The sequence below is a fragment of the Heterocephalus glaber genome, unplaced genomic scaffold (genome assembly GCF_053883595.1).
Source record: "Heterocephalus glaber isolate CG9 unplaced genomic scaffold, H.glaber_assembly_v1.0 deba00001481, whole genome shotgun sequence".
Taxonomy (NCBI): domain Eukaryota; kingdom Metazoa; phylum Chordata; class Mammalia; order Rodentia; family Bathyergidae; genus Heterocephalus; species Heterocephalus glaber.
Window position 1 is genome coordinate 62,618,604 of NW_028258317.1, and position 72,089 is coordinate 62,690,692.

General features: G+C 37.5%; 2 pseudogenes; one reads left to right on the forward strand and one right to left on the reverse strand.

Annotated features, from left to right (window-relative positions):
• Positions 1-22,608: 22,608 nt before the first annotated feature.
• On the reverse strand, positions 22,609-24,191 carry LOC101703688 (T-complex protein 1 subunit eta pseudogene; annotated as a pseudogene).
• Positions 24,192-25,787: 1,596 nt separating this feature from the next.
• On the forward strand, positions 25,788-32,223 carry LOC106010875 (large ribosomal subunit protein uL30-like; annotated as a pseudogene).
• The last annotated feature ends 39,866 nt before the right edge of the window (positions 32,224-72,089 follow it).

Sequence of the window (72,089 nt, forward strand, 5' to 3'; positions counted from 1 at the left end):
ATTTGACCCAGCTATTCTCTTGGTGGGTATCTTCCCCAAAGAATTAAAAGAATCATATCACAGCAATACATGTGCACCCATGTTTATAGCAACACAGTTTGTAATAGCTAAAGCTTGGAAAGCTAAAGCCCAAGTGCCCATCAATTGGAAACTGGATAAAGAAGATGTGGTTTTTTTATAAAATGGAGTATTACTCAACCATAAAGAATGAGAAACTACAGACATTTATAGCTTAATGGATGCATATTGAGGCCATACTCTTAAGTGAAATAAATAGGACACAAATGTGTAAATATCGAATAGTTTCTCTAGTGTGAGAAACTGAAAATGTAAATAAGAATTAAAATGATTAAAATGAATAATTGATAATTTAAGATAGGAAGAAAAGGTCCAAAAGGGTAGGGGAAGTGGGAGGGGAAGGGGAAAGGAAGGAAAGGAAAGGAAAAATTATGAGAAAAGGAAAAAATGGAAACAAATAGAAAAGGGTGGAGGGGGTGAAGGGAGTAGAGGGAATGGGGAAAAAATAAGAATCAAGATACATCATGTACAGGTACAAGCACCCAATGATAAATGTAATTTATACCTAAAATGTACCAATAAAAGAATTTAAGCAAAAAAAAAAAAAAAGAATAAACAAAATAGACAAACCCTTGCAAAACTTACCAAAAGAAGGACAGAAAAGACCCATAGCAATGCAATTAGAAACAAAAAAGGCAAAAATCACATTGGACATTACCAAAATCCAGAAGATCATTAGTAACTACTACAAAAACCTATACTCCAATAAATCAGAGCATCTAGAAGAAAGAGATTCCTAGACATATAAATTACTAAAACTGAACCAAAAGACATACATCTCTGAAAGACAACAATGACAGGTGATGAAATCAAGGTAGTAATAAGAAAACCTACCAGGTAAGAAAAGCCTGGGATCCAATAGATTCATCACTGAATTTTACAACTTCAGAGAAGATATAATGCTAATACTCCTTAAACTCTTGAATAAAATTGAAAGATAAGGAATACTTTCAAACTCATTCCTGGAAGATAACATTACCCTGATCCCCAAACCAGACAAAGATCCAACTAAAAAGGAAAACTTTAGGCAATCTCTTTAATTAACATTGGCACAAAAATCCTCAACAAGGTACTGGAAAACAGAATGTAGCAAACCAAGTAGGCTTACTTCCAGGGATGCAAGGATGATTCAACATATGCAAATCAATAAATGTGATTCATTACATAAACAGAAGCAAAGGCAAAATAGATTCTAGAAAGGACTTTGATTAAAAACCTGAAGGAAACAGGTATAGAAAGGCCTTGTCTCAACCTGATAAAAACCTGTAGGCCAAATCTATCTATTGCCAAAATTATATTAAATGGGGAAAAGCTGAAAGCTTTCCTTTAAAATCAGGCACAAATCAGGGATGTCCATTCTCACCACTCCTGCTCAGTGTAGTATGTGAAACATTAGACAGAGCAGAGAAAAGAAAGAAATAAAAGAAATATGTATAAAAAAGGGAAAATTTGAACTATTGTTATTTGCAGATAACATGATCCATCCCATGGAAGATCCAAAAAATTCCACCAAAAGTTTCCCAGAATTAATAATCAAATTCAGCAATGTACAAGGATATAAAATCAAAACATAAAAGAATAGCTTTCCTGTATACTAATAATGAACTAACCAAAAAATTAGGAAAACAATACCATTCACAGTAGCATCAAGAAAAATTAAACCTATAGAAATTAACCTTCCCAAGGACATTAAAGCTTTCTACAAAGAAAACTATAAAAGCTTGGAGAGGACATCAGAAAATGAAAAGCTATCCCCTGTTGCTGGATAGCAGAATCAATATTGTCAAGATGCCCATACTACCAAAATTGATATATAGATTTAAAGCAATCCTAATTAAAATACCAACAGCATGTGTTAAAAAGCACACAAAAAAGCTTTACAGCAAATTATGCACAGGTCTGTCTGTGACTGTGATCTCAGCTAGAGGAAACCACAACTACATGTCAGATCAGGGAAGATCCACCAAGTTCATGTTTATGTTTGTATGGGGAAGATGGCTGTGGTTGTGTTCATCACCTGATGTGGAGTTCCATGAAGGGAAGCAAAATTTTGCCAAATACTTCTGTTGGTGAACCAAATTGTCTGTGAACAGGAGTGTTCATGAACTGAGACATTACTGTATACAAAAAATAAAATTTGTAATGAGCAATCTGAACATTAAGAAAATGATTTCATTTTACAATAGTATAAAATAATTAAATAATTAGAAATAAATTTAACAAAAATACCAACATTTTTTACCATGAACTATGAAAGATTATAGAAATTAAAAGGTATAAATAAATGGAATAACAACCTATGTTTATGGATTGAAAGACTTAGCTTTGTTAGCATAGCTATATCCCTAAGCCAATCTTTGGATTGAACATAACCATTATCAATCTCTTGCCTCATCTTTTTTTCCCCAGAAATTAACGAGCTGCTACAAAAATCTGTATGGAAATTTTAAGCAAAAATAACAGCAAAAAGGTTCTTGATAGAAAATAACAAGGATGAAAGACTTCCAACTTCACTACTTCTGAATCTACTGTAGAACTACAATAATGGGGCAGTGTTGCAAGGCATAGGATTGACATGCACACAAATGGAACAGGACTGATCATCCAGAAATAAATTCTTACATTTATAGCCACTTGGTTTTTTGTAGTTCATTGTATAAGATTCCTTTATGTAAACTCTCATCTTTCTAGCCTAATGTTAAAGAACATTTGGTTGTTTTGGCTATTGCAAACTTAAATTCATAAAAATACTTTTCAAACCCAGAAAATAGGCACAAATGTGCTACTTTCCATAAATACATAAGAAATCTTGATGTACAAATTGAATTCCAGAACAAAATTATACTATATAATACAAAAATATCAGTTGAGTCATTAATATAAATCCTAGACATGAAAATTATGTAATTTGTGCTTTTTTCCCTTTTAAAATCATAGGTGAAATGTTGATTTGCTTGCTTTTTAAATAGTTTGGAGGACTTAGGCTTTGAAATATCTGCTAGTGTTTGTCTAAATAGATAATTAAATTTTCTGCTAATACAAAAAAAATAACAGCATTCCTCACAGAAAAAAACTATCCTAATTTTTTTTTTATGGAACCAGAAGAGACCCAGAATAGCAGAAGCCATTCTGGACAAGAAAAACAAAGAAGGAGGCAACACAATCCTGGATTATAAGGTATACTACAAAGCTATAGTGAAAAAAGCAGCATGGTACTTATACAAAAACAGATAGGATCAATGGAACAGAATATAAGAGGAAGAAAATCACCCTGGGCACATTAAATCACCTGATCTTTGGCAAAGGAACCAAAAGTATACACTGGAGGAAAGATAGCCTCTTTAACAACTAGTGCTGGAATAATTGGCTATTCACATGCAGAAGATTAAATCTAGACCCATATTTCCCACAATTATATTACTTTATAATAAGTAAATAAAGTAAAATCAAAATGGATCAAAGACATAAACATTAAAATAGAAATGCTTAGTCTCCTACAAGATAAAATCGATTAAACTCTTGACATCATAGGCACAGGAAATGATTTTCTAAACAGAACTCCAGTTACACAAGAAATAAGATCAAGAATCAATGAATGGGATTATATAAAGTTTAAAATCTACCTAACAAATCAAACAACCAATTGAATGAATAGACAACCTAGAGAATGAGAAAAAGGTGTTGCTAGCTACACCTCAGGCAAAGGACTAGTACCTAGAATATACAAAGAACTCAAAAAACTTAGACCTTACCAACATTTAAAAAAACCTGATCAAAAAATGGGCAATAGAAATGAATAGACACTTCTCACAAGAATTACAAATGCCCAATAAATGCAAGAAAAAAATTTCACCATCTCTAGCCATCACAGAAATGCAAATTAACACAACATCAGGATAATATGTTACTCCAGGAAGAATAGCTATCATCAAGAAATCAAACAATGTGGGCATCTGAAATGAATGGACACTTCTCAGATGAAGAAGTATAAACAGCAAATAAGTATATGAAAATATTTTCAGCATCATGGGTCATCCAAGAGATGCAAATTAAACAGTGCTGAGATTCCATCTCACCTCAGAAACAATGGCTAATATTAAGAAATCAACCAACAAGAAATACTAGTGGGGCTGTGGGGGGAAACGAGCCTTTCTTCACTCTTGGAGGGAGTCCAGTCTGAGCAACCACTGTAGAAATCAGTGTGGAGATTCCTCAAAAAGCTAGGATTAGAAGTCCCATCTGACCCAGCTATTCCCCTGCTGGGTATCCTCCCCAAAGAATTAAAAGCATCATACCACAACAATTTATGTATTCATAGCAACAATTTGTAATAGCTAAATCTTGGAAACAACCCAAGTGCCCATCAAACAATGAATGGATTAAAAAAAAGGATGGGGTTTTTTTTATATACAATGGAGTACTACTCAGCCATAAAGAGGGATAAATTTGTGACATTTATAGCTAAATGGATATACCTTGACCCTTTACTCTTAAGTGAAATAAATCAGACACACATGTAAATATTGGATTGTTTCTCTGTTGTGAGAAACAAAATGCAGAATAAATAATGTGAATTAGGAAGGAATTGTTCAAAATGAAAGGGGAACTGGGAAAGATGAAGAGGGAAAAGAAGGAGGGGAAAAGAAAAAAACAAGAAAAGAAGGATAAAATGGAAAAAAGCTTTGTAAATAAGGAGAGGAGGGGGGTTGAAGAAAGGGGAGGGGATTGGGCAAAAAGAGGAATTAAGATATACCATGTACAGGTACAAATTCCCTGCGATGAATGTGATCATTACGTATATTTAAATTGTACCAATAACATTAATTTTAAAATGAGATATTAAACAATAACAAATTGAGGCTTCAGGAAAAAAGGAATTCTTCTATATTGCTTGTGGGAATATAAACTAGTACAGCCACTATGGAAATCAGCATGAAGATTCCTCAAAAAACTGAAACCAGAAATCCCATTTGATCCAGCTTTCCCCTCTCTAGATATCTTCCTAAAAGAATTAAAGACATCATACCATAGTGATTACATACATATTCATGTTTATATAGCAACACAGTTCATACCATCTAAATCTCAGAAATGACCTATAAATCTATCAACAAATGAATGGATAAAGAAAATGTGGTATTTATACATAATGGAGTACGATTCTGCAAGAAAGAAGGATAAATTTGAGTCATTTAAAGGATAAATAATTTAACCTAAAGTATAAATAATTTAAAAATCAAAATAAAATATAGACAAGCAGGGCTATATGTGTGTGTTTTTCTTTTAAGTAATCACGTCATGTTCTCCTTCCACAAAGACCAAATTCGTGGAGCAGGACCAGTAGGAGATCTCTTGGAAATGGGAAGGGGATCTAGAGATGAAGGTGGAAAAAGAAGGTGAATTTTTAAAAATCAAGATATGTTAGTACTTGTAGCTAATTCCTAAGATGAATATAATAAACACTATGTACTGTAGCCAAGTACTGATAAAAAAATAAGTAATTTTTTTTAAAAAGATGTAACCTTACCAGATACATCCCAAGAAAATACAACTGATTAAATGTACAAGTGTTGAAAAGTGTGTGCTTTCATTATTTGTAAAACATTTTTTTTAAGCTTTTGTTGAAACTATGATATGGCCACAAATGCCCTTAGTAAGTTATGTTTAGGGTGAGCTCCACTGAGTGGCAATTTTCTGAGTCCTCATGCAGAGTGAGGATGTCACTGGCTAGGATGAGTCATGTGACAGAGCGTTGAGAGCGCAACAGAGGAGGTAGGCAGTCATTGGGCTAGGCTTTGCGAGTAATTTAACATGTATGATTCAACTTGCTGGGTGTGGCGGTACATCTCTATAATCCTGGATCTCTGATAGGCTGAGACAGAAAGACTGCAAGTTCAAGCCCAGCCTGGGCAACTTAGCAACTTGGCAAAACTCAGTCTGATATAGCGTGGTACAAAACTCCAGGAACCAGCACAAGGGCCCGAGTTCGATCCCCAGTACCCCCCCCCCAAAAATCCAGGGGTTCAACCCCCCAGTACCACACATACACAAATAATTGTCCCTAGCAGCAACAACACAAAAGATGGCCGAATCAAAAGTAAGGACAAGATCGACGACGGGTAAATTTCCGAAGAGTGCATCTCCTTAAGAGCTATACCTGAATACACAGGGCTTCAGAAGGGAGCCTCCTCCCTGCTTGCTAATTAAATTGTTGCATCATTATTGCCTGTGTTTTTCTTTTAAGTAATCACGTCGCGTTCTCCTTCCATAAAGACCACATTTCTCTCTCTCGGAGAACGTGTTGGCGCTGCGCACCATGTACCAGAGTTCAAGTGCTGTTAGCAGTCACACTTCACACCCCTTGGCGATGGTGGAGTGTTTCTGAGGCAATTGTTACATCAGCCCTGGAAACTTAGACAAACAAGTCTCTTGAGAATCACAAGTTATTTTTTTCCTTTTTCAAGCAGGCGCCTTCTCAGCCATTGTTTCAGGTAGACTCTGAAAGGTCAGCGTCTAAAGCACAGAAACTTAAGGGAGAAGTGCTAGCCTGTGAACTTGCAGGAGGAAGAAGGAAGGTAACATGAGGCTGAATTGAAAGTTGCGTCATCCTCCCACTTCCTGTCCCCCTTTTTCTCATTTGGGTGATAGGAAAAGAATCCCCAGTGCCCAGCAACCTATTCTACACACTTATGGAAATCCATTTTGGTTGTCACCTCTTTTTGTGAATACAAACGCTGTATGACCCCATCAACCATCCCTGCTCTTCCTCCTACAATCTTTGTATTCTGGGAGGTACATCTGTCTGTTCTTTCACCAGAAAACTTAATTCAGTTTCTGATTCCAAAAATTCCTAATCCAACTGGTGATTTTAGCTTCCTCAAAAATGTCTTGGGCGTTTTCAATACAACCTAATTCTGGCCATGATCCCATGTAAATGTACCAAGATCTGTTTCTCTGGAATGGTGAACCCGTTCATGCATCAAATGGCCATGGTGTACAATGATGAGAAAAGCACACGCTACTTAAAATTGATTCTTTTCATATCTTTCTGGTTCAGAATATATATTTGGCCTTCTTTCGCACAATCTCTAGGGGAATAAAAATCAACTCACACATATGAACTATGCCTATTTATTCACGATTAGAGCTGTGAGAAAAATACCATCTTCTTTCTGTTTTATCAATAGCCAACGCCAACTATTGTCTCCTCTTGCATTTCACAAATACTATCCCATCAAACAGTGATGCAGTGATTATCATCTCTTTACCGAATTTTAAACCTCAAGAAATTATGCTATCTTGTCAGTTTCAGTACTTTTCTCTGTGGTACCCAGGTAAATTCCTTAAAGCTCCCACACCCGCTGCAAACTAAAAAGTGCGATTGCTTGCCTTTGTCTTTCTGCCAAGACTCACAGTGACTGATCCAGTCTGCCCTAACACTCTTACCTTGCTCTCAATGCCCTAAAAGACATTTTGCTACATTCACAGTATCAACGCCCCCACTTTCCTCCTGTCTGCCAGACACAACACAAGATTATTCTACTTTAGTCTGAGCCAATCTTAGTATGTCATTCACATTGCTTACATTGGAATAGACATGGATAGATTGAGTACTAGAAGTGATCCTAGCCAAAGAGACCTGAGGGCACTATGCCAGGTAGACTTCTGGACCACTTTGGCTTACACTGAAAAAGAGAAGATCAGGAAGAGATGACCACTGGCCATTATTAGGAGCAATCTTACAGCATCGTACTGAAGTGGACCTAAGCTGTTCAATGGTGGAGCCACAGGTGCTTTTGGGCCCTTAAAGTCTTACTAGTCTAAAATGAGAAATATTGCATCAAAGATTTCAATAACAATTTCTGGTATTAATGTATATCTGAAATAGTAAATATTTCCAGTATACTCAGTTAAGTAAAATATGTTAAAAAGTAACTTCACCAGTTTCTTTATGGTGGCTACTTTCAAATTTTTAATTTCATGTGTGGTTCATACTATTTTTCTACTGGACATCTTGGAGTCAGAGTGAAGACAAAGTCCAAGTGCCCAGAATTGCAAGGGCTGAAATGGGAAGAAAGCTTAATCCTGAGTGCTATCATTTACCAAGTCATTATAATCCTGGAGATTTCCTAGCTCAGGATTGCTCTCTGTGGTGGATAGGAAGTCTCCTTTACAATTCAAGCTAATGCAAGTTCAGGTCCCCTTTAGTTCCAGATAAAAATTCTAGATATGGTGTTTTATCTGTCATTGCCTGGAGAGGCCACTTTGACTACCCCAATCTCACCAAGGCACAAGTCTCTGGCCCCCAGTGGACAAAGTTGTGGATGTACCAAGAAAATCATGGAGTTTGAGAACTTGGTCTTCGGTTCCTTCATTTTCAAAACTGGAATACTGGCAGCCCTTACTTCACAAGAATCACGTGAGCTTTGTCACTTCGATGCTGTAGCATTTGCTAGGGCTGCCAAAACAAAGAACCACAAACAAGTGGCTCCAACCAGAGAAGTGCATCATCTCATGGTATTGGAGGCTAGAACTCAGAAAAATGTCAGCAGGGTTGGTTTCATCTGAGAAGGTGAGGAAAGCTCTGTTCCATGTGGTGTGTGGGAAATCTTTGGCATTTCATAGCTTGCAGATGCCACACTTTAGTCTCTGCCTTTGTGACCAGAGGCATTCTCACCATGTTCACGTCTGTGTCGAGATTTCTCCTTTTCATAAGGATACAGACTGATTTTATCTTACCTTGGTCATCTGCACAGGTCCTATTTCCAAATAAAATTACAGGCATTAGAGTTTAGGACTTCAACATATTTTGGGAGATATAATTCATCCCATTACCAATAAGAGTTTATTGAATACCAAATAATCGTTTATTGAATTGAATAACTGAGGTCCTCTACCCAACTTATGTACCACATGATTATAGAAGAAGTAGTACATGTCTCTCCTGTCCAAAAGATGCCTAAAATGACAAAGCAGCAAATATTTTCACTCACCAGGTACTTAGAGTTAGTTCAGAGAAAAAGTTCCTGGCAGTTCATAATCAAATATTTTAGCCAGATGTGTTAAAGCTGCAGCCAATACTGTACATTCTAATGAATAAGCTGACTCCCTTTATAAGTCAACCTGCATCTTTTCTGGTTTATGTTTTCACCTAGGCAAGCCATGTAGGTTGACTCTCCTCCTGTGGTGGTGCTTTCCACATCTTGCTGTTCAGTAGTTCTTTGCTCTTTGGAACCATTCCCACCTCAAAGACCTCAGCAAATGGACTTGCAAGCTGGAGAGCTAAATGGAGGCTGCAGCAACAAATCACAGTTCAATCAAAACTGGCCTTGTACAAATTACTTACATTTAAAGAATTAAATTATACCCCCAATATACTTTGGCATTAAAAAAAAACCTTTACAACAGCTAGTATTTACTAAAGATTTCTCTGTGTTGTGGATTTTCCTATATCAACCATGCATTTTTTTTCAATTTCCTTGTTTTCGTTTTTCAGAAATACAAAAGCATGAAGTTCTTATGCTCTGGAAATCCTCTTATAACTATCAACAGATAGAAACAGAGTTTGTATCAGAGGTTTTCTGCTTTTTTTCTTCAGATTAATTCTTTCCCAGTTGGGGTGAAGTATTTCTTTTCTGTATACTGCAGTGTCTAGCCCTAATTGGACAGGGTGGCATATAAAACAAGGTTTTGAATCCATATTTCCAATCTAGACTCAAGTATCCAAACACAATTCTCAATGCTCATTCCTATTTTCCAAAGCTGTTTCAAGCTGTCAAGGTCCCAAGTTGTCCACTCTCCAGAAGAACAGAGAGTAAAATGAAGTTAGATAATATGTATGAGGCTGGATAATGCTTTAGGAGCTGTGCTAGTTGCTCACCTGAGCACTAATCCCCAAATCAATCCTGCAATATATGTGTCATTATCCCCATGCAACAGAAGATGCAACAGAAACTCAGAAAAGTTAAGCAACTTTCCCAAGAAAACAAATAGCAAAAAACATATATAGAACCAGGGTTAGACCTCAAAGCAAGTCTACTCTCTCTTTTTTATCACAACATTAATACAACGATTAATAGTATTCAGTTCATCAACCAAATAAGAAACAACCTCAACATCCACTCTTGTCATAAGTATGATAAAGGCTAGAAATTGCTTTCACTGAAAAATTATGTAAAAAGTACTTTTTCAATTTCTGTTTAGAATGGTAATCCACAGATATCCTAGGCACTTGAAAGAAATTCTGAATCTTAGAATAGGCAAGGAAAAATACTATCCTGTGTGTTTTTTTTTTTCTCCAGTACTAGGGAGTGAACCTAGGGCCTCATACACACTTGGCAAAAGCTAAGCTACTAAGCTACATCTTCAGCACCTATATGCCACTTCTTTAAATAAAAATTTATAAATAAATCCATACTTAATTGAATTCAACAAAATATGAATAAAAATTTACAGCAGGCAATAGTGATCAGAAAACTATCACCCACAGGTCAAATTCTGACTATTGACTGTTTTTCTACAAGCTATATGCTAAGAATACTATTTCTTGTGCATGAAATTCAAATTTCAGTGTCAAATAATTTTTTGGAACACTTCCATGCTCATTTTCTATGTACTATCTTCAACTTTGAGTTACAATAACAAAGTTTAGTCATTGTAAGGCAGACTGTGTTTTTAAAAAAATATTCACTACCTGGCCTTTTAGCAGGAAAAGTTTGCCAACCCCTGTTGTGCTGGTCACTATGGAGGAATCATTAAACATGTCCAAGATAGGGCAACAACTCTGCTCTTAAATGCACTCCAGGGGAGGGATAGGATGTACATAATAATCTTAAGGACAAGTAAAGCAAAGCCAGTGTTATAAGAGATTCTTGGGCTCAGTGAATACTTAAGTGAGGGGAGATATTAAGAGGTATGGAGAGAGGATCTGCTCTTATAGCCTTCTCTTGGTTTTCACTGTAACTGAAAATCAAGGTGGTGTACACTGGGCTCCTTTTGTCTTTCTTTATTCTGCCTCATATGCAAACAGGCAAAAGACTATCAAAGTATTTTTAGGGATGTCTTTATTCTCAAATTTCTACTTTTATTGTTCCTTTAAAATACTCCAGCTGAGCCAAGGTCATACATGGGATACTCTCATACATCATCCATGGATTCAAAGGAACTGAGATATTCTTAAACACAACACTTTCATTTTACAAATGAGAAGCCTGAACCCACAAAGATAAAGAGATTTCTCAAGTTCAAGTGACTGATAAATGCCTGAGCTGGCAGTGGGGTAGTGCTGTAATCTATAGAGATCTGCTTCTACACATATTGTCTAATTTGCTCTCATAACAGCCTTACAAGGTAGATATTGCCTTCATTTTACAAAACAAAAACCTAAAGCTCAGATAAAGTTAAAAAAAGTTACCCAAGTTCTCATAATTCTATTAGAAGACAGAAATTGAAATTAAGACTTCAAATTCTATAAGTGTTCTACTTTATAATCTTTTGAAGATCTGTAACAGAGATTCCTTTACCCTAGCCATATAATTCACCTAGATAAAAAGAGGGCATTGAGCCCCACAACCACAGAACACCTGCAGGAGCCCTGGTTTCTCATAGCCCCACACATGCCTTCCCCTTGCTGTAGTTCCCGAAAACTTTAGAAAATTACATTGGTCATTTATAGATTTGACTTTGTCATTCTGTCCTAAAATTAAATTATTTATGTATCTTCATTCCAGAAATGATGGTTTCCTTTCAGGAGAGTGTGAGTAAAAGGTGCCAATAATTTTTCTGGCATTAGGCACACACTAGGTCAGACTAATGAAGCATTTATTTTCATCACAAAATACAGGCTTACAGTTTAACCTGGGCTTCGTTATAATACCAATTTTTTTTTACTATCGCTTAGTTAGAAAATGTAACTATATAGCAATATGCTCACTTAAAAAATAAAAAGAAAAAAACACTATAATTCTTGTCCTAAAAGGACATGTTAGAAACTAGCTATTCACCCTGACCATTTCTTCTTTCTGAGCTTTTGACAAGACTACATTTCTCAGCCTTCTTTGCAGTTAGGCATGGCCATGTGACTGAGTTCTGACCACTGAAATGTGTTGAAAAGGAAGCTCTGCCTCCTCCGGGTCAGGCCATAAACCTATTTGGTACAGTCATCCTTATTCTCTCTCCTTCCTCGTGTTGGCCACATACAGACTGTTGGATATTCTCTAGAACACCTAAGAGATGACTGAACCACTAAAGGTAAAGAAACGAAATCCTGCTGACTCCTCCTACCAACCGATACTAGACTGCTAAGAAAGGGAGAGATAAGGTTATTGTGCTAAGTCACTGAGGTTTGGGATTATTTTCATAGCATTTAGTGAGCCCTAAAGATTCAAAAGTGATTCCATTGGAAAGTGATGTGCCATAGCTCAAAGGTTAACAGTGATTTGCTTTTCCTATTCCCTTTGCATCTGTTCCTGTTTTATTTTGAATAGTAATGATCTCAGTACAGACTGATTGTCCAGGATGAATTTGATTATTGGTAAGAATAAATTGACACATGATGCCAAATTTTGTAAACAAAGATTAATCACACTGGGCGATAAGGTAATGGTCAAAAATAATACTTGATTCTGCTATGGGTTGGATAGGTTTTTCCCTCAAAAGTTTATGGGTTAGAAGCTTAGTCTTCCATGTGATAATATTAAGAGGTAGAGGGACCTTGAAGAAATAGAGCCGAGTGGAAAGTGATTGAGTCATGCCAGTTTCATGGGAGGGGTTAGGTCTCACAAGACTGGATTAGTTACCAACAGAGTGGGTTGTTATAAAATAAGACTGGCACCCTCCTTTCCTCTGTTTCATACACATGCTCCTTTTCTCTTTCTGCTTCTCCACCCATGGCCTGACACATCATAAAATCCTCACCAGAAGTTAACCAGGTATGATTGCCTGATGATGGCTAGAACCATAAGCTGAAATAAACCTCCTTTCCTTATGAATTACCTAGTCTCAAGTATTTTGTTAAGGCAACAAAATCGCCCAAGATAGGTTCCAAACCAGTGTTTCTGATGCAAATCTGGCCTATAGCCTGGTTTCTACAGATAGTCTCAGTCGAACACAGCCATGTTCCCTGTTCAAAAGGAAACACTTATTTGTTTCATTAATTGTCCTACTGACTCTGAATATAATGACAAAATAGAAATTCCAAAAATTATTATGAGTGCCAGTAGTGTGGCATCAATTATAGAAATTACTGAGAAAATGACTTAGAAGAAATAACTCTCCTGTGAAAGTATGTGAGATTCCATGAGATTGATTGAAAGTCAGTCACTCTTATCCTAACTCTTTAAAGAAAGTTAAAACACAAGTTACACACTAGAAGGAAATACTTGCTGATAAAGGAATAATACCCAGAATAAATACAGAATAAACACAGAACTACTATAAATAGATAATAATAATAATAAAAATCATATTAAGAATATGAATAAAGGGTATTCATAGGCAGTTCTCACCAAAGATAATAGTCAAATATCAAGTGGACATATGAAAATGGTCTTTAACTCAGTAACAATCAATGAAGTGCAACTTAAAGCAACAATGGATGCCATTTTGCAATCAAATGACTGGCGAATCTTGAAAATGTATAAACTTCAAATGGTAACAAGAATGAGAGAAAATAGGAATGTTTTTCTAGTGAGTGTGTAATTTATGTTACCACTTTGGAAAACAATTTGGTCATTCCTAGTCAGCTTGACTCTATAAATGTACATTTTATGGCCCAGCAATCCCATTTCTAGAAATGTACCCAAAAGGAATTCTCACAGATGAGCATAAGGAGACTGTCCAAAGACGTTCACTGCAGCTCTGTTTGTAACAAAGAAAAGTGGAAACAGCCTTCATCAGTTGGACACTGGGTAACTGAATAAGAAACAACTCATATTTATAAAAGGATGTAAGAGTGAGAATGAATTAACCACTTTGCCTGGATAAATCTCAAAAACATGATGGTGAATTAAAAAGCAATTGCAAATAGAATACACAGTAGCATATCATTTGTGTAAAATTTTTAAATACACAGAATGATATTTTATAGACAGTTATATAGTAAAATTATAAATACAAGTTTAAAATCAAAACAAATTAAAAGTTAATAAAGCATGCAGACCAGCTGCAGATGATAGTTAACTTCTGAGAAGCGAGGGGAAGGAATCCAATGAGGGGCTGTATTATAACTGTAATCTCATGGTCCTTTCTTTAAAACAGAATGAATGCAATTAAGTATGGCAAAATAAGTAATAAAAACTAGTTTTGAGTGATTGACAAGTAGATATCTGTTTATTACAGTTTTATTTTGGTATTTTTCTGTACATTTGACTATATACATGTATATTTATATTGAATATATACATATATATATAGTTATGCATGTACCACATAACAGTGTTCGGTTCAATTATGGATGGCATATAGGACAATGGCCCTATAAGAGATCACTTACTGATGTTATAGCTCTCTTAGGTTGTATAATTATCCTCTAGTTGCACAATGATGAAATCACCTAACAATGTACTTGTCAGAAAGTATTTGCACCATGAAGCAATTCATGACTCTACATGTAACCATATGCAGGTTTGTATGTATGTATATTATGTATGTACTATACAGGAAAAAGCAGTCAGTCACTCCCCTTTATAGTTGCAGACTTCTCCGCTGTCTGCACACAGTAAGACACCGCGCAGGTCATGGCACCTGAGACTCAGGAGACCTTGCATTTCCTGCCTCTACAGGTAGGATCCCCCTAAAGAGCCTACTTCTTATGATTTATATTCTTGTCTTGAGTTTTTGAAGAAGAGAAATGACCTGTGGACCTCAAGTAAGTGTTTAACTTCTTGTTCCCTAGGAGATTACTAGCTCTACAAAGTCAAGACTTGTACCTGTATTGAGGTGGTAATCCATGTTTAAGCATCACCCCCTCTTCTCCTGTAACACTCGTTTCCTCCCATTGCATTTGAACACAGAGGTAGCCAATAGCCAGTATAAGTCAAGGGCTACAGTATGCTCCTGCCTCTGTCTACACTCTTGTCAACCCTTCTGCAGCAGTCAGTTTCTCATGGTGTGTCTCCCAAAGCAGGCCAACCACCCTCCACCCACATGTTGTCCTGTCACAGAACTCTTTCCTTCTTATCACTTACAACAATCGTAGTTCGTTAATGATTAGGGTTAAAATATAAATGATATCTGTCTGTCCCTCTAGATGAAGTCTCACAGAGTGGGCCTTTAGACTTGTGCACAGAAGTATCACCAAAGCCAAGTTCTATGTCTAAGAACAGAACATTCATAATTATTTGTACAATGAATTCCTGCTGAAGTGCAGATAGAGTCCTTTCTTGAATCAAAATCTGGATGTGAATAAAGATAGGTTCCATGTTTGTTGTAAATACTGTAACAGATAGTTAATGGATTAGTACCAATCTGAAGGTCTGAATTCCATCCCTGGCTTTTCCATTTAATAGCTGTTGGATCCTTAGGTGTTGGAGTCTAAGGGAAGTCTGCAAGCCTCTAATGAGAAACAATCTAGTGATTCTTTGAGAGGCCTAGTTCTCTCACTCACTGACTATGCGGTCATAGGCAATTTATTTAACTTCTAATTTTGTCTCCTATCAAAGAAAAGAAAGAGAAAAAAGAAAAAAGTAATCATTGTACCTATAGTGTGAGTCACAATGGGAATTATCATATGAGTATGAGAACACTGAATGGGGATCTTAGTTATATAGTCTTCAAAAATATGAGAGAGGAGGATGAAGACATAGAGAAGCTTATAGCTCAGAAATCACAATACAATCTTATATTATTTTCTATGCAAAACATAATACATGATGTGCAGGAAATGCAAAGAGATCAAAGATATATTCCTTGTCCTCAAGCAGCCTGCAGTCTCAAAGAGGGAGAAAAATGTGTCCATGCTGAAAAGAAAATGAATGGTTCAGCAATCAGACTTTGTAAGATTTACCCAAATGAAGTTGCAAACTTAGGTCCACACAAAATCCTGCTTACAGATGTCAACAGGACCTTTATTCATAATTGTCAAAATATGGACATAAGTAACACGTTTTTAGTAGAAAAAGAAACAGCCATGTACCCAGATAAGGAAGTGTTATTCAGCACCATAAAGAAATGAGCTAGCAAGCCATGAAAACACACAGAGGATACTTAAATGCATGTTAGTGAGTGAAAGAGGCTAGTCATAAAAGCTACATGCTATATAATTGCAGCTATCGGACCTTCTAAAGAAGGCAAGTCTATGGAAACAGTAGAAAGGTCATAGGATATCGGCAGTGAGGGAAGTGGAATGTGTGGGGCACAGAGCATATGGGAACTTGACGCTTTCTGCTCAATTTTGCTGTGAACCTAAAAGTGCTCTCAAAATAAATTCTACCAAAAACTGATTTAAGGAGTAACACAAATAATTTAAGGCCATTCTCAGTGTCCGGGATGGGGGGTAGACCAAAGTGTTAAAGGAGATCATCGACCAGAAGCAACATCGGCTCAGGCAAGAGGACAGACGTGAAATGAATCTGTGAACCGAGAAAAACCCATGAAGCCCACTTGGAATCCCAGCTACCCAAACACTGTTCAGGAGGAAGAAGTGGCTCCCTTTTCTCGAGAACATATTTAAAAGGCGATTATCCAAACTGTTTGCACTAAAAAGAGCAGTAAACACTCATCTCAATGAAAACCCCTTAAATACAAAAATATTTAATATGCCCAGTTTGGCTTCTCTTGCTTATCTTTTTGGTAAATATTCAATGCAGACTACAATTTACTTCTCCATTTTTTTAAAAAAAAATCTTTTTTCCATTCTGTTTTGGTTTGTGGGTTTTTGTTGTCATTTCTTCCTAAAGCGCTGTTTCCTCACATTTGCATCTCCCAGCCTTTTTAATGTGATATTCCATTTAAACTGCCTTTTAATTGTATGTGCTGCCTTGGCAGAACATGACCGATGTACTCGCGTTAATTAGGGCTCCCGTCAGCAGCCCGTGCCAGCTGGAAACTGAGAAACAAGCGTAAATTATTCTGTCATCAATCAGCTCGAAAATGTTTGAATCACTAATTAGTTTGCAATTTGGGTGACAGTTTATCTGACGCAGGCGGTGTCAGAAACTTCAGATCTTAGATGAATAATTTGCCAGGAACAAGCACAGATTCCCTGCTTTTAAATACATGAAGGTTTATCTGCATGTTGAAAGGTGGCTCAGCAGTCTTCATTAACTTCCAACTGGGACTATGTAAATCAGGAATCAGTGTGAGCCTCTTCAGGCCATGGTGGCTTAGCAGATGATATTTAGAAAAAGAAAGCCTCTTTTTTCTTCTTTTTTTATTAATAATTCATAAACTGATAGACAAGGATGTTTGGGCTTTTTAACAGCTTTAAAAAAATCACAATGGTTTTCAAAAAAAAAGCAATCATCCCCCTTTTACATGAAAATTAGTTGTGCTGCATCTTGCCGTTTTAACTGATTTATTCTCCTCCACTGTCATGTGACTAGAATGTTAAACGGGGAGTGATTATTAGCCCTTGTCCTTTCAAGAAGGATCGTTATTGGGGTTTTATTAAATGGCCGACTTACGTCTCTGCTTAAAAGGAAAGATATATAGACTAGGATAAGGGAAAGAAGGAAGCATACACAGTAAAAATAAAAGCAACAAATTTTTGTCTAAAAGCATGATAAAATTGATTATCCAGTTACGGATGCTGGAACGGCCCCTGGTTATTGGAATCAAGGAGCAGACTGGGTAATAATTCCCTGCATTAGCTGCCAGTGGAAGGGGATGTCACCCCTGGGGTACCTGAGGGTTACAATGTGGTTTGGATCCATCGCACTATTACCCCCACATCTACAGGCCACACACACTGTCCACACAGAGGAGCAAGGATAGAAGAGGTTGCACCATTCAACTTTGTTGGTAAGAAGCCAAGTGAGTCCACCCTGCTAGGTAATAAACAGTACCTTGTGAGCCAAGAGTGGCAAAACCAATACTTTTCGCTTCTAGAATGGAGAAGGGGAAGAAAGAAGGCTAGATGAGTTTAGACTGTGCCTCTCCCTCTTCAGTCAGCAGGACAGGTGAAGCTGTCAGAAGGAAGCAGAAGGGTGTGAGGTGTCCCAGTAATCAGTGGACAGAGACTCTGGTTCTGTGGGCAGTGTGGCCTCCATAGCCAGGCTTTGTGTGGACCCGATATTTAGGTAGAAAAAGAGAAGGTAGAAAAAGACTAAAAACTTTAGAACATATCATTTTTTTCCCTCAAAACAAGGCCTTTTATTTTAATACTGGGGATTGAACCCAGAGCCTTCCCACTGAGCTACCTCCCCAGTTCAAGATGGACTTCAACCTGTGCTCCTACTGGGATTAGAGACATGCACCACTACACTCACTCAGCTCAAGGTGTTTCTAGACAATTTCTGACAGCACCAAAGCCATTCCGTCAATGATTCTTCCTCACAGAATTTCAGTTCAGCACTTCCTGTGATGGTCTGAATCAGCTTGTCTTCCCCAAACCTTACGTTGAAATATAATTGCCATGGGAACAATATTAAGAAGTGGGACCCTTGAGAGGTGTTTAGGGCATGCAGGCTCCACTCTTTTTTCTTTAATTTTTAAATTAATTTTATTGGTACATTTTATTGGTACATTTTAGGTATACAATACGTTTACATTTATCATTGGGTGTTCGTACCTGTACATGATGTATCTTGGTTCTTATTTTTTTCCCCATTACCTGTGCACCCTTCACCCCCTCCACCCTTCCCTATTTACATAGATTTCATTTCCATTTTTTTTCTTTTCTCATGGTTTTTCCTTTCCCTCTTTTCCTTTCCCCTTCCCCTCCCTTCACTCCTTCGTCTTTGGACCTTTTTTCCTATTTCAAATTATCAATTATTCATTTTAATCATTTTAACTCTTGTTTACACTATCAGTTTCTCACACTAGAGAAACTATTTGGTATTTACACAGGTGTGTCCCATTTATTTCACTTAAGAGTATGGCCTTGATATGCATCCATTTAGCTATAAATGACTCTAGTTTGTCATTCTTTATGGCTGAGTAGTACTCCATTTTATTAAAAAAACACATTTTCTTTATCCAGTTTCCAGTTGATGGGCACTTGGGCTGCTTCCAAGCTTTAGCGATTACAAACTGTTCTGCTATGAACATGGTTGCACATATATCACTGTGGTATGATTCTTTTAATTCTTTTGGGAAGATACCTAGCAGGGGAATAGCTGGGTCAAATGGGACCTCTAGTCCTAGTTCTTTGAGGTATCTCCATACTGATTTCCACAGTGGTTGCACCAATTTGCACTCCCACCAACAATGAAGAAGGGTTCCTTTCTCCCCGCAACCCAGCCAGCATTTGTTATTGGTTGATTTCTTGATAGCAGCCATTCTTTCTGGGGTGAGGTGGAATCTCAGGGTTGTTTTCATCTGCATCTCTTGAATGACGAGTAATGTTGAACATTTTTTTCATATATTTGTTTGCTGCTTTTACTTCTTTGAGAAATGTCTGTTCATTTCAGATGCCCATTTTTGAATTGAGTCTTTGAATTTGGGGGGTCTGATATTTTTCAGCTCTTTATATATTCTAGATAGTAGTCCTTTGTCTGAGGTACAGCTGCTAAAAATTTTTTCCCATATTGTAGGGTGTCTGTTAGCTCTGTTGGTGGTTTCTTTTGTAGTGCAGAAGCTTTTTAATAAGTTGAGATCCCAGTTGCTGATTCTTTCTGCTAGTTCCCATGCTGCTGAGGTTTTGTTCTTGAAGTCTTTTCCCATGCCAATGTCTTCAAGAGTTCTACGTAACTTATCTTCCAGCAAGTTTAGTGTTTCTGTCTTAATATTTATATCTTTAATCCACTTTGATCTTAGTTTAGTGCATGGTGATAGGTATGGGTCTAGTTTTAATCTTTTGCAGGTTGAAATCCAGTTTTTCCAACACCATTTATTAAATAGGCTATCTTTCCTCCAAGGAGAGTTGTTGGCTCCTTTGTCAAAGATGAGGTAGCTGAGCATGTCTGGAGTTGTTTTTGTATCTTCTAATCTATTCCACTGATCCTCAGGTCTGTTCCTTTGCCAGTACCATGCTGATTTTATCACAATAGCTTTGTAGTATAGTTTCAAGTCGAGGACTGTGATACCCCCAGCCATGTCTCTGTTGCTTAGAATTGCTTTAGGTATTCTAGGTCTCTTATTGTTCCAAATGAATTTTTGGATTGTTTTCTAGTTCTGTGAAGTATATTTTTGGAATTTCAATTGGCATTACATTGAATCTATATAGCAGTTTTGGAAGTATGGCCATTTTCACTATATTGGTTCTTCCTACCCAGGAGCAAGGGCTATCTTTCCATTTTCTTGTATTCTCTTCAATCTCTTTTTTCAGAGTGCTGTAGTTTTCAGTGTAGAGGTCTTTTGCTTCCTTTGTTAGATTGATTCCTAGATATTTCATTTTTTTGGTTGCTATTGTAAAAAGAATTGTTTCCCTAATTTCCCTCTCAGTGAGTCTGTTATTTGTGTACAAGAAGACTATTGTTTTTTGAGTGTTGACCTTGTATCCAGCTACTCTACTGAATCTGTCAATTAAGTCTAGAAGTCTTTTGGCAGAGTTTTTTGGGTCTTCTATGTAAAGTATCATATCATCAGCAAATAATGACAGTTTCACTTTTTCCTTTCCTATCTTTATTTCTTTTATGTCTTTCTCTTTTCTAATTGCTGTGGCTAATGTTTGCAGAACTAAACTGAACAGGAGTGCTGATAGTGGACATCCTTGTCTTGTTCCTGATTTTAGCGTGAAAGTTTTCAGTTTTTGACCATTTAGTGTGGTGTTGGCTGTTGGTTTTTCATAGATAGTCTTAATCAGGTTGAGATAAAGACCTTCTATTCCAATTTTCTGTGGGGTTTTTATCATGAATGGGTGCTGGATCTTGTTGAATGCCTTTTCTGCGTCTATGGAGATGCTCACGTGGTTTTTGTCCTTGGCTCTGTTAATAGGGTGTAACGGTGGGATTGGTGCTGTTCCTAAAGGGCAGATCCCGTCCAGTCTCATCCTGTTCCCTGATGGGAATAGCATTCCTTTCCTCCTGAGCATGCAGCCTTCCAGGAGCCATTTTGGCAGCAGAGACCCTACCCTTCCCAGACACCACAACTGCCCATGTCTTCATCTTGCACTTCCTGGATCCAGAACCACAAAAAATAAATGTGTTTTTTATAAATTCCTTACTCTGTGATATTTTGTTTTAGCAGTAGAAACCAGACTAAGAGACAATCCTTTGCCAACACTTTGTTGGTTAAGAATCTACAACTTTTTCAGTATTAACAAAACTCCTACCCAGCACTATCATTCACCTCTTTTCTTTCCTTCCCCACTCACCCTGAGCCCTATATAGATCCATTTGAACTCATTGTGAAACAGATAGATGAATGAAAAGGAAGGAAGTTCTGTTTGGCAAGAACAGTAAAAATATTGAAGAATATAAGGTCTAGAATTCTCATAGAGTACTAGGAGGATGGTGGAAAAAAATGACCCATAAATTTCATAAAACATGGGGCTTTTATATTGAATGATGGAAGATTTATCCTGTAAATGAGCTATCGTTCAAGTTTTTTAAAAGAGGAAACAATTCAATGAAGTTAGTTAACTGAAGTGTATAATATAATTTGATTAATAATAATTCAATCATATGCTTAAAATTGGCTTATTTGGAACAAAAAAGTCCTAAACATCTTTTCCCCTGATCTGCCAAAATCCTTCATTTAGTTAAAGAAAATTTTGAAGGAACTTTTTGTAAAAACATCAATACAAAAAGCTGGTAAGACAAGCTATATCTAAATAGAAAATTGCTGCAAACTATACATCTAACAAAGAACTAGTATCCAAAGTATATAAAGAACTCTCAAAACTCAGCATAAAAAATAATAATCCAAACAGAAAATGAGCAGAACACCCAAAGTGAAATTTGCTGAAGATAAATAAGCTCATGAAAAGATGTTCAACATTATTTGCCACTGGAGAAATGCAAGTTAAAGCCACAATGATATCTCACTTCATGCCTCTTAGAATGGTTAATATACATAGTAGTTCACCAAATTCTGATAATGATGCAGAGAAACTGGATCACTCATACACTACAAGAAGAAATATGAAATGGCACAGTCGCTATGATATAAGTATAGTGATTTTTCACAAAGTTAGATTGGCAGTTACTGTATGACCCTAAGTTGTACTGTTGGAGATATAGTCCAAAGAAAGGAACACATATGTTTACACAACAATTTGCTTATGTATGTGCAAAACAGGTTATTTATAATAAACAAAAAACTGGAAAACCACACAGGTTCTTTTTTTTCCTAAGTCTTAAGTTTTATTTAACCTCCAGTGAGAACAGAGCAGGCCAATTACTACCACTTTTCCATAATATTAATGAACAAAGCCAGGGAAGGTGAGCACACCTGCAGCCATCTGCCAGCCAGTGTTATGGGTAGAACCTCTCAAATGAGGCAGCCACAGCCCCAGCCCCACCCCACTGCCGGAGGAGCATCCACAGTGGAGCTGGGGTTCTGGATGGTCTTATCAATGGACACCATAAGGCATGCAGCCACAGAGACTGCTCTCAGGGCATGGGTCTGAACCATACCTGGCTCTCACACAGCCTTTGACATTGTCAGCAGTGTTTTCATTGTTGATGTCCACCCCATACCACATGCCTCCCTGGGCATGCCAAGCCCACAATTTGCTCAGGATGTTTGTGGAATCAAAGCCAGCATTGCCACACAGTTGACGTGTGATATTCTCCAAGGCCTTGCCATACGTAGCTGCCATTTTCCTGGAATAATCCTTAAGTTAGAGAGCTCCATCTCAATGACCCCACCACCAGCCACCACCGAATCATTCCTGATGGCCTTCCTGATGATCAAGGTGCAGGGACTTGTCTGTCTTCTCTACAAACTGCTGAGCACTGCTGCAGAGGATGAAGGAGAAAGACTTGGCCTTGCGGCAGCCAGTGAAAAAATTGTACCTTTCACCTCCCCAATCTGGTTTCTTCAAACAGCTGGCAGCACCCCAGCACATCTGCTGATAGAGCATTCACACTGGTCTGGATTGAGCCTCTGTAGGCCATCATTGTCCTCTTCAAGTCCTCCTTAGGCACATGACCAGCACAGAACATCTTCCTATCAGTGAAGTACTGGGTGGCCATATCCCCAGTGGGGAGTTTGGACAAGATAACTTTGGCTCCAGGATTATAGATCTTCTCTAACTTGTCACAGAGAATGTTCCGCTCAGCAAAAACAATTGCCTGATAATCCTCCACTGTGTGGACTCTGATTTCAGTGGTGTCTTTCTTAGCTTTCAGCTAGAGTTCAACATTTAATAAAGCAATCCTGAGATTGTTGTACTTTTTAGGTTGCATTCAAACCTAGTGTAAGAGAAAGTCTTCTTTGACATAACACCAGCCATTAGCTGAGATTCCTCTTGGGCTTTACCCTGTACTTCCTTGATTACAATCATTTTAAACTCCAGCAAAACATCAATCATCACCATGGCATTAACCACCATCTTAGAGAAGAAGGCTTTCTGCTGGGAGATCAGCTTGGAGCTCAGAGTTCTCATGGCACACCTTTCCAGAAGTTTCCTCTGCTCTACTTTATCTTGCTTCTTCATGGTCACAGTCATCTCTTTGATCTTCTTAATTGTCAATTGTGTGGGTGTGCAGAAAGCTCAGATGATGATATGGGGGTGCAAACCTTCCTCCATATATGGTTTCACCTGCAGCTAGCAGGGTCACTGAGGTGGTGGCATCACCAACCCCAGCATCTTGGGATTTGGCAGTGTCCACTTAAGGTCTTTGCTGCAGGATAGATGACATCAAGACATTTCAAAATTGTGTCCCCATCATTAGAAATTGTTGCTTTGCCTTGGCCATCCACAATAAACTTGTCCATGCCACAGGGACCTAGAGTCTTTCTTATAGCTCAGAAATCACCTGGCAGGCACTGATGTTACTCACAAGCTGAGGGATGGCTTGGGGGTTGTTGGTCCCCTCTTTCAATAGTGTAACTGGTATGGGTATCATTTGGCAACTTCTTCAGTGGCCTGCTACACCTCTGTTCTCCATGTTTAGGCTGCCCCCACATAGCTTCTTTAATTGGTGAGCAGTTAAACAAATTGAAATACTTGCAAATCATGACATACTACTCAGCAATAAAGAGGAGCAGATTACTCAAATATGCAGTAGCTTGAATGAATCTCAACCAAATTATGGTGATTCCAAAAATTATCCAAAAAGGTAACATACTATTTGCATTTTATGCATTTGTATTTTATTATTTATTTTATTAACTTTATTGAAATGACAGAGTGTGGAAATGGAGAACACGAAGCTATGTTTCTACATGTTAGGAGTAGAGGAGAGAGGAAGGTGCATGGAATTAAAAAGGAACCATGAAGACTTTCTGTGATGATGAAGCTGCTTTTGTATCTTGACTGTAGGTGAGCATATACAAACTACAAATGTGATAAAAGCATAGAATCATATTCACATTCACGTGAGTACAAACAAAACTCAGAAAATCTGAATATAATTGGTAAGTTTCTTCCATGTCAATATCCTAATCATGAATGTGCTAGTTTTTATATAACTTTACCAGTGAGGAAAACTGACTAAAGGATATATGGAATGGCTCTGTATTATTTCTAGCAACTGCATTTGTATCCACAATTAAGTCAAATAAAAATTTTATATACATAATTCTAGAATACAAGTTGTCAGTGTCTCGCCTGAAAGATCTGCAGAAACAGGAGATTCTTGTGGAACATTTTCTTCCAGCATTTCAAGTGTGAGAAAAGAAGTAGATGTTCTACTACACAAAGGCTCAGAGATCTAGATTATAGTGACTCTGCCATGTTGTAAAGTCACCTGAGGTCAGGGCAGTAGAGTCACAACCCAGACAGCTGGAAGAGGACAGGGTATGAAGAAACACACAGGATAATTTTATCAGCCATGCTTGAAATAGTGCATGCTGCTTGTAAATTTGCTAAACCAACAAAAGAGTTCATCAGCACTAAAGAGGAGATAGACTCCAGCATTATTTTATACCTGTTCTTTTTCAATGTTTCTGGAAAGAATCAGACACACAAGCTTAAATATCTCATGATTGCTTTTATATGAATAACCAAAATTATAAACAAGAGCAAAATAAAAGATAATAGGGAGTAAGGGGATAGATCTTTCTTAAATGGGAAGGGGATCAAGCGATGAAGGGAAGGGGGAAGCAAGGTAGGTGGGAAGGGAGATAAAGTGAATTAAGATATGTTGAGTACATGTACCAGCTCCACATAAGGAATGTAATTATGTACTGCAAACTTGTACAAAGGGGAAAAAATTTTAAAAATCACAGTACCCTCTTGTAAAAATACTAAAAATTACCTTCCTAAAATCTTTAGAAACTGTAAGGGATGATGATAGTGCTCTTTACTACAGCCAACAACAGCAACGTATCTTTAAATTTAATAATTTTGTTCAGATCATTTATTTCATTATCAAGCTATTCAATAAAAATCTATAGCTAATCTTCTTTTCCAGCTATAACTGTGAAGAAGAAAAAGAAGGTTCCAGCTTAAGAAAAAGTGAAGGTATTTCACAGAGTTGAAGGTAAAGTGCCTGAGAAGGAAGTTTGTCCAAAAGATGCTTCAAAAGACAAGGAGGAAGCTCACCTATGAAAAAGCCAGGCACTATTATAAGGAGTATGTGCAGAACTGAGATTCTACTGGCTAGGACACCAAGAAAAGCTAGCAGCTTCTATGTACCTGTAGAACCCAAATTGGCATTTGTCATTTGGATCAGGGGTATCGATGGTGTGAGTCCAAAGGCCTGCAAGGTGTTGCACCTTCTTTGCCTTCACCAGATCTTCAATAGTACCTTTGTAAAGCTTAATAAGGCTTCAATTAACATACTGAGAATTGTGGAACTATATATTGCATGGGAGTACCCAAAACTGATGCCAGTAAATGAACTAATATGCAAGAGTGGCTATGGCCAAATCATTAAGAAGTGAATTGCCAGTCATGTGAAAGATGCCGAATCACCCCGCTGCAGACAGGCAGCCAACTGGTTCCACACTACAAAGATGCAGAGGACACAAGACGACCAGACCAAGGTACTGAGTCTCACTGCTCCCGGCCTAGAGGTAGGGCCTTCTGAGCCGCCGTCCCACTGTTCCTGGTCCAGAGGAAGAGGCTTCCCAGTCACCATCCCTCCCGATGCTCCCAGCCCACAGGAAAGGGCTTTTGGGCCACCTTCCCTACCGCTGCTCCCTGCCCCTGTCCCACCTCTCTCAGCTCAGAGGAGGTAATCCATGCAGGCGCCAACAGCCCCCTGCCCCAGTCGAAATGAGAAAACACGTAAATAAGTCTCAAAACCGGACTTCCAAATCAACTACAGCAACCCCAAAGGGAAATGAGATGGAACACTCTGATACTCAACCACCTGGACCCACTGAACTGGCAACAAAAGGGGATCTGGGAAAAATGAAATCAGAAATAATTTCTCAGATAACAGGAGAAATTGTGCTCCTAGTGCAAGACATGATTAATAAATCTAGAGAGGAGCTGAGGAACATGATGGAATCCCAACATAAGAAATAAATGGAATCCATAAAACAGATGCAAATAGATTTTCAGGACATGAAAAACTCCATTGAAAGTCGACACAGCAGAATGAGCCAACGTGAGGACAGAATTTCAGATATAGGGGACAAGATTGCAATTAGTGACCAGGAAAAGAAAAATTGCTTCAAAATTATAAAAGAACATGAGAAATCAATCCAGCAGCTGCTAGACGATGCAAAGAAGAATAACATAAGACTGATTGGGCTCAATGAAGAAACAGGAGAGAGTGCAGATGAAATAAAAAATCTCTTCACAGAAATAATGGCAGAAAACTTCCCAAGCAGGGGAAGAGATCTTGACATACAGATAAGTGAGGCATATAGGACTCCAGATAGCCTTGATCAAAAAAAATCTACACATAAGCATATAATTGTTAAGATTCCAGAAACTCAACAGAAGAACAAAGTTCTCCAAGCAGTCAGAGAAAAGAAACAAATCACATACAAAGGAAAGCCCATCAGAATCACAGCAGACTTCTCAACACAAACCAGCAAGGCAAGAAGAGCTTGGAGTGACATATTCCAAGCCCTAAAAGAAAACAGCCTCCAACCCAGATTGATGTACCCTGCAAAACTATCTTTCAAAATGGATGGAGAAATAAGATACTTTCATGACAAAGAGCACCTTAGGAACTTCATGAATACCAAACCAGCACTCCAAAGAATTTTACACAATATCCTAGGAACAGACATGGAGGATCACAACCCCAGGAAGCAAAGCAGAATGAACCCATCTGGCATGACAAAAAATTAAATGTAAAGGGGAGGACCCAACGAGAAGAAAAAGTCATGGCAATGACAAGTCAATACGTTTCAGTTATAACCATCAACGTTAATGGTCTCAATTCACCAATCAAAACAAATAGACTGGCACAATGGGTCAAGAAGCAAAATCCAACAATATGCTGCATACAAGAAACACACTTCATTCAAAATGAAACTCATAGACTGAAAGTTAAAGAATGGAAAACAATACTCCATGCGACAGGAACCCGAAAAAAAGCAGGAGTAGCTATCCTCTTTGCAGATCAAGTAGATTTCAAACCAACACTCATTAAGAGAGTTGAAGAAGGACACTACATCCTTGTAAAGGGAACAATTCAAGAGGAAGAGATGACAATCATAAATATCTAGACACCAAACACTAGTGCCCCCGACTATATAAAACAAATACTAACAGACATGAAAAGTCATACATGCACTAATACAATTGTAGTGGGGGACCTCAACACCCCTCTGTCTCAAATAGATAGATCAACTAGACTAAAAATAAGTAATGAAATACTAGAACTCAATTGAACTCGTGAACAAATGAACTTAACAGATGTTTACAGAGTCTTCCACCCCACAAAATCAGAATACACATTCTTCTCAGCTGCATATGGGTCATTCTCCAAAATAGACCACATACTCACACATAGAACATGTTTAAGTAAGTGCAAAGGAATTGAAGTTATCCCCTGTATATTATCAGACCATAGTGTGATGAAATTGGAGATCCATAGCAAAAGAAACTTGAAAAATTTCATAAACCGTGGAAACTGAACAACACACTTCTGAATAACCAATGGGTCACAGAGGAAATTAAAGAAGAAATCAGACAGTTCCTTCAATTAAATGACAATGACTATACAACCATACAACATATCAGAATCTATGGGACACAATGAAAGCAGTCTTATGAGAGAAATTCCTAGCAGTGAATACGCATATTAGGAAAACAAAATGAGCCTAATTAAACAACCTGATGCTGAACCTCAAGCTTCTAGAAAAAGAAGAGCAGGACAACCCCAAAGCTCATACAAGGGAGGAAATTATAAAGATCAGAGGAGAAATCAATGCGATGGAGACTAAGAGATTGATACAAAAAAAATCAATGAAGCCAAGAGTTGGTTCTTTGAAAGAATCAACAAAATTGACAAACCTTTAGCCAACCTTGTCAGAAAAAGGAAAGAAAAGGCCCAAATCCATGCAATTAGGAATGAAAAGGGTGAAATTACAACAGACCCAGCAGAAATCCAGAGGATCATCAATCCCTACTTCCAGAACCTATACACCAATAAGATGGAAAACACAGAAGAAATGGACAGATTCCTTGATACACATGAATTACCAAAGTTGAACAAAGAAGACCTAAAAATTCTGAACAACTCAATATCAACGAATGAAATGAAAATGTAATTAAAAACTTATCAACTAAGAAAAGCCCAGGCCCTGATGGCCTCACTGCTGAATTCTACAAGACATTTAGAGAGGAACTGCTGCCACTCTTCAGTGAAATTGAAAGGGAAGCAATACTCCCAAATTCATTCCTGGAAGCAAGCATCACCTTGATCCCCAAAGCAGAGAAAGACCCAACCGAGAAAGAGAACTATAGGCCAATCTCACTAATGAACACAGATGCAAAAATCCTTAATAAGATACTGGCAAACAGAATGCAGAAGATCATCAAGAAGATCATACACCCTGATCAAGTGGGATTCATCCCAGGGATGCAGGGATGGTTCAATATACACAAATCAATCAATGTAATACACTATATCAATAGAGCCAAGGACAAAAACCATATGATTATCTCCATAGATGCAGAAAAAGCATTTGACAAAATCCAACATGCATTTATGATAAAAACCCTACAAAAATTGAAATAGATGGTCTCTACCTCAAACTGATAGAAGCCATCTATGAAAACTCAACAGCCAATATCATACTAAATGGTCAAAAACTTAAATCCTTCACACTAAAATCAGCAACAAGACAAGGATGTCCACTATCACCACTCTTGTTCAATATAGTTCTGGAAACATTAGCCATGGCAATTAGACAAGAGAAAGAAATAAAAGGAATAAAGATAGGTAATGAAGAAGTCAAATTGTCATTATTTGCAGATGACATGATACTCTATATAGAAGACCTCAAAAACTCCACCAAAAGTCTTCTAGACTTAATAACCAAATTCAGTCAAGTAGCTGGTTACAAGGTCAACACGCAAAAATCAATAGCTTTCCTCTACACCAATGACAGACTCACTGAGAGAGAAATAGGGCAAATAATTCCTTTCACAATAGCATCCAAAAAACTGAAATACCTAGGAATCATCCTAACAAAAGAAATCAAAGACCTCTTCTCTGAAAACTAAAGCACTCTGAAAAGAGAGATTGAAGATGATATCAGAAAATGGACAGACATCCCCTGCTCCTGGGTAGGAAGGATTAATAGAGTGAAAATGGCCATACTTCCAAAACTGCTGTATAGATTTGATGCAATTCCAATTGAGATCCCAGCAGCATACTTCATGGACCTTGAGAAAACAATCCAAAAATTCATTTGGAACAAGAAGAAACCCAGAATAGCAAAAGCAATTCTAGGTAACGGAGACATGGCAGGGGTTATCACAATCCCCAACCTGCAACTATACTACAAATCTACTGTGATAAAAACAGCATGGTACTGGCAAAGAAACAGACCCGAGGACCAGTGGAACAGATTAGAAGATGCAGAAACAACGCCAGACACACTCAGCCATCTCATCTTCAATAAAGGAGCCAAACACCCTCACTGGAGGAAAGATAGCCTCTTTACTAAATGGTGCTGGGAAAATTGGGCTTCAACTTGCCAAAGATTAAAACTAGACCTGTATCTCTTACCATGCACTAAACTAAAATCAAAATGGATTAATGATCTAAATATTAAAATAGAAACTCTGAAACAGTTTGAACAGAGGTTAGGTAGAACCCTTGAAGACATCGGTGTAGGAAAAGATTTTATGAACAAAACCTCAGTTGCCCCTGAACTAGCACAAACAATCAACAAGTGGGATCTCTTCTTATTAAAAGGCTTCTGCACAGAAAGAGAAACCACCAGCAGTGTGAAAAGACAACCCACAATGTGGGAAAAAAATCTTCACCTGCTCTTCCTCAGACAAAGGTCTACTATCTCAAATCTATAAAGAACTTAAAAAGATCAGACCTCTCAAATTTAAAGACTCAATCCAAAAATGGGCATCTGAAATGAACAGACATTTCTTAGACAAAGAAATAGAAACAGCAAATAAATACTTTAAAAAATGTTCAGCATCACTGGTCATTCGAGAGATGCAAATGAAAACAATGCTGAGATTCCACTTCACTCCAGAAGGAACGGCTGCTATCATGAAATCAACCAATAACAAATGCTGGTGGGGCTGTGGGGAAAGGGGAACCCTGCTCCACTGCTGGTGGGAGTGTAGACTGGTGCAACCACTGTGGAAATCACTATGGAGATACCTCAAAGAACTAGGACTGGAAGTCCCATTTGACCCTGCTATTCCACTGCTGGGGATCTTCCCCAAAGAATTAAAAGAATCATACCACAGTGATATATGTGCACCCATGTTCATAGCAGCACAGTTTGTAATAGCTAAAACTGGGAAACAGCCCAAATGCCCATCAACTGGAGACTGGATAAAGAAAATGTGGTTTTTTAATAAAATGGAGTACTACTCAGCCATAAAAAATGAGAAATTAGAGACATTTATAGCTAAGTGGATGCACATTGAGGCGATACTCTTTAATTGAAATACATAGGACACACATGTATAAATACCAAATAGTTTCTCTGGTGTGAGAAACTGAAAGTGTAGGTAAGGACTAAAATGTATAATAGGTAATGTGAAATAGGAAGAAAAGGGGCAAAGGGGAAGGAAGTGGGAGGGCTAGGGGAAAGGATAGAAGGGAATGGGATTAATTTGAGAAAATGGAAAAATAGGAACAAAATCTTTGTAAATAGGGAGGACTGGAGGGGTTGAAGGGAGGGCTGGGCAAGGGTGAAAAACAAGAACCAAGAGAGACTATGTAAAGGTGCAAATTTCCAATGATGAATGTCATTATATTGTATACCTAAAATGTACCAATGATTAGAATGAATAATCGATAATGTAAAATAGGAAGAAATGGTCCAAAGGGGTAGGGGCAGTGGGAGGGGCAGGGGAAAGGAAAGAAAGGAAAGGAAAAATGCTGAGAAGAGGAAAAAATGGAAATAAAGTCTTTGTAAATAGGCAAGGGTGGAGGGGGTGAAGGGAGGGTTAGGAATGGGGAAAAAATAAGAACCAAGATGCATTATGTAAAGGTACAATTCCCAGTGAGAAATGTAATTGTGTTGTATACCTACAATGTACCAATAAAAGAATTTAATACAAAAAAAAAGAAGTGAATTGCCTTCACATATAACTCATTGATTGCTTGGTCTCTTGGTAAATATGGCATCATCTCTATGGAAGATCTCATTCATGAGATCTATACTGTTGGAAAATGCTTCAAAGAGGCAAATAACTTCCTGTGGCCCTTCAAATTATTTTCTTCATGAGGTGAAATGAAGAAAAAGTCCACTCATTTTGTGGAAGGTAGAGATGCTGGAAATAGCGAAGACCAAATCAATAGGCTTATTAGAAAGATGGACTAAGGTATCTACCATTGTGCTTTTATGATTTGGTCAGTTAATAAAAAGTGTCTGTTTCCAAATTGAAAAAAAAATTTAAAGCTGAGCACAACAAATATGATAAGCATGTGAGGTGATAAATACATTGTTTGACTTGATTTAGCTTCTCCACAATGTATACACATATGTCAAAACTTAATGTATGCATGAAAAATATAGACTTTTTATCAGTTTAAAAGATAAAAATAAAAATTGGAAAGGCAACCCAATGGATATGACTATTAGCACCTAATTGCCTTTTATAACCCTTTTCATATCAATATAAGTTAAGTGTTTACAGGAGTAGTACATGAAATCACGTTTTTTATGGGAACGCAAGTGGGAAGCTAAGCTCATAGCTTGTTTTCAGTAGATCACTCCTGGTAGGACTTGATAGGAAATTGCCTTAACTATTGAATCTACAAGACTAAACCTCACCTACTTCACAACACAATGTTGTCGGATTTGTCCAACTCTCCATTCCATCAGTGTTCACAAATGTGTGAATATTGTATGAAGTACTAGGAATTCAGTAGTAAGCAAGGTAGATCCAGCCTATACTCCATAGATTGCATATTGCCTTAGAGAATCCAGACTTATGGAGTGGACCATTTCAGATCAAGTGTGATATATTATCTGACAGGGAGAGTAGGGATTACTGTTGGAGAAAATAGCAGTTCAACGTTAATCAATGACTGTTTTCTTGTAGAAGATTAAGTAACATGCTACAGTAATGATGCATTAACTAGAAGAATAGGAAGGAAAGGAAGTTGTTCCATATTGGATCAGTAATTTTCCCTTGAAAAGAGCAATTGTAATACAGAAATGGGACAGTACTAGTGAGCATCAAAAGTCCTAACCAATGTGGAGAAATGAGAAGCTTGGTAAGAAGACTGGACCTAAATATCTTATAAGTTCAAATACTGGTTTTGTAATGGTGCTCCAGAAAGGTGTCTGTCATCACAGAAAGCCAGCAGAAGAAATCATACTCTTCCTCTGTCCTTTAACTTCCCTCCTTTGTCACCTCCTCAGTGATAAAATAAAGATTAAACATTTTCTTTTCTTGGGAAACATCTTTTCACTTTTGACTTTTTAATTCATCAAGCACAATGATCCAAGCTTCTTGGGCCAGGGGGGTTCTCTGGTTGACAATTCTTAGGAACTAGGGATTGGTTCAGCTATTTAGTCTCATTGCTTCTCCATCCCTAGAACTTTGCCCTAGAATGACCCAAAATGGTTCATCACTTTGTCCACAAGAAAAATGGAGAGAGAAAAGTGTAAATATGGAGAAATCTCCATCCTATAGATGAAACAGGCATACCTCCCGTCTACATGCCTACCACTGATCTCTACCATACTATTTTCTTTGAAAATGATTGATCCTTCAAGAAAGAATTAAAGGCAATCTCGACACTGACTATCCCAGTTGCAAAGCTGCATTGGATGATGAAATATAAAGAAAGAAAATCATATGTTACAAAAAACTGAGACCATTCATTTGATGGTGCACATCAGGACACATTATTTAGCTGTAGAAATCTGTAGGCTATAGAAAAATCAGTTATCTCCACCAGCCATCTTTAGTTATCCAGTCAGAATCCCTGTAACTTTGGAAAGGTTTCTGAAATTAGAGAGAGAATGATTATTTAGCTTAGTTTGATTCATTACATCTGTTAAAAATGGAGATAATCACTGGCTCACTTTTTTATCCTGTCAAATGTCAAAATATGCTAATTCCATCCTAAAATCCATATGGATAGAACCAGTTAAACTCTAGCTGTAGCTTCTGACCCAGTCCAGACTCCAAGCAGTTTCCTGGAGGGAAATATAAACTGATATCTTCCTGATTTACTTTTGATTCAGTTCTCTCCTAGTTCTGCTTGGACCTTGACATCTTGGTCTCTCAGAGATTGTGTTCTTGTCTGATGTTTGTTTCTCATTGTCTAAGTACTTGCTTTGACCCCCACTCCCTCTCCACATTGCTTCCTCTTTCATATTCTTGTCCTATAGCATTTCTTCCTTGTCCCTCTTCACATTTATAGTCTTCAATAAGAAGATCCTTTCATTTTTTAGGGGAACTACTACCCAATTTGTCACCCAATTCAACCATCAGATTCTTGAACCAATTTCTTTGGGAGAAAAAAAATTACTAAACCAAACATTTTTAAATTTTTCTATGACCCTCTTACACAAAGTTATTCCTCTCTCTCTCCCTCTCTCTCCCTCTCTCTCCCTCTCTCTCCCTCTCTCTCCCTCTCTCTCCCTCTCTCCCTCTCTCTCTCCCCCCACCCCCACAGATACAGCAGCATTAATCCTTTATTAATAATATTAGTAATTACATCTACCCATCCTTTTTTATTCATTAGGTATTTTCCTAGTTGAGATCTTCCTTCTCATTGCTGTCCCAGTGTTTCATTCTTAGTATCACCAATTTGGGCCTTACTTCCCAATTTTGGACTTCTAGCCTTTTGGTTTTACCTCTGCCTTATACCAGTAGTGACTGTCCATCACGACTTCAGCTGTGCCTTTTTGGAATGATGTTACAGTCAGCTTTTGTTAGGTTGTGCTGCAAACTAACCCAAACTTTCAACAGCTTGTTACAACACATATCAATTTCTCTCTCGCAATATATGTTGGCTATAGCTCCACTCCATGCCCTCTTTGCTTAGGGATAAAGCCTGAAGAAGGAGAAGCCATTTTTGTCAATATTAAGACAGGGAAAAGAGAGATGGCACTATCAATGATGGCTCTCAAAACCTATACTCAGTAATGTCACACGTCCTTTCCACTTACATGCCAATGGCCAAAACAAGTCACAATACAAAGTCACACACCAGTGGAGCAGAAATTGTAATCCTCCCACAGAGAAAAGGCTGATAGAAAGGGCCTTACATCTTTTAAGAGAAATACAATTTATCAAAAGCTTTCCAAAAAAGTTCCTAAAAGCTGCCTGGAAATGACTATTTAGGTCTAGGGTTGTCCTCTCTAAAGTTGTAGAACTTGAAACTCCATATATTTCTCAGTCTCCATGGATTGGATAACTGGTTTATTCCATCCATTACTATAAATATCTGACACTTCAGGTAAGTCTGTTTAGCATCCAGTCATTTTGATAATGTTGATAAAGCTCCCTTCAAGCTTGACCCATAAAAGAGAACAACTGATGAAGCTCCCACCAGGCTGTGCTACAAACACTGCTCTATTCAGGATCCAAGCAATGGGAGACTGTGTGCCCCTGTGCTAACCTCTGATCAGTAAGCCTCTTCCTTAATACCTGCGGGGCTAGCACTCTGGAATTCATTTTCACTATGGACATCTATGTTTGGGCTTATATTTATAAGGCCCTAGTCAAGAGGGTTTTTTAAATTTCTTCCTGTTTGGTGTCATAAACATAATCTCAAATATGGACACACTGCCACGCAGTATCAGCAGTGAACAAGCCGGAAACTTGTATTCCAAATAGTCTGTTTTCCCATAGTCATGGTTAACTAATCAAAAATGGCTTCCCAAGATTTTTTATTCTACCTGGCTGTTCTTGGAGGAAAAAAAAAGCTATTAAAACGGCCAATGCCAAAACTTATTAACATCAGGCCATTAGCCTTCATTTTAAAAACATGAACAGACTCTAAATAAACTCTAATACCAAAGCAGCTCTAAGGAATTATCTTTACAATGTTTATTTCCTTTAACAAACTCGAGATGGTATTTAACTATTTCTCTTACTTATAACATTATAGTTGTAAAAAGGCCCCAGGTTCCCAGTTCTGTTGGGAGCTTCAAAGAGTGTTTAAGTGTTGTCTATAGGATGCTGGTCATTCATCTGCTGAAGTAACTTTTAACAGCGTTCAAATAGTTTGTATCTCTATTACGACCATTTCCAACTATATCTGCGACTGATATTAATAAGCAATCCCAGCATTCTTTCTCTCTGTCCTAAAATCACTTGTGAATCCTTTTTGACTTAGTCTACTGGCAGCAACTAGCCAACTAGTTGGAAAGGAATCAGGCTGAAGATGGAGCCTGGTGGCCATCTTTGACCCAGCAACACCTGGAAATCCTTCACTTACTGAAACACCTATTGATGGTCAAACTCTTCCTCACTGAGCCTCTAAGGAGTTTCCTCACACTAATTAATTTCTCTTCTTCTACAGATTCAACCTTTTCCATCCAAATAGGTTGGCAGTGTGATTTTAATTTCATTTCATTTTGATTTGGGAAGTTTTCTTCCATTCAGTGCCATTATTTGGTTGGCTGCCTTTTGTACCGAGAGCTTATGTTCACCCAGTTTTACTCTGAATCCTTAAACCTACATAGAAACTTGCAGCGACACTAGTACTATCTACAGCACACTCCCAGCTCATATAAACACCTTTTCATGCATCAAAGTTTCCAGCAGAGATAAAAAATAATAATTTCTATTAAATGAATGTCCAGGGCTTTAAACGAGCGGTTGTAATTTCACAGAGTATTAATTTTCTAGGGCTGCCATAACAAATTACCACAAACTGGCTCTCTGAAAACAACAGAAGTTTATTGCTTCACAGTTCCAAAGGGTAGAAGTCCAAAATCCTAGTGTTGGCAATGCCATGCTCCCACTAAAACCTGGAGGAGAGACTCCTTCCTGCCTCTTCTGAGCTTCTGGTAGTTTGCCAGTGATCCTTGGCGAGTCTTGGTTTGCAGCTGCAGTGCCTCTGTCTCTGTCTCCTTTACCAAAGGGCATGTTCTCCCACATATTGTGTCTTTTTGTCCCTTCTCTTACAATAAGGAAACTAATCATATTGGATTGGGACTCATAGTAATGACTTCATCTTAATTTGATTAAATCTGAAGAGATAATTAGTTCACATTCACAGGCACCATGGGTTAGGACTTCAACATATTAAGGGCTGAGGGACACAATTCAGCCCACTGTACTGAGAAACATTGGTTTAGATGTAGTGCTAATTATCTAAGTTGGCAGATTTGAGCTGGTGCCTAATTGAGGGAGATAATGCATTATGTCTATGAGGGAGATATGTACCTCAGGTAGCTGCACTGCCAGTGCAGATGTGTATGCTTCAGCATTTCTGCTTCCAAACGAGGCACTGTATACCAGTTGACAACAGACTTACTGGATACTCTTCTCATAAGCAATCTTGCCCTGAAGGAGCAGTTATTTACCTAGCAATTGCTTTAAATAAGTTCCAATTCCTCTTCTTTGCACAATATCTTAATTCTTGATGCTATCCTTTGCAAGACATAATGAATCTGGGTGGAAAGAAAAGTATTATTCTATTTACATGATTATTATACATTACATAGTCATTCTCTTTATAAATAACACATTGCCATTATAGAAAATGCAAAAAAATCTGGAATGGTGTTAACGAAAAATAAGATATAATAGTCCATCATCTCCACACATATTATTAATAATTTTGTGAAACTTCTTCCTATCTGCATAGACTTTTGAAATAATTGTGAACACACTACAAATACAATTCTGCATTTTTAAGTCAATGGCTATAGATCTGTAGTTGAATTATGATACAGGAAACAATGGCAACTTATTTCCTAGTAGGAAGGGGAAAATATGCTACTCACTAATCCAGAATCCTACAAATTACTAGATAAAAGTGAACAGCTTTTATTTATAATAGATAAGAAAACATTAGGTCAGTGGTTTATAAAAGATAAAATATCAGATCTGCCTATAAAGTTGGATATCTAAGTAATGCCATCTTTTGTTCCTCTCAGGCACATGGAAGATGACAGAAGTCTTATTTGATGGGAGTAATTTTGGCTGTGGTTGTCATACAAGACTATATAACCAGCAATGTAGAATCCCAAAATGAAATAACTTACAATGTTTCCACCACTACATCTTTTCCTGGAGAAAATGATATATAATATATTTCTTAGAACTAGTGAAATATATGATGGAAATTAGAGATAGTATCTTAAGTTTCTGACTTGTGTTTCCTCTTCTCTCATCATTCTCAGCAATGGCAGTGCACCATGCTGAGAATTCATCTGACACCCTGAACTCTACATTTGTTGTCCTCCTCAACTTTAGTTACTGGTAAAGCCACACACACCAAGGTCCATTATCCACTAAAACTCTCTCAACCTCTCCAACCACTACCTCTAACTTCTATGTTCATCATCCTCTCATATTCAAAGAAAGTCCAATTCCTGGAATATTATCTGTTTTCCTTGCTTATGAAGTCCACCTTGACCTCAGATGGGTTAGACTGCTCAGGTCACTATAACAAAATACTATAGAATGGGTGACTTAAGCTGCAGAAATTAATATCTCACAGTTCTGGAAGCTGGAAAGTCCAATACCAAGGTGTCAGCCAGTTTGGTTCCCAGAAAGTGCTTTCTTCCTAGGTTGCAGACGGCAGCCTTCTCCCTGGGTCCTCACATGGTGTCACTTCCCTTTCTGGGCAGCAGTCCTGTCAGTCCACTTCATGATCTCTCCTTTAACCTTAATTACCTCTTTTCAGATCTTATCTCCAAACGCAGTCATGTTGGGTTTAGACAACATACACATGGGGGGTAGGTGTGCAGATCCACAGTTCAGCCCATACTATCATGTTTTTGTACAAATTCTCAACCTTTACTCCTGTCAATTATTTTCTCTAGTTCTACATGAGCAGCAACTTCATATTCTCTAAGCCTTCCTTCTTTAGTGTCTAATTCAATGCACAGAAACTCCAACAATAATTTTTCCAAGTATTTCCATTCTCCCAACACTAGTTCTTTACTGAGATTCCCTGCCCACACCCAGGCAAAGACCTCACTGCAACTTTAAAAACCAGGTCCAGGCCATTATGATCAGACAGATCTGGGACCTATTTACATAGCACTATGTAACCCTAAGAAGGCAGAGCACTACCTGCCAGTCCCAGGGCCCTTGTGAAACTACCACAAGATGAGTTTGTGAAAGCCCAGCCTCCAGTGCATGGGCCAGGGGGAAAGGACAGTAAGTTCGAGCAGAACCTGAAAGCCAAACGTGAGCTGCTCGATTGCCCATACTCAGCCAACCCCAGGGAGAGCTTCTGCATCCACGTTCTACCCTCTCAAGGACAAATGGGCTGGAAGAGGGTGAGGGGACCCAATGGCAACTGCAGCCCTCAGCGGACTCAGTGTCTTTCTTTGGCTTTTCCTGATCTCTTTCCAGGATGCTTAAACTTAAAATCCATGAAAAGCATCAGGGAATCAGCACAGAAACATCAGAAGGGTAAGCCAGGAGACAAGATCTGATTTTGTCAAAATTGGCTAAATGGTTTGCACTCACTTGCTGAGGGTGGAATACAGACTTGCATGTTAGCCAATCCCAGCTGAGTAGATTCTGTGATTGGTATAATTAACAGAGAGGCCCAAGCAGAACCACACTAAGGCTTTAAAAGCTGTCTTTATTGACATCTTCCTGCCTATATTTCATGTTCTCCGTGTCCAATAAGCCCTCTATGCTCCCATGCACAACTTCTTTAGCAGTCAGTATTATTCCACCTGAGTCTGCCCTCAGTGGTGTCCAATACACGGACCTCTCTTTCTTATCAAAACTTTGCCACCCTGAGTCCCATTCCCTGAGAACTAAGCAAGAGCCAGAAGAAACATTGCCAGAGGTTGATGGTATGCTTATGAGGCACAGCTCTCACCATCCTATGGTAACTAATATAATTTCTTATTACCTTAGTACTAATGCCCTAATGATGACAATTTTGGCCATTTTGACAGCTGGTTTTTTTAGACGTTCAGGCCCTTGTGACCCTACTGGTAATGGTAACTGACTTTAGTTTATATGAGGGTTAGATTTGCTGTTAACAACTCAGAAATAGCAAAAACCACAGCTACTGCTTCAAACCAAAATAAGATCTTGAGTAATTTGAAAGTTAATGAATGTTCTGCCTTAGATAGACTGGGTTCAATGAAGCGGCAGTGCTACGAACCAATTCAGAACTTACTTATCTTTCTAAATCAGTCAGGTATATGTACAACACAAGGTCTACGGTGTGCTATGTACTACATAATTTTAAAAACAATAAAATCAACCTAAACTAAAAGGAGAAGAGAGGGGTGGGATTGTACTATATACACTGATGTCTATTATATGGCAGATGCTGTGTTAGTCTTTATATACACTGCTGCCACTCACAAGAAGACTAGTTATAGAGGTCTATTATACACCAGGTGTTATTCTGAGCACTCTACATGCTATCATTTAGCACTTGGAGCAATCCTGTGAAGTAGAGACCAGTATTAGCTCCATTTTACAGATTCCTAAGTAGAGGTACACAGTGAAACACAGGGCATGTGCTGCCTTGGTCCCCAAGGCAATCTATAAAATTCATGCTCTTATGTCCCCATTTCCAAAAAAGGAAATAAAATCTCATAAAAATTTGTGTAATCCAAGGCAAGTAAAGGTTATGTGGATTTGATCCCTGGTCTTTCTGACGTCTTTACATTGCCTGGTGCTCTCCAGTGGTCAGAAGCTAGGGCTCTTCCTCCTTGCTACAGAAGAGACAGCTGACAACTGAATGGATTCCTGTCAACGGGCACAAATGGACAGGATGAGTTCAGGTATCTTGGCAGATCTCCCTCGTGCATTACAATCTCAGCAAGAAGACTATAAAACAGGGATAAAATGAAAGAGCTTTTTGAGTACTAAAAGGCTATAAAATCTCCTTGGATTTGGTTTCTAACAAATCAAGTGTGGAGGAAAAGCGATCCTCTCTCTCTGAGCTCTGCAGAAGAGGTCTAATTCTAAGTTTTTCTAAAAGCTTCAGCACTTTGTAACTCAAAACGTAACTCCTGTTTTCAGAATGTTGCCATTTTCCATAGGGAAGTTTTGAAGTTGGGTCCAGCTTCTGTTAAGAACTCTTGATGATTATCGGATTCAGGATCATCTTCAAGAAGCCATCTCCTTCCCCCACATACTGGAAGAATACATGGATGCCCCACGCTATGCCACTCCGAGAAGGATTTCTGACATTGAAAGAAAGCTTCTGATACATGAGTTAATGCCTTGCAACAACATGACCAGAGTGGAAGAATGCTGTAGATGATTACAAAGAAGGTGACTACTTGGGCAAGAGAGAATATTTGCTGACTTGGATAGAAATATAAAAGCAGGATAACTTGTAGAAGCATAATTTGTAGCCACTGGAAATTTGGATAAAAAATATGTTCTGCAAAGGAGAGCTTTATAAATGTTTGGATTCACTTACTTTTTAAGGGTTTGATATTTATATAGCATTAAAGATATTCCAAACACATAGTAGGTACTCAGTAAATTACTGTTGAAAGAATAGATTAAAACAGTTATTAAAAGGGGGTAGTATCACTAAAGTTAAAAGATAGACAATAATAAAATGTTTTAACATTCATGATTTTACTTTATATGTTGAGGAAAGCTTCTTTTAAAATATTCATTTCCTTTCACCACTGCTTTTGTAGCCTTTCTACGCTTATGAATAATGCTAATACATTATGTAAAAGCTACATGTTGTTAAATATACTTTATTAAGACTGTGAATGCTGAGTTCTTGGGGATTTTCTTTTCCCCCAAATGAAAATTTTTGTTAGCTTTCGCTGTTCTGATTACTATAAAATGACAAAGCAGTCCAAAAAAGGGGGCCATGATTCATTGTTCCGTTTGTTCTTTTCACCCTGAATCAAAACAACAACCAGAACCATGATCATATGTATGCTTGTGCATGTGTATGTGTATACATACATATATATATTTATGTATATACACACACACATAGTGGTAATGTTTATTGCTGTACATCTATGTATACACACATATATTATATATAATTTATTCATTCAGGGTTTATCCAAAGAAATCTTGGCTCCTAAGTTCAGGGTAAATTAATCCTCCCCCAACAGAGAAGCACAGAACAGAAGCTGCTGAAGTAAGATACATTTGGGAGGGGAAAACAGTGTCTGGTGGTAGCTGGCATCCTTAAAAAAGGGGGATTTTACATGGTCTTTAGTGAAAAGTCCACTAAAAGAAACAGTAAAATGGGACAAAAAAATAATTGGGAATGGGCATGAAGGAGGAGTGGGGGCAGCAGTGGAAGAGAAGTTTCAGCCGTTCCAAGTGATGGGAAGGTCTTCAGCCAGTCTGACAGGTGAGGAGCAATGACTAGCACAGAAGAGGAAGTGAGTCAAATTCCAAGGAATCACATGAAGAATGGCTGAAAACAAGCTGAGAAGAACACCAGTTAGATGGCCCAAGAGCCATTCAGACAACCTGGGCAGGGATACTGGACAGATCTGACATCCTGAGGGAGGATGGCCAAAGGTGGAGGGCAACAGGGGTCAGGCACAAGACACCGTACAGACCACTTAGCCTTTCTATGAGGCATGGTAGCTCCATGGAGATGCCTGGTATCTCTCCTTTTTAATCCTAGAGAAACTGAGACTGTCCCCAGATTTCTCAAAGAAAGATAATCAAGGACAACTGGTTCCAGGGAAGGGAGCGAGGGTCTGGGGTAGGTTGAGGGGAGTGAGTAATGCAAATATTGAAGGCCCAGGTTTCATTCATTGAACGAGAATTTAATGAACACTGACTATTGCAAACACTTAATACTCAGTATTGGGTCAGATGCTAGGGTTTCAGTGACAAAAGAGAGACAGTCCTTCTGTTGTGGGATCCGCAAATAAAAAGAAGTTACAAGTCGAGTAGGAAGTGCTGCAATGGTGCTAGTTGAAGGCTTGATGGAAAGACAGAAAGGGCCCACCATCTATTTGGGGGAATGGGGAGTTAACGACTTCTAAGGAGAAGTGGTTCCTAACCTGAAACCTTGGGATAATGAGGAATTCAGTAGATAAAGGATGCGTAGTATTTGATAGAAGTCAGGAGGACATGGAGGCTGCACCGGGTAATGCAGTGGATAGCTGGAAGTCACCAGCAGCAGGGAAGAAGGACTCAGAGGTGTGGCTGGAGAGATACCCAAAGATCAAATCATGAAGAGCTTTCTCAGAATGTTAGAGACGATGTTTAATCTATCTGTTTTTGCCCATGCCAATGCTTTCAAACTGAGGATACAGAGGGTAGAAATCCCATCCCATGTTGCGGTAATGCATATGAATTGAAGGGCGGAGAAGAGCTGGTTTATATCCTGTCTACTTGTGCCACGTACTCAGTGAAGGTAATTCCTCAAACTCATGGAGCCTCAATTTCTCCTCTTGTGAAATAGGAATCCTTTTCCTTCATTGTGTAGTTATTTTTAAAATTAGGGTATTTCCCACATGAGAATGGAAACCATCCATTTGGGAGGAGCATTCAGTATATGGAAAAATGTATTTATCCAGATTTCTTACTATCTTACATTGCTACTCCAATTCTTGCTATTTTCAGTAAGAAAGACAATGGGTAGAGCATTGTTATAAAAGACATATTTAAAGTCCCCCTTCCTAGTGTGCCACCAACTATATGAGCCAAGTCCCAGGGTAATACATTTTTCTATCTGTAAAACAGGGGCAATAACGTTTGATTCCTCACTTCCAGAAACACTGTAAAGTTTAATTAGATGGTATCCATAAAGTACTCTGAATTTCTCAGAGAAAGAAAATGTATAAATATAACTTGCAGAGCTCTTATTATTCATCACCCTTTTCTGATTTAGCTACAAGCTGGTTCCTGTAACTTGGAACCTTGGCATTTTCTCTCCTTGTATTTCTTATCTTTCTTTCAGGAAGAGTCAGGCTTTTGTTCTTTTTCTCCATTTCTTGATGTCTGATGCTTTCCATTTCACACAGCCTCTCTCTGGTCCCTCATTTATTAAATTCCCTGACAGATTTTCTTCACTTAGCCTATGCGCTTTAGTCCAGAGATGTTTGTGACCATGGAGAGAGGTTGATCTTCCTAAATACTCTCTTGAACTTTCGACTTTAAATTTCAATGGGCACCAGTCAGATCCCAGTCAAAGCAAAGAAGATTATTGATTATTTGGCCCTATGGTGTTTGTGCAATTCTCTAAATTTTTTAGGCCTTCTTGGTTTAAAGGTAATTGGTAGGCCATTATAATGAAGGTAGTGTCCTTCTAAACCAAAAACAGTTTCCAACTTTTACTTGTCACTTGTAGCCTAGTGCCTTCAATGTCCATAAAACTGTCATTTTGCCTAGTTTTATTTTTCATATATTATTAACCAAGACACATGTCATCATCTGCTCCCTTCCCGTGAGTGGGATTTCTTTCTACAGAACTAAAAGTGATGTAATCCTACAGGACAGTTAAGCCCTATGAATACATCCCAACTCCCTTTCCTCCTCAAATGAAATTCATTGTTTTCATACTCACTGCAAAAAGGGAATAAATGTTTTTAATGCCTACTGGAGAATTTTGAATTTTAATAAAAACAGTGACTCAACTATTTATCTCTCTGGTATTTTCAGTGTTTACAACAAGTACTGCCATGTGTCACAAACCACAACTATATTGGATAAATGGACAAAATACTTTTTTATTAGGAGTAGGAAGAGGTCAAACAATTTCAATATATCTTAGAGGTTCAAAAAAAACACAAGTTTATCATTATACATCATATACATATATTAAATTCCATTATACCCCATAAATGATTTTGTCAATTTTTTAAAATATTGATTTTTAATTTAAAAAATCATTTCAATAATAAATTTGTCTCATCAGAAATATAATCTAAGAGCATAAAAAAGCACTTAGATATCATATGATGGTAATTTCTAAGAAAACTTATTTGCAAAGCAGCAAATAGGATCTATTCATGGAGAGCAAGATAGGTGAATAGTTCAGGAAAAAACTCAAAAGGTCTGAAATTATATTTAAACATGTACTTTAAGAATAGACAATCCAAAGCCAACAAGGCTGTGACCATTAATTGTGATACATCGACTAGACAAAGAAACACTGACCATATTAGTAGAGTATAGCGCACTCCTGGGTGTGTCTAGGGGTGTTTCCAGAGATGACTGGCATGTAGACTAACTAACTGAGAAGGAAGGAGCTACCCTGATTGTGGGGGTACCATCCAAAGGGCTTGTGGCCCAGGTGGAATGAAAAGGAAAGAAAGAAGAAATCTGTGTTTGCTTTTTTTGTTTTTTTTTTTTAATTAAATTCTTTCATTGGTACATTGTAGGTATACAACACAATTACATTTCTCATTGGGAATTGTACCTTTACATGATGCATCTTGGTTCTTATTTTTTCCCCATTCCTAGCCCTCCCTTCACGCCCTCCACCCTTCCCTATTTACAAAGACTTTATTTCCATTTTTTCCATTTCTCAGCATTTTTCCTTTACCTTCTTTCCTTTCCCCTGCCCCTCCCACTACCCCTACCCCTTTGGACCTTTTCTTCCTATTTTACATTATTGATTATTCATTCTAATAATTGGTACATTTTAGTTATACAATATAATGACATTCATCATTGGAAATTTGCACCTTTACATAGTCTCTCTTGGTTCTTATTTTTCACCCTTGCCCAGCCCTCCCTTCAACCCCTCCATTCCTCCCTATTTACAAAGATTTTGTTCCTATTTTTCCATTTTCTCATATTAATCCCATTCCCTTCTATCCTTTCCCTTAGCCCTCCCACTTCCTTCCCCTTTGCCCCTTTTCTTCCTATTTCACATTACCTATTATACATTTAGTCCTTATTAACACTTTCACTTTCTCACACCAGAGAAACTATTCAGTATTTACACATGTGTGTCCTATTTATTTCACTTAAGAGTATCGCCTCAATGTGCATCCACTTAGTTATAAATGTCTCTAATTTCTCATTTTTGATGGCTGAGTAGTACTCCATTTTATTAAAAAACCACATTTTCTTTATCCAGTCTCCAGTTGATGGGCATTTGGGCTGTTTCCCAGTTTTAGCTATTACAAACTGTGCTGCTATGAACATGGGTGCACATATATCACTGTGGTATGATTCTTTTAATTCTTTGGGGAAGATCCCCAGCAGTGGAATAGCGGGGTCAAATGGGACTTCTAGTCCTAGTTCTCTGAGGTATCTCCATACTGATTTCCACAGTGGTTGCACCAGTCTACACCCCCACCAGCAGTGGAGCAGGGTTCCCCTTTCCCCACAGCCCCACCAGCATTTGTTATTGGTTGATTTCATGATAGCAGCCGTTCTTTCTGGAGTGAAGTAGAATCTCAGCATTGTTTTCATTTGCAACTCTCAAATGACCAGTGATGTTGAACATTTTTTCATGTATTTATTTGCTATTTCTACTTCTTTGAGAAATGTCTGTTCATTTTGGAGGCCCAATTTTGGATTGAGTCTTTAAATTTGGGAGGTCTGATCTTTTCAAGTTCTTTATAGATTTGAGATAGTAGACCTTTGTCTAAGGAAGAGCAGGTGAAGATTTTTTCCCACATTGAAGTTTGTCTCTTCACACTGCTGGTGATTTTTCTTGCTGTGCAGAAGCCTTTTAATAAGAAGAGATACCACTTGTTGATAGTTTGTGCTAGTTCAGGGGCAACTGAGGTTTTGTTCATAAAATCTTTTCCTACACCAGTGTCTTCAAGGGTTCTACCTAACCTCTGTTCCAGCTGTTTCAGAGTTTCTATTTTAATATTTAGATCGTTAATCCATTTTGATTTTAGTTTAGTGCATGGGGAGAGATACAGGTCTAGTTTTAATCTTTGGCAAGTTGAAGCCCAATTTTTCCAGCACCATTTAGTAAAGAGGCTATCTTTCCTCCAGTGAGGGTGTTTGGCTCCTTTGTCGAAGATGAGATGACTGAGTGTATCTGGCATTGTTTCTGCATCTTCTAATCTGTTCCACTGGTTCTCAAGTCTGTTTCTTTGCCAGTACCATGCTGTTTTTATCACAGTAGATTTGTGGTATAGTTGCAGATTGGGGATTGTGATAACCCCTGCCATGTCTCTGTTACCTAGAATTGCTTTTGCTATTCTGGGTCTCTTCTTGTTCCAAATGAATTTTTGGATTGTTTTCTCAAGGCCTATGAAGTATGCTGCTGGGATCTCAACTGGAATTGCATTAAATCTATATAGCAGTTTTGGAAGTATGGCCATTTTCACTCTATTAATCCTTCCTACCCAGGAGGAGGGGATGTCTGTCCATTTTCTGATATCATCTTCAATCTCTCTTTTCAGAGTGCTTTAGTTTTCAGAGAAGAGGTCTTTGATTTCTTTTGTTAGGATGATTCCTAGGTATTTCAGTTTTTTGGATGCTATTGTGAAAGGAATTATTTGCCCTATTTCTCTCTCAGTGAGTCTGTCATTGGTGTAGAGGAAAGCTATTGATTTTTGCGTGTTGACCTTGTAACCAGCTACTTGACTGAATTTGGTGATTAAGTCTGGAAGATTTTTGGTGGAGTTCTTGGGGTCTTCTATATAGAATATCACGTCATCTGCAAATAATGACAATTTGACTTCTTCATTACCTATCTTTATTCCTTTTATTTCTTTCTCTTGTCTAATTGCCATGGCTAATGTTTCCAGAACTATATTGAACAAGAGTGGTGATAGTGGACATCCTCGTCTTGTTCCTGATTTTAGTGTGAAGGATTTCAGTTTTTGACCATTTAGTATGATATTGGCTGTTGGGTTTTCATAGATGGCTTCTATCAGTTTGAGGTAGAGACCATCTATTCCAATTTTTTGGAGGGTTTTTATGATAAATTCATGTTGGATTTTGTCAAATGCTTTTTCTGCATCTATGGAGATAATCATATGGTTTTTTGTCCTTGGCTCTATTGATATAGTGTATTACATTGATTGATTTGCATATATTGAACCATCCCTGCATCCCTGGGATGAATCCCACTTGATCAGGATGTATGATCTTGATGATCTTCTGCATTCTGTTTGCCAGTATCTTATTAAGGATTTTTGCATCTATGTTCATTAGTGAGATTGGCCTATAGTTCTCTTTTTCGGTTGGGTCTTTCTCTGCTTTGGGGATCAAGGTGATGCTTGCTTCCAGGAATGAATTTGGGAGTATTGCTTCCCTTTCAATTTCACTGAAGAGTTTAAACAGTAGTGGCAGCTGTTCCTCTCTAAATGTCTTGTAGAATTCAGCAGTGAAACCATCAGGGCCCGGGCTTTTCTTAGTTGGTAAGTTTTTAATTACATTTTCAATTTCATTGGTTGATATTGGGTTGATCAGAATTTTTAGGTCTTCTTTGTTCAACTTTGGTAATTCATATGTATCTAGGAATCTGTCCATTTCTTCTGTGTTGTCCATCTCATTGGCATATAGGTTCTGGAAGTAGGTATTGATGATCCTCTGGAAGAAATCTGTGTTTTCAAAGGTTTCTTTCACTCCTGCCATCACATGTGGGCATTACACTCTATTTTTTCAGCTTTCCAACACCTACTCTTACTAGCAACTCCCTAGGGAGCTTCCAGGCTTTCAGTCTTAGGCACACTGCAACTGCATCCTTGATCCCTGTAGAGAATCCTAACCTACGTAAAGGCCAAATGAGTGGCCAATACATAGATATTCATTATATTTTTTTATTCTTTTCTATGTTTGAAATAAAACTGCAGTTTTACAATAATAATACTACTTCCCGTAATTATAATTTTGGGAAAGAATAGAGCCAGACATGTAAAACAGTTTTCTCTTTACAGAAGTTTCAGGACCTAGTCAAGGACAGTGAAGCTAGGTTTGCTGGTAGCACATTATGGTTAAAAGCTGACACTGAACATGGAAACAGAAACCCTTAGTTTTGAGAGTTCCATTTGTGAACTAACTCTATATTCTTTACCAGTAAAAGCAGAAATTTACAGGTATCCTGGAGATTTTCGTCCTATGGGTGCACAAATCTAACTTATTAAGTTATTTCTCTTAAAATCAATTATTGTTTTTATAAGATTGGTAGAGACATGGTTTTTTTTTTAAGTAAGCAATATAGGAAAAAAAGAAGAAAGCAAAAAGGCAGTAAAAATGCCACCTTCCAGAAACAAGCATTACTCACATGCCTTTCCAAATTGAAATAGAAAGATAAATGAATATTCTACTGGACACAAAAATCAACAAAAAATGTTAAAGATGTAATATGTTTGTGTACTAATTCACCAGGATGATTGCGATTCATATTCCTTTCAAAAATATCTTAAAAAAAAGAAAAAACCCATAAAGTTAGAAATTAATATGGTTTATTTTTTAATATAAAATTTTAATATTGCTCTAACAGAAAATATAATGCAAATGAAAGGAATGCTGACCTGTATATAAGTGGGTCTTTCCCACAATAGACAATTCTGTGCCATTGCTCCAATTTAAAAGGCAGACTATAAATTTCCACCTTCTGGTCCAGTGGATAAAAAATTTAGAATTTGCCACTCCATCCTGACAATAAAAATCTGGAAAAACTGAAAAATCAACAATTATTCTTAGACCCCCTCGGAAAATTAACAACTCAATTTAAAAGTGGGCAAAAGGGCCAGGGATTTAGCTCAGTGGTTCCTCCACCTACCTCACAAGCGCAAAGACCCAAGTTTGATCTCCAGTACCAAAAAGAAAAAAGAAAAAAAGAAAAAATAAATAAAAGTGAGCAAAAGACTTGAACAGATACCTCACCAAAGAAGATAATATAGATGGCAAAGAAGCATATGAAAGGATGTTGAGCATCATCTGTAATTAATGAATTGTAGATTACTGCAATAATAATAATAAAATAAATAATATTTCTCTATTGGAATGTATAAATGCAAAACAATGACCACACCAAGTGCTAGGAAGATGTGGAACAATACTGACCCTTATTCGTTGCTGATGGGAATGCAGAATGCTACCGCCACTTTGGAAGACAGTTTGTCAACTTCTTATGGAACTAAACATATTCTTATCATAGAAACTGATATCAGGCTACTTGATATTTATTTACACAAGAAAAATAAAAATTCATGGTCAAAGACCTGAATACAGAAGATTATAGCAGCTGTATTCATAATTGCCAAAATTTAGAAGCAACTTCACTGTTTATATTATGTAAGTGAAGAAATGAAACTGGAAGCATCAAAACAATAGATTATTACACAAAATTAAGAAGACTGCAGCCACTCTGACACAAGAAGACATGGTAAAACCTTAAAGGCCTAGTACTCAGTGAAAGAATCCAATCTGTAAAGGCTATTATATAGTCCTAACTATACAACATTACAAAAAAGCCAAGACTATAGATACGGTAGAAAGGTCAATTGTTGTCAGGGATTTGAGGGAAAGGAGGAGTGAATAGGTAAAGCACAGAGGATTTTTAGGACAGTGAAACAGTTGTCTGTGATGCCACAATGATGGATATATTCTACATTTGTCAAAATTCATAGAATGTACAAGACCAAAAGTGAGTTTTGATGCATCTTACAACTTTAAGTACCAATAATTGGTGAGTGTAAGTTAATCGTTTATAACAAATGCACCACTGCAGCAAAGAATGCTGCTATGAGGGGAAATTGTAGAGGTTGGGGGGCAGCAGGTGTGTGTAAATTCTCTGTACTTTCCATTCATTTCTTTTGAAACTGAAACTGCTCTAAAAAAGGAAGTCTAGGGCTGAGGATTTAGCTCAGTGGTTCCCCTGCCTGTCTCACAAGTGCAAGGTTGTGAGTTTGATCCCCGGTACCAAAAAAAAGAAAAAGTTGGATAAATTGTCTTTCGTGTAAATCAAATATTTGTTTAAAAACAACAGAAGTCTATATATACACAATTTTAAAAAGCAGATTGTGAAAAACCTTCATATCTATTCATTGATTCTATACCATGAAAATAAGCTAGGTCTTATACTTACTCCACTAATTCCTACTCTACCACCTGTTTCTCAATGGCTCCCAATATAAATGCCCTAGTAATTTTACCATATAGTCTACATTCAGTACTTACTTAGTTTGACAATCGACTCAGTGGGATGGATAACATCACTATGGAGTTTTTTCAAGAAAAACTCCTGGGTGCTGTAGTGTCAAGTTCCTTTATGCTTGAGAATATCTGCCCACCACTTTCTTGTTAGAACTGCTACTGAGCTGAGCTTGGCTTTCTTGAGTCATTCATTCATGTCTTCACTCACAGATCTGCAGTAGTTTTGCTACTGACCACCCCTGAAGAGAGGAATGAAATCAGTTTGATTTTCCCTACCTGTATCTGACTTTTTTCTATGAATGTTTAATTCTTTTAACCTTAAGTTTCAATTGCTTTTTCAGGACATGTTCTAATATTTATAGTTTAGTATAAAAATTGTGTTTTACAGTGAATCTTCTGATGTTCGCATGTATTGTTTCTTCATTTTCTCTACCTGTCCCTCTGTTCTCTACACTAAGGGATGGCCATTATGCTCATGTTAGATGATCTTTGTCTTCTACACATATCATTGACTTTTGAGCAGTACTGTTGTAACCAGTCTTAGTTAATTTTCTCTCATTGCTGAGACAAAATACCTGACACCCAAAGTTAAAGAGGAAAAGGTTTATTTAGTTCACAGTTTGTAGAGGTTTCAGTCCATAATCAGCTGGCTCCAAGAGAGGGTGGCATGACCGACAGACATCACAGAGGAGAAACAGTTCATAGTGGACAAAAGGTGGCCAAGCAAGCAAGGAATGATCATAGATCTTTCTATCCCTTCTATTTTATTTAGGCTACTTCAATCTTAGTATCTAGGCTACTCACACCCTTGATTCTAATCCCCTAGATCCTAACATTGCATTATGAATTAATCCCAGAATCACACACTCTAGATCCAGCCACCTCTGAAAAAGCCCCACCTATGACCACATGAGGCTTTGGGGAGACATCCAGGCACAAACCAGAACATAACCCTTCTCCTTTGAATTCACTAGGACTATCTCAAATTCTTTCTACTCTCAATTGTCCCTGTTCCATCTCTTATTGTTTAAAATTTCTTAATTTTCGATTTCTATGAATAACCATGTGGATTTTATCTGTTTCCTTAGCTTGTGACCTATCATTTCATGAGGCTGTGATATCCCTTTCTCTAGCCTTTGTTTAATTGAATCCATATTTTAAATAAGTTCGTCTACAGTGTAAAGTGTCTTCTATTGAAGATACGTCTTCTACTTCCTAGATAATATTTTCTTCAAGTTTGTGTTTTTAGTTGGATTTTATACATTATGTTCCTTCTTTTCAACTTTTTTGGTTTTACTATATCCTTTATTTAATATTAGCAAGTCTGTTCAGACATTTTGACTCTAATGTAGTGAGTAAATTGTTCTAAGATCTTCCCACTCTATCAGCCACCTGAGATCTTCTCTGAATTTGATGTTTCACTCTCTCTTTAATTTTTTGTATTCTATACAACAAATATGGGAACTGGAAGAGAAGCTTGGAATCCATTACAGTACCTCTGTGAGCCCCTCACCATCCACATATGGCCACCTTCCATTCCCTTAATCTTCTTGCCCTAATTTATAACAGTTCTCTGAAATATATCATGCTCTAGTGGCCTAACTGCCTATGCCAAGACCTGCATTATATTTATATTTATAGACTTTGACTAGCAGAGAACTTTTTCTTGAGTTTATTCCAATCTTATCCCTTATTCTGCTTCTCTTCTTATTTGACAGCTTTAATAAAAATTCCCAGAATCTTATCAACTTCCTTTATTCCTTTATTTCTAATAAGCATGAAGATAGCAACTACCCTGTGCTGCAAAAATGTATTACTTTATTTCTTTAGCCATCATTTTCTAATTTTATAGCCCAGTATCCATCTTCTTTCCTTGTTTGGTACCACTTGTGACTTTTTAAATGTTGGTCATTTGTTTGGGTTTTATATGTTTCTCCTTATTTTTTTAATCTATGTCACTCAGTACTAGGAAAGGGTAACTCTTGAGTTCCATTTTTTCCACAATCTTTATCCAGAATTTTCTCAAAATAATTTTGAACGCTGATTATTCCATCTAATATATCAGCTGCTCCTCCATCATTGTTACATCTTCAACTATGATATATAGTCCTATGAGGGTCAATTTTGAACTGGGACACATATCAGTTTTTCTTGCTTTTGGAATTAAACTGAAACATCAGCTTTTCATGAGTCTTGAGTCTCCTGACATAGGGGCTAGAACTACAATATTAACACCCTCTAGTGCTGGCTGCAGAATTTGGGACTTGTCAGCCTTGATAATCATGTGAGCCAATGCAATATAATCTCTCTCTCTCTCTCTCTCTCTCTCTCTCTCTCTCTCTCTGACTCTCCTCTCTTTCACTCTTTCCCTCTTTTTGCCCTCTCTCTTTCACTCTTTCCTCTCGCTCTCTCCCCCCCCTTCCTCCTTCCCTCCCTCCTCTCTCTTCTATTCCTCTGGAGAAACCTAACACAATTTCCTGAATAAGAAGTATGGCATGACACTGATGCTAATACTAGCCTTCAAATCTTAAGGCTTCTAGAAAATATCTGTTTAATCACCACCAAATGAACCTTACTTATAATGTCACAGACATAGGATTTGTAACACTGAAATTCACAGAAGAAATCAAGACCTGAGATTATAAGTGCTCAGTCTATAATTCCAGAATCCACCTTTTTTGCCTTTTAGAGAACAATGGCTATTGTCTCTGTATTAGTCCATTTTCATTACTATATCAAATACAATTTAATTTAGTGCTTTTATTTCCTCTCAAAGTTTCTGTGTATCCACCTCAGTTTTGAAAATTCCCTTCGCTGAGGAGAAGACAAAGACAAAATTGTGTTTTGAAAAACACATGAGCTTTAAAGATAGGTAGTCAACATTTCAAGGCCTGGAAGTACATTGATTGGTGTGATCTTGACATGTTATTCAGGCACTTTGACATGCAAGTTCACTACTCTAAAGTGGAATTTAATAAATCCAGCAGTACAGGAAGGCACCAACAGACAACAGATATAAGCTCCTTTAGTGTTATTAAAGAGTAAATACAACTATTTCTTGCAAATATATTTACAGCTCAGAAGAGACAGCCAAAATCCCCCTGGGAGAGCTGAGCTTCCCTGTCTTCAAAACCCCAGAGACACCCTAACACCTAATCATTGTGAAAATATTGTCAAGTTCTTAGATTTCTTCTCAGTTACCAGTTTTTGTTTTTGTTTTTTGTGCTTTGTTCGGTTTGGTTTGGTTTGGTTTTTTTAATACTTCTGGTTTCTCTAACCCTTTTTATTCACTAGATTTTGCTAACTGGCAAAGCCCCAATCACCTTCCTGTAAGAATGGCTGGAAAGTTATTCTGCCTCCCAAATCAATTTCCCACATGGACATCCCCTCTCTGATTAAGGCTTTAGGTCTGTTGAAACATACAGTTGCTTTATACTCTTGGAGATGTTATGAAGATTAAAATGTGAAAGTACTCAGAGAATAAAATTTTCTCAACAAATATAGTTCCCAGCTAATTTTATACAATCTTCCAAATTTTATTGTCAGTTACAAATATTTTGGATGCAAGTGACAGAAAAATGCAGCTCCATTTAAACAGTGTTTAATAACAGTATTTACTGTTTTGTAAAACTATATTTCAGTGGTAATTCTTGGCTTCAGGAGAGAAATGAACCCTTCCTCACTGACTTGAGGTCTTCCATCCAATCTCAGGGCTCTTCTCACGATTGTAGAAGGGTTAGAAAAATTCAAGATGTCATGCTATCTTTATGCCTAGTCCTCTAAGAGAAGGAGTTTCTGTTAATGCCCACATAGACCTTGAACCCCTACCTTTTCTTTGGCTCTAGCTGGGTGGGTTATCCATTCTTGAACTAAGTACAGTGGTTGCAAAGGGGTAGGGGTAGATTGATTGGATTAAGTGTTTCAGTGCCCATGTTAGGAACTGAAAATGCCATCTTTGCCACTGAGCTTCTTGTGTGAAGGTAAACTCAACAGAGGAAAGCTAGACAGGAAACAAATAAATGCTCGCTACACCAGTTCATTTTATTTTTCCAAATAAAATAATGGACTTCTTCCCTGCCTCTAACTTCACCTTCATGATGTGTTTCCTATAGGTTCACACTGCTCTCTTCTAGCTCTCTCTTGATTACCTGGCCATCCTCTCTTCTCTGTTGTGTTTCAAAGCTGAATCTACTAGAGAATTCCTATGCTACCATATTGATTTCTATAATTGCTTCCTTCTTCTCTTTTTCAACTGGGTTATTCAGGCCTATATGGTTAGAATTACATTTTTTGGCTCAACTTCTATAATCTCTTTTATGTGTTTTGTTTATTGAGCCAAATAAAGGAGCGTGACAATAATAACAATTATATTGTTATTAGGGGAGATATACCAAGCATACCAGCTAACCCCATTTATTTCTCTATATTGTCCAAATAGTGTATATTTGGTACTAATGGTACAGAAATGTATCATGGGACTAAGGTTGAAGGAAACCATTGTATTTTCTTTTCTGCTAAAGAAAAAAATCAATTCAGTAATCTTTAAAGGGGTTCAATTAAAAATTCTTGATCACTATCCCAAAAATCTTCCTCCAGATCGTCTTAGGCCCACTTTTTTCTTGATCTCTGCTTCCTTTTTGTGAAGGTTTAAGGTAATGAGAGAAAACTTTCAAGCTGATTAGATGATTGGGTGCCATTTTGTTTTATCCACACTCCACTGGCCCAGGTAGCTGAGCATTGACTCCATTTCCTTTCTCGCTGATGTCCTTCATTCACATTCTCTCTCTCTGGCACACACATGCACACACACATAAACACACTTATCTCACAAATCTACTTTTCATCAAAAAGTAAAACATTAGATGTATTCCTGTTAGCAAAGAACAACTTGACAACCCCTAATTATAGTGAATTGGAGGTGTAGAAAATGGCAGCCAGGCACATCTCTCCTGTATATGCCTCAAGATACCAGAAATGCATCTTATGTCACCAACCCCTACTCTCAGCCCACTGCACGCACAAAACACCCTGAAGAGGGTTTCTCAGATGCTTAACTAATGCTGTTTCCATGAAACATTTGGCCATACATCATGACGCATTTCTTACAAAACGTGAAATTTAACAGAGACAATTATGAAATATACATGTAAGGGGCAAGTATGATGGCAATGCCTGTAACATCAGCTGTTTGAGAGGCTGAGGCAAGAGGATTGCAAGTTCAAGTCCTATCAGAGCAGCTTAGTAAGACCCTGCCTAAAATAAAATGAAATATAAAGGACTGAGGACATAGCTCATTGTACAGGCCTTTGGTTCCATCCCCAGACCAAAAGAGAGAAAATTGTGTGTATGCATGGTGTGTCTTCCTTCTCAATTTTTGGTGCAAATTTTGTTAAGAAAATTTCAATTATGGTTTCAGTTCCCTCTTAATGAAAAATTTAGCTTTCACAATTGAATTATTATCATTGAACGGAAATTTTCACTAAGAAGTTAGTGATTATTTTAGCTCAGCTAACAAAATAAAACACACTCCCATTCCTCCCACCAAACCTAACCCATTTGACCATATGCACTGTGTAGGGGCCAAATTTCTGTGGTTGCAATGGGAAGTTTGGTCCAAAGCCAATAGTTAACTGAGACTTTTGAGAAGTGATAAGTAGTAGCCCTTAACTTAATACACAAATATATATCAAATTATTTATTCACTTACATTTGATCTTTAAAAATAAATGATCTTTAAAAATAAATCATATGACAACACCATGCATCTCTATTATAAGACCTAGAAAGTTCTTTTTATTTATTATTTCCAGATAAAGTGTTCTAGGAAAAAGCATTCTCAGTAAAAAGAATTACTAACTTTGTTGGGTTTTACCACAACAATGCTCAAAAGCCTGCTTAGAAATTGAAAGTGGTTGCATTCCAAGGAAATCCATGAGTCTTTCCACATAATAATGAAGCTGAGACAGAGGTTAAGAGGCAACAAGAAATGTCCCCAAAGAAAAAATAAGTCAGAGAGCTGTGGTTGGACTACTGGAGAGAGGAGGGGCTTGTAGAGTTCACAAAGAAGGGTGAATGGAAACTCTTGGAAACGGTAAGATTTGCCACCTCTTCCCTCTGCATATTCTGTTGTGCTTCACTGACTAGTTCAAGAGTTTCAACCTTGCGAGAATAATTTGAACCGCTCACTGTATGTTAATAGCTTGTTGCTCAGGGGAGCATTATAAATGTTCTAAGATGTTTAAAGATGGGGAACAATTTGGCATCAATGTCATCTTTCCTTCACTAAAAAAATAAATTTATAAAATATATTACCCATATAAAGCCCAGAATCCGATGGGCCCTGCTGGGTATAGTTTCATGTTAAAGGAGCATCCATCTAATACCTAAATAACTGAAAAACAATGTGAGGGGTTTTTTTGACTTCAGTCTTTGAGAAAAACATCAAAGGAGGAATACATCTAGAAAGAACTCTGAAAATATTCTCTTTCCAAGCTTGCCAACTCCTCCCGCATGTGGCACCTGCCCATAAAGTCCGTGTCCCACCCCCACAGTGCTAACTCCCCAGTAGTACCTCCGGCCTAACCAACATGGCATTTATTGTACCCTCCCTGGCCTGCCCCTGATACAGTCGCTTTCACAAAGGATCACTTAACCTGAGTTCCTTCACGTCCCCTATTCTGCCTTTACCAAGATTCTGCCCTGTAGAAAAATACCTAGGAGCTCACAGAGCAAGCAAAAACATCCCTCTCCATTTCCCAGCCAGAAACGTCTTTCTTTCTCTCATCCAAGCACACTAATAACACATATGGACTTTCCTTTTAAAGTAACAGTTTATGAAGTAGCAAAATTGAAAAGGAAAACTAAAGCTTTGTCTTTGCTTTACAAAACGTAGGCAAACCTTTCACTTGAAAGACAGCAAGGCCCAAAATTCTTGATCATGTAAATACATCCATTCCTTTCTTGAAATTACGTTGCTTTTCATGAGTGTTCATAAGCTCCACGTGATACTTGTTAACAGGAATTTATGGCTAAATGAAATGGTGCAGGAGGCTGAGGGTATGGCTCAGTGGTAGAGTGCGTACACTTACATACATGTTGCCCTGTGTTAAGTCCCCAGAATCAAAAGAAACAAACAGATAAACCAACAAACAAAGTAGATGAGCAGAATCAAATCAGAAAAATATGCTACAAGAAAATGGGGAGATGCACACCAAAGTAGCGTTAGTATTTCAAAACTGTCTAATGAGCAACCCTAAGAGAAGACATGAAAAGTATAGGCAAACAGGAGCTAAGGTTTAAGACTAAGAGAAATCTGATTGTGCAGTTGAGGCAAGTTAGGGGCACTGAAGGTCATAAACTGATCACTAACATCAAAATCAAGAGCAAAGGATGTAAAGGAACTGTAGTAACTATACCCATCTTTCTTCTGGTGATAGTAATTTTGTGTAGCCCAATGCCTAGACTACAGTGAGTTCTCAATAACTGTTAATTTATTGTTTCCTCCTCTTTCTCATTCTCTAAATTTATTTTGAAACTGAAAGAAATAATCATCACTGATAATGTGTATGCATCCGTTTTATTCCTAGCTGAAAGTCAAGTTCAAACTACAAATTTCAAAAATTAAACAACAGTTCTGACAGTGGTGGGGAGACAGCTGATACCACGGCCTCTGTACTCGGTGCCTGGGACGTGCTCCACCCTTCAGAGTGGATGGTGGCTGACCAGCGCCTGTGCTTGCAGCGTGATTGGGGAATAGAAACGATTATCTTCCTTATTCATATGCCACTGAGAAGGATGAAGCTACCCCTACACCAAGGGATAAAGAGCACATGGTGATGTTGGAAATAGGATGGGTAACCTATTGTAACGGAGGCAGGCTCTCCCTGGCCTCACCCCAGAGACCTGCCCACTAGGGCTATAGCTGTTACTGCCAGTTAATATTTTGGAGGCATGATCTACCCTGACTACAATCATCTGTTTCTGTTTAATTCTTTACTTCAAATTATACTAGTCTCCCTTATCTGTGTGAGATATCTTACAGTACTCCTCAGTGAATACCAGCCAATCCTATCTACACCATGTCTTTCCCTACAAGCCTGCAGTGTTATCACCTAATACCAGAATCAATCTATCCCTCCATATTTTATGCCCTGCTGCCTCCTCTGCATCGCTACTCTTGCACTTTGGGGTCATTATCAAGTAAAATAAAGATTACTCAAATCTTTATAGCAACTGTGTAACAGTCCTTCTGACAACTGAGCTATCTCCTAAATGTTTAATGGACAGTTAGCAAACATGGCATGGATATGAAGGACAAAGGGATGATTCATGTCCTGGGTGAGATGGATTGGATCGCACGAGACTTCAATGTACTACTCACTTTGCTGCACAATTTAAAATGTGTTGAATCATTTCTGGAATTAATATTTTCAGAACACAATTGACTATGGGTAGCTGAAACCATAAGAGGCAAAACTATAAATAGAGGCACTTTTATACCCAAACTCAGCATTTTAAAACAACAAACATTTATTATGATATTATTTCTGCAGATCCGTACAGTAGAGGCTGAGTTGGTCAGATGATACATATTGTAGCGAAGATGTCTGGTGAAGCTATAACTGTATGAAGGGTTAACTGTGGCTAACAAATCTGCACCAAGATGATCACCCACAGGGCTGCTGGAAGGAGGCGTCAGTTTCTCTGTCTTCGTTCCTGCTTCTTTTAGAGCTATGTGAGTATATTCACAAAGCAGCCAGTGACTAGGTTTGTCCAGAGGCAGCGATGAAGACTAGAGCACAGTGGAAGATGCAGTACAGTGACTTTTATGAGCTAGGCTCAAAGGCCATAGGCTATTACTTCTGCCACATTCTACCTGTTAGAAGCAAGTTCTGAAGTCTAGCTCCCACTCCGAGGAGAGAAAAGCAGACTCTATATTTTCAAAGCAACAAGCTTAAGAAGAGTCAAGAGCCTTCCTACCTTTCCCAAAATAATCCTTGATTCTGTTCCCTAGACACCTGGTCTAGAGTTTCATCAAAGAAGAGCACATGAACATATGGTAATGATAAAAATTGTATATATGGTAAAGCTGATGTCACAAGTTAGTAAAACTAAAGAAATAATTATTTTTAACTATTTTATAAATATGTTGTAAACATTACATGTATAGAGTATTAACCTTTATTTTCTTACCTAATGGTTTTTTAAAGAGTGATACAACACAATAAGAGGTAGAGCCCAGAGTCATCTTTTCTCTCAAAGCAGCCTTGTATGTCTTGTAATTCCTCTATAATAAGCACAAGGAAACTGTACTCTTCCCTTTTTTATAGTGCTGTTCACAGCAACATCAATTGACCTACATTTGGCATTCTGGGTAATGACCACGTTCCAGAGATTGCAAATCTAGTTCAGAGCAAGATGGCATGGAGTAAAGCAGAAAGTAAAAAAAAAAAGGCATTTTGTACTTTGTTAAGAGTGCCAAAAGTGCCAGGATAATACGGAAAGGAAAAGGAGAGAAAACTCAGGAAAGTCTGGGAAGATAGACACACAGAGGAGGTCCCTGCGAAAAAGAGAACACCAACTAGCCAAGGCAAGGGGAGCGTGTGCAAAGCCTGAAAACATTGAAAGGAGAGATTGATAACAACAGAAAAGAGAAAACTTGCACGTGGAATTCACATTAAATACATAAACGAAGATGTTCAAATTCAAACACATCTCAGGATATGAAGGCAGATGCCATTAATTATCTTCTGATCATCCTAAAAAGACTTCACAGAAGACTAGAGTTCAAGGGACTAAAATAGTAATCTTATTTAAAAATACAGACTAGAGTCAGGCATGAGTGCACACTCAGAATTGCCCAAAATGACTTGGGCCTGTCTAAGAAATTAATATAGGTAAAAGGAATTTGGGAGGCTGAGCCCCAAATATGAATTGGATTTGGAAAAAACACCTTCAAGTTCTGAGGTTTGCTAAACTGAAATTGAGGTTTTCAAACCTACATAGAAACTGAAATATTATTAAGTCCTCTAAAAACTTTAGAAAGATTATAATTGTTGAAACTAAAATCTGTTCGTAGAGTTCTATGGGACAAAGATAGACTCAGTCTATAGGTGCACTAAGTCATTAAAGAAGAGAATCAGGGCAAGCACTGCTTTTCATTCAATCTAAAATATCTTAAAATACCATAAAATATAGCACTGGTTTATGTGGTAGCAATACTGGTAATCAAATTTTAATACAGTCTTTTCTCACTGAAAAAAGGAATATATATATATACTTAATGTATATTTGCATTTTATATATCTGTCTCAGGCTTATTTGGACAGACACTTTGTCACTACATCATCCCTGGTACCATCAAGATAATGATTGAGGAAAAGTGCTCCTCTACTCTTCTTAATATTTTCTTCCAAGTCACTTATGATCTCTCTGAAAATTTTGATGCCAAAATTTTTCACTAAATTGTATCATAGGATGCTGGAGGCTGAGGGACTACACTGTTCAGAGTCAGCAAGCAGTTCCTCATAATTTAATCTGTGGTGTTCTGCACAATGTATAAACCAGTGCACATGTGCTTCTCTTTGCTTTGAAATTTATTTTATTTCTTTCAAGAGTTTGGCAGTTTTTCCTGTCTTTAATTGGACTGCTTAGTGCATGGTAGGCAATCCTGTTCATGTATCTTGATAACGACATATAACACAACTTTGTCTATGTACTGCTGGGATCTTTCACTGAGGTAAATTAAGACACGTGTCTGTTTCTCTTGCTAGAAAATATGAAATGCAAGTCCCTATCTGGCAATAAATATGCCCTTTTTTCAGTTTTCACACTATTTTGCATGCATAACTTTTCTTTTTAATGAACAATCATGATATCATCCAGAGAATGTTATACAGATTTAAAATATATAATGTCAGCAATGTACAACAAGTAACAGTATGGGAACAGCAATAACTTATACTGCATTACTAAGTGTACTAATACTAATGTACTATTAGTCCATGTAATACTTCATGTACTAATATACTAATTACCATTAACATTTCTGAGGATGAGAGGGGGAAAGTCATTTAATTTGATCTAATAGATAATATTGTGGCTATTAAAATGCAATAAGAATAAGTAAGAACAGTCAATGACTCAGTATCAAAAGCTCCAAACAGACCCTAGTATGTGAAAGAATTATATTCATGGTAAAGATGGAATCATGAGGGAAGAAAATACAATCTTCACTTACTACCATACTCCATAATACATTCCTAATAGATTGAAGGTTTATATGAAAAGAAAAAAATTGTAAAATAATTATATCTGAATAACAGAAGGCTCTTCTAGCAAAAGGAAGAAATAGATAGGATGACATCAAAATTAAATGCTATTTGGCCCCTATATATATGAAATAACAGGTTAGAATCTTTAGTAGATGAAATTTGTTTACATTTTATAAGAAACAGTCCATAGAAAAGTAGGCCAAATAAATAAACAGCAAAATGACAAAAGACACATACTAATGATAAAAATCAATGAAAAAAGTTAAATCTCAATACTTTTTTAAATGCAAGTTAAAACAATAGTTAGTTTTCACCCATCAGTTTTCTTGTCTTATTTTTCAATAGGCACCAATACAATATAAAATGAGTACTCTGAATCTACTATTCAAATGTAAATCACATCTTTGTTCAAAGGATATTTAAAGATGTTTCAAATGTATATATTTCTTTTGGCATAATTATCTTAATGATGTACAAGTTCTTCCAGGAATTTATCATGAATAAAAATTTAGCTGTGTGGCATGACATTTACATACAAACATATTTATCACTACATTAGTTATGATACTTTCAAAATCAGCCTGTATGTGCAAAACTAGGTGAATAATTACATCCAGGATTGTAAGCCCTTCTGATAGAATAAACCACAAGCATCAAAGCTTATCTTTTTGTAGACATCACAATGACATAGAAAAAAGATGTTTCAAGATAAAATCAAAACACAAAACCATATTCAAAAGGAAATATTTTTAAATGCTAGAAATACATTGTAAGGCAGGCAATTTTGATTTATTTCTCATACTTTTGAATCTCTTCCCAGATGTCTACAATAAGAATGTGTTTTATAACCAGGAAGTGAGGGGCACTATGGTCAGCATAATAAAAAAGCAAGAGCGATATATCTGTCTTTATTTTTTCCATATCAGATAATGCAGATGCTAAAAGACACATACCACAGACATTATAGTAATTGTGACTTACAACTATATTCTTGTGCTTGAAAAGATGAGAATATTATCACTGTATGTTTTAAGTTATAAAGAGTAAAAATATATTTTATCAGTAAGGGAAACAATCCAATTGAAATATATATTGTAGGATTTTACATTATAACAGGTATGTTCTTTTGGACTTTAACAGTATTATTTCATAATGTAAAGTCTTAAAATGACAATTAGTGTCCTGTTGTATGGCAATCAGACAATTTCATTACCTATGGGTTAAAGAAGCACTCACAGAGAAACAAAGAAAACATATTATTCACCAGAGGAATCTAGATACTTCTGATTCAAAATACAGAAAAATTGAAGCATATCTATAGGTAATTCTTTTTTGTTGTTGTTAAATTATTTTATTGGTACATTTTAGGTGTACAGCACAATCACATTTCTCATTGGGAATTGTACCTTTACATAATGCATCTTGGTTCTTACTGTTTTCCCATTCCTAGCCCTCCCTTCACCCCCTCCACCCTTCCCTATTTACAAAGACTTTATTTCCATTTTTTCCATTTCTCAGCATTTTTCCTTTCCCTTCTTTCCTTTCCTCTGACCTTCCCACTACCAGTACTCCATTGGACCTTTTCTTCCTATTTTACATTATCGATTATTCATTCTAATCATTGGTACATTTTAGGTATACAATATAATGACATTCATCAATGGAAATTTGCATCTTTACATAATCTCTCTTGGTTCTTATTTTTCACCCTTGCCCTTCAACCTCTCCATTCCTCCCTATTTACAAAGATTTTGTTCCTGTTTTTCCATTTTCTCAAATTAATCCCATTCCCTTCTATCCTTTCCCCTGGCCCTCCCACTTCCTTCCCCTTTGCCCCTTTTCTTCCTATTTCACATTACCTATTATACATTTTAGTCCTTATTTACACTTTCAGTTTCTCACACCAGAGAAACTATTCGGTATTTATGCATGTGTGTCCTATTTATTTCACTTAAAAGTATCACCTCAATGGGCATCCACTTAGCTATAAATGTCTCTAATTTCTCATTTTTTATGGCTGAGTAGTACTCCATTTTATTAAGGAACCACATTTTCTTTATCCAGTCTCCAGTTGATGGGCATTTGGGCTGTTCCCAAGTTTTAGCTATCACAAACTGTGCTGCTATGAACATGGGTGCACATATATCACTGTGGTATGATTCTTTTAATTCTTTGGGGAAGATCCCCAGCAGTGGAATAGCAGGGTCAAATGGGACTTCCAGTCCTAGTTCTTTGAGGTATCTCCATAGTGATTTCCACAGTGCTTGCACCAGTCTACACTCCCACCAGCAGTGGAGCAGGGTTCCCCTTTTCCCACAGCCCCGCCAGCATTTGTTATTGGTTGATTTCATGATAGCAGCCATTCTTTCTGGAGTGAGGTGGAATCTCAGCGTTTTCATTTGCAACTCTCAAATGACCAGTAATGTTGAACATTTTTTCATGTATTTATTTGCAATTTCTACTTCTTTGTCTGAGAAATGTCTGTTCATTTCAGATGCCCATTTTTGGACTGGGTTTTAAATTTGAGAGGTATGATCTTTTTAAGTTCTTTATAGATTTGAGATAGTAGACCTTTATCTGAGGAAAAGCAGGTGAAGATTATTTCCCACATTGTGGGTTGTCTCTTCACACTGCTGGTGGTTTCTCTTGCTGTGCAGAAGCCTTTTAATAAGAAGAGATCCCATTTGTTGATTGTTTGTTCTATTTCACGAGAAACTGAAGTTTTGTTCATAAAATATTTTCCTACATCAATGTCTTCAAGAGTTCTACCTAACTTCTGCTCCAACTGGTCCAGAGTTTCTATTTTAATATTTAGATTTTTAATCCATTTTAATTTTAGTTTAGTCTATGATGAGAGATATATGTCTAGTTTTAATCTTTGGCAAGTTGAAGCCCAATCTTTCCAGCTCCATTTATGAAAGAGCCTATCTTTCCTCCAGTGAGGGTGTTTGGCTCCTTTATCAAAGATGGGATGGCTGAGTGTGTCTGGTGTTGTTTCTGCATCTTCTAGTGTGTTCCACTGGTCCTCGGGTCTGTTTCTTTGCCAGTACCATGCTGTTTTTATCACAGTAGCTTTGTAGCATAGTTGCAGATTGGGGATTGTGATACGCCCTGCCATGTCTCTGTTACCTAGAATTGCTTTTGCTATTCTTGGTCTCATCTTGTTCCAAATCAATTTTTGGATTGTTTTCTCAAGGTCCATGAAGAATGCTGCTGGGATCTCAACTGGAATTGCATTGAATCTATATATCAATTTTGGAAGTATGGCCATTTTCACTATATTCTTTCTTTCTACCCAGGAGCAGGAGATGTCTGGCCATTTCCTGATATCATCTTCAATCTCTCTTTTCAGAGTGTTATAGTTTTCAGAGAAGAGTTCTTTGATTTCTTTCATTTGGTTGATTTCTAGGTATTTCAGTTTTCTGAATGCTATTGTGAAAGGAATTATTTGCCCTATTTCTCTCTCAGTGAGTCTGTCATTGGTGTAGAGGAAAGCTATTGATTTTTGTGTGTTAACCTTGTAACCAGCTACTTGATTGAATTTGGTGATTAAGTCTAGAAGACTTTTGGTGGAGTTCTTAGGGTCTTCTATATAGAGTATCATGTCATCTGCAAATAATGACAATTTGACTTCTTCATTTCCTATCTTTATTCCTTTTATTTCTTTCTCTTGTCTAATTGCCATGGCTAATGTTTCCAAAACTATATTGAACAAGAGTGGTGATAGTGGACATCCTTGTCTTGTTCCTGATTTTAGTGTGAAGGATTTCAGCTTTGGACCATTTAGTATGATATTGGCTGTTGAGTTTTCATAGATGGCTTCTATCAGTTTGAGGTAGAGACCATCTATTCCAATTTTTTGGAGGGTTTTTATCATAAATTTATGTTGGATTTTGTCAAATGCTTTTTCTGCATCTATGGAGATAATCATATAGATTTTGTCCTTGGCTCTATTGATATAGTGTATTACATTGATTGATTTGTGTATGTTGAACCATCCCTGCATCCCTGGGATGAATCCCACTTGATCAGGGTGTATGATCTTCTTGATGATCTTCTGCATTCTGTTTGTCAGTATCTTATTAAGGATTTTTGCATCTATGTTCATTAGTGAGATTGGCCTATAGCTCTCCTTTTTGGTTGGGTCTTTCTCTGCTTTGGGGATCAAGGTGATGCTTGCTTCCAGGAATGAATTTGGGAGTATTGCTTCCCTTTCAATTTCACTGAAGAGTTTAAACAGTAGTGGCAGCAGTTCCTCTCTAAATGTCTTGTAGAATTCAGCAGTGAAGCCATCAGGGCCCAGGATTTTCTTAGTTGTTAAGTTTGTAATTACGTTTTCAATTTCGTTGGTTGATATCGGGTTGTTTAGAATTTTTAAGTGTTCTTCATTCAACTTTGGTAATTCATATTTATCTAGGAATCTGTCCATTTCTTCTGTGTTTTCCATCTTATTGGGGTATAGGTTCTGGAAGTAGGTATTGATGATCCTCTGGATTTCTGCTGGGTCTGTTGTCATTTCACCCTTTTCATTCTGAATTGCATGGATTTGGGCCTTTTCTTTCCTTTTTCTGACAAGGTTGGCTAAAGGTTTGTCAATTTTGTTGATTCTTTCAAAGAACTAACTCTTGGCTTCATTGATTTCTTGTATTGTTCGCTTAGTCTCCATTGCATTGATTTCTCCTCTGATCTTTATAATTTCCTCCCTTGTATGAGCTTTGGGGTTGTCCTGCTCTTCTTTTTTCTAGAAGCTTGAGGTTCAGCATCAGGTTGTTTAATTGGGCTCATTCTGTTTTCCTAATATGCATATTCACTGCTATGAATTTCCCTCGTAAGACTGCTTTCATTGTGTCCATAGATTCTGATATGTTGTATTGTCATTGTCATTTAATTGAAGGAATTGTCTGATTTCTTCTTTAATTTCCTCTGTGACCCATTGGTTATTCAGAAGTGTGTTGTTCAATTTCCACGTGTTTATGAAATTTTTTCACTTTCTTTTGCTATGGATCTCCAATTTCATCGCACTATGGTCTGATAATATACAGGGGATAACTTCAATTCCTTTGCACTTACTTAAACATGTTCTATGTGTGAGTATGTGGTCTATTTTGGAGAATGACCTATGTGCAGCTGAGAAGAATGTGTATTCTGATTTTGTGGGGTGGAAGACTCTGTAAACATCTGTTAAGTTCATTTGTTCAAGAGTTCGATTGAGTTCTAGTATTTCAGTACTTATTTTTAGTCTAGTTGATCTATCTATTTGTGACAGTGGGGTGTTGAGGTCCCTCGCTACAATTATATTAGTGCATATATTACTTTTCATGTCCATTAGTATTTGTTTTATATAGTCGGGTGCACTAGTGTTTGGTGCATAGATATTTATGATTGTCATCTCTTCCTCTTGAATTGTTCCCTTTACAAGGATGTAGTGTCCTTCTTCATCTCTCTTAATCAGTGTTGATTTGAAATCTACTTGATCTGCAAAGAGGATAGCTACTCCTGCTTTTTTGGGGGTTCTTGTCACATGGAGTATTGTTTTCCACCCTTTAACTTTCAGTCTATGAGTTTCATTTTGAATGAAGTGTGTTTCTTGTATGCAGCATATTGTTGGATTTTGCTTCTTGACCCATTCTGCCAGTCTATTTGTTTTGATTGGTGAATTGAGACCATTAACGTTGATGGTTATAACTGAAACGTATTGACTTGTCATTGCCATGACTTTTTCTTCTCGTTGGGTTCTCCCCCTTTACATTTAATTTTTTGTCATGCCAGATGGGTTCATTCTGCTTTGCTTCCTGGGGTTGTGATCCTCAATGTCTGTTCCTAGGATATTGTGTCAAATTCTTTGGAGTGCTGGTTTGGTATTCACGAAGTTCCTAAGGTGCTCTTTGTCATGAAAGTATCTTATTTCTCCATCCATTTTGAAAGATAGTTTTGCAGGGTACATCAATCTGGGTTGGAGGCTGTTTTCTTTTAGGGCTTGGAATATGTCACTCCAAGCTCTTCTTGCCTTGCTGGTTTGTGTTGAGAAGTCTGCTGTGATTCTGATGGGCTTTCCTTTGTATGTGATTTGTTTCTTTTCTCTAACTGCTTGTAGAACTTTGTTCTTCTGTTGAGTTTCTGGAATCTTAACAATTATATGCCTATGTGTAGATTTTTTTTGATCAAGGCTATTTGGAGTCCTATATGCCTCACTTATCTGTATGTCAAGTTCTTTTCCCCTGTTTGGGAAGTTTTCTGCCATTACTTCTGTGAAGAATTTTTTAATTTCATCTGCACTCTCTTCTGTTTCTTCATTGACTCCAATCAGTCTTATGTTATTCTTCTTTGCATCGTCTAGCAGCTGTTGGATTGATTTCCCATGTTCCCTTATAATTTTGAAGCAATTTTTCTTTTCCTGGTCATTAATTGCAATCTTATCTTCTATATCTGAAATTCTGTCCTCACATTCGCTCATTCTGCTGTGTAGACTTTCAGTGGAGTTTTTCATCTCCTGGAAATCTATTTGTTGTGTTTTATGGATTCCACTTGTTTCCTATGTTGGTATTCCATCATGTTCCTCAGCTCCTCTCTAGATTTATTAATCATGTCTTGCACTAGGAGCACAATTTGTCCTGTTATCTGAGAAGTTATTTCTGATTTCATTTTTTCCAGATCCCCTTTTGTTGCCAGTTCAGTGAGTCCAGATGGTTGAGTATCAGAGTGCTCCATCTCATTTCCCTTTGGGGTTGCCGTAGTTGATTTGGAAGTCCGGTTTTGAGACTTATTTATGTGTTTTCTTATTTTGACTGAGGGTGGCGGGGGGGGGTGCTATTGGCACCCACGTGGCTCACCTCCTCTGAGCTGGGGGAGGTGGGACAGAGGCCGGGAGCGGCAGGACCGAAGGTGGCCCAAAAGCCCTTTCCTCCAGGCTGGGAGCAGCGGGAGGGATGGTGGCCAGGAAGCCCCTTCCTCTGTACCAGGAGCAGTGGGACGGCTACTCAGAAGCCCCTACCTCTGGGCCGGGAGAGGCAGGATGGATGGCCACCCAGTAACCCCTTCAGATAATTCTTAAAATAAACCAAATTCCTATGAACTAGAAATGGGAATACACCACTGTATTCAGAATTAGAGTGATCAAACCACATAGTGGAGAAGTTTTCTCTAAGACAAATTAGAGAATAAATTTGTCATCTTTATTATGGCTTTTTCACCCTATTCCTCCAAAGTACTCCAACTCCATTACCTCTTCCAAGATGAAGGCAAGATTCAGCCTACATACTCATTAAATTGGGAGATATTTTGAACATTCTGCCATTCTCATCAGCTTGCTAAGAGAGGAAATATCTTTCATTTTTACTAGATCTCTGTCACTCAGAGGGAATCCAGAATGTCTTCTCTGAGACAGAAGGTTGAACACCTAGGTGGTATTTTGCTCTATTTTCTGACTCTGAAAAATAGTATTTTTTTTTCTAAGACAGTGGAAAGCTGCATGCACAATTCACCTTACATTCATGGGTTTATCAATAGTCACTGAGCAGTTATATAAGTAATGCAGGTCCCTTGGTTGTATTATTAAATGATAAGTACCAGGGAGAAAAATCCTTTGTAGCACACTGAACTTAAAAACTTTCAAAGAAGAGGAAAACTGAGTGGCAGTTTACCCCCTAGCTCATGCTGCAAGATCTAAAAAATTAATGTTTTTCCAAAGAAGCACAATTTTAAAGTGATGTTTGTCTGATTTAATGTGTTTAAACCAAAAAAGATTCCCCCAGACATATCTCATTTGAAACCACTATCTGGGTGGCAGTAACAATGGCATCAATTACAGAAATGTTACAGACAACAAAAACATTCAATTCAACAAAGGTCAGCAGTAAATCTCTCTAAAATATATACAGCTCATAAAAGTAATGGGTGTGCAACTATTATTGAAACAGATGTTCATAAAATCAGCATTTAAATATGAAGTCACTGTAAAATAAATGAAGATGAGATTAATTTAACAAGTTAATTCCAAAGCTGAGTGGGGGAGAAAATTAGCAGATAGGCAGATGAGTCAGACAAGTTCCACTGCAATCAAAAGAAAGAACATGGCAGAGGGGCTACCCAAGTGGAGTGCCTACAAAGGGCTTGAAGTGATTTGAATATGGCACAAACATTTCCTTTATTCTATTACTGAAAACCACTTTGTATTTTCAGATGTACATATGTACACACACACATACACATATACATTTGGTCAGCTTCCTTTCTTCATCAATTGGAAAGGGGAAATTTCATCTCAACTAACTTAATCTCACCTAGGGAAGTTTTAAGAATGTCTCTGGCAAACAGGTGCAAGTAATTAGCCCAGGCTCATAAACATGTGCCTATGGCCCTATAGTCCAGCTGAGAACAGCCTCTCTGTTTGCATTTTGTTTCTACAATAAAGGGATGCAGCAAAAGGTCACTCCTGGGGCAGAGAGGCCATATGCTGCTTTACATATCCATGCATGAAGCATGACCCTGAACCCTGAGGCATTTCCCTTTATGCTCCTGAGTGTGAAGTAAATCTTGAAGGACTTCTTACGTATGTTCTCACCACTCCTGAGAAGCAGGCAAATTTGGGTGGCCTTGCTGTGTACTGGCCTCCTGCTGTTGTACGCAATTTCCCTTGTAGACACTGATGAAGGATATAAGGCCGACTCTGGCATTAAATCTTCCTAAAATAAAGACAACTGTGATTGAAGTCTAGTTTGGCCTGCTTATATAAATGAAAGGGATCAAAGCAGTTAGCACTGGGCTGGGGTAAAAGGACTTGGCTAGTGAGGCAAGTTTCTGAGAATTTTGCTGTCAAATGAAAGTAGATAGATTTTTTTTTTTTTTTTTTTTGGTACTGGGGATTAAACTCGGGAACTTGTGCTTGTGAGGCAGGCACCAGAACCACTGAGCTAAATTCCCAGCCCAAAAGTAGATAGATTTACTTAAATAAGCTTTCCAGAGTCCAACTAAGAGTGGCTTCCCCAAAGACTCTAAATCTAGCTCTTGCTGGAATAGTAATTTTGTTTGGGGGTCTTTCTTTATGATTTTGAACATAATTCACCATATAGCTCAACTTGGCAAAGTCAGCTGGCACAGATCCAAATCATCAAACTGTTAGGTGCCCTTCTTAAATAAGTCAGGTGTTTTGCCAGGCATCCAATAATTCACCATGTTGACTCCTGCAGTCCTTTGTGTTTTGTTGACGTTTTTAGGCATGTTTTAGCTACATAGTTGATTTCATTAAAACTGAATAAAAATATCAAACACAATTTTTCATTGTAACAATTTAGGTCAACATGGTAATTAGTGTCCCTGGCAAGCATGTACTGATTTAGTACAGGGTGCAGATTGCTGTGATAGATATCATAAAAGGGAAGAGGGAGAACAAAAGAAAAGTATTATTCTTAACCTCAGGAAGCCTCCCATATCACTGGAGGAAAACAAATATATATGAGAGAATCTATAGGTACTTTTATATTTGTTAATATTTTTTAAATATTTTAGTTCTAGGGTATGGTTCAGTGGCAGAGTACATAACCAGCATGCACAAAACCCTTGATTCCATTCCCAGCACCACCACAACAAAACAAAACAAACTTGTCTTCTGATTTTAATTTAGTAGGGCTTATTGTAAATAATTTAGAATACTAAAATACACAAAGAGAAAGAAAATTAAATTACAATACCATTACCTAGAAATAATTTTACTAACATTTTTTAATGAGCTTTTTATTTTAAAAAAAGTTTTAGAATCACAAAAA